The sequence below is a fragment of the Temnothorax longispinosus genome, chromosome 1 (genome assembly GCF_030848805.1).
Source record: "Temnothorax longispinosus isolate EJ_2023e chromosome 1, Tlon_JGU_v1, whole genome shotgun sequence".
Lineage (NCBI taxonomy): Eukaryota > Metazoa > Arthropoda > Insecta > Hymenoptera > Formicidae > Temnothorax > Temnothorax longispinosus.
Window position 1 is genome coordinate 18788631 of NC_092358.1, and position 72089 is coordinate 18860719.

Sequence of the window (72089 nt, forward strand, 5' to 3'; positions counted from 1 at the left end):
AAAAGTTATAAACAAAAAAAGTTTGGAAAATATAGTAGCTATTTTGAGTATTAGAAGGCATAAACGACTAATATTACGTTTTTTTTTTAAGCAGCTGCTTTAAAGCATTAATCTATATTATTAATATAAGTAAAACTTTGACCGATAAGTCAGCCATAGGGTGATAATTTCTTTACATAGTATTAAAAAGTTAAATTAATTATCAATTTAAATATGTTAAATTTACTGTTCCAATGAATAAGTGTGTTTCAAGACCGACAAATAATCAGCACGCAATTTGCGTGGAAAAAGTATATAAATTCACATAAAAATATAATATTAAGCTACAAAGATCCAGCTTGACCAAAGTTGGCATATCTTGATCTTTTTTCGTTAATTTCATTTAAAAAGTTATCTAAAAAATAAAAGTTGCTACTATTATCACCACAATGACAAAAATAAAACTAAAAAAAAGTTCCAATTTCGATTCTTGAATGAATGTTTTCTTATATAGCAGAAATTGGTAAACTTTTTTTTATAATTAATTAAGTAGTATTTTAGGTTTTGTTGATCAAGAGGCAAAATCGAGAATATTATATAGATACTTATATATAACAAAAAAGAGAGCAAATTTTTTTATTCATAAAATTTAAAATATAACAATAATTACATGATTCGTACAAAAACAGCGACAGACTGTGATAACTTTTGGCGCACAGGCCATATTAGGTTATCGATCTCTTCTATATGAAAAAATTGTCTTCAGATATTTAAAGCATTTCTTGAAAGAATAGTCTTTGAAAAACTTACAATAGTCAGAAAAATATTAAAGCTTAAATTAATTTTAAAATAAAAACATTATCAATTTTTGTGATAAAAAACACTAAACAAGAAACTGAAATTGGTACCCTACTTTGGTTATTTTTTACTACAAATTTTCTGTCTCAACATTTTTTTATTTGCTACTTATCTTCTTATCTTTTGTATATTTAATCTAGCAAAATTTCAAATTATCATCATTCCGACTTTGAAATTTCACACGAGAACGCCAAAATGCGCAAGCGCTGTCTCACAATAAACTCTGATATAGAATTATTATTGACATTTTCTTTGACTAAGTCCAACATCAAAATTGATGTATTGGTTTACTTTCACGACTACTTCTGTTTTAAAAGTTTCACGTTGAATGCTATCAGCGAGTTCTATTGTGCTACCATGCAAATTCTTGTCAAGCAGTAACGGCAACAGCAGCAGTAGCAGCAGCAGCTTCGTCGGTATACTTACCGCAACGCGTGAGCACGTGGCACGGACTGGCGGACTTCGTCATATTGATCGACCTGAATCCGCGCTCCGGTCGGCGCGTTGACTAGCGCGCTTGTCAGTCGTGCTTGTCAGTACCCTGAAAGCGCTTGTACGCTGCATTTACAGCGTAATCGCGACCGCATAGTCGCACCGTGGCATTTCGCGAACTGCATCGTGCCCTTTGCTACGTACCCTCATACCCTCGTTACGCACGTTTCACCGTCGCTATGCATCGGTGATGTAGACTCGTCGGTAGACTCGGCGCTTAGGTGTCTAAGCTTAAAGAAGGTGTAAGCGCAGAGCAGTGCCGGATCTCGTTAGAGGGTCGACAATATTGAATCTGAGATCACGAAGAATGACGATGACCAGTAAAAGAAAATAGATTTTGTGTTCCAGACGTCGTTTAAAAATCAGGTCACTAGTGTTGTCACGAGAAAATCAACCCTTCTAGACTGACCCGTGGTGCTAGAAAAGTATGTGCGAATTGTGATTAGGGGTATGACTGCATCAAATCTGCTTTGCAATCTGTTTTATAGATATACAAGTGATGCACTTCGGATTTTGTGCAGTTTTGACCCGTATTTTAATCATTATAGCTGGCTAAATATCTTTTAGTCAAGTTATTATTATACTATTAACGTAAAATGAGATCTAGACATTCGGCACATAAATGATATATAAAATGTAAAATCTGTGAAAGTAAAAATTTTTGAAAGAGTTAGGCAAATAATCAGTAATTCTTGTATTACTTTGTCGAGTAAAGCATATCAAGGTAATTTATTATTATAAATTATAATAATAAATATTTAACACAAAAAATGTTGACACATGAAAGGAATTTAATACCTTAATATTGCGTTTATTAATTTTTATGAAAGAAAAGACAGAGTATTTTAGAAGAATTAAAATAAATAATAGACAAAATATTTTTGTACCTTTTTTATTATTCTAGAATTACGATTATATAACCGTTTTATAATGTTAAAATTCTTACGAATCTTTTTTTAATTCATACACTAAGTATATTATAGTTATAATACTTTATATCGTAGAAAAACTAATTTATTTTAGTAAACAATATATTTATTAAATTAATAATATTATAACCTAGACGTAAAAATCTTTTAACAAATAAATATTTAACATTATACCTTAATTAATAATTTATTGTTGTTATCAGGAAATACCATAGTACCAAGTTTCATGGCCAGTTAAATGATTTAGTGCGTTATTATCTCATTAAGCTGCTAAGTGCCTTAAATTGAGCATTCACATTATGACAGTTCTCAAATACACGAATACATCGAGAATACATATCAGCATATAAAGAGAAAGTAAATATTTCCGGTTTCAAATATACTAGCGGTGACAGATACTAGCATAAATTAGTTCTGTTTAATATTAATTAATATTATTATATTATTAATATAATAAATAAAATATTTTTAAACGCAAAACAAATGAAATAAATAGGAATATTTTAACAAATAAGTAAAGTATATCATTAAATAGTATATTGTACAACTAGTGGAAAAAGTGGTTGATTCTGAATGAGTGTGAAGTTGGTCGCACGAGCGGAGCGAGTGCGACCATCACACTCATTTGGGCTCGACCACTCTTCCCACGAGTTGTTCATACTATTTTTCCTAACAAAAGCGTGAAACAGGCCGCTTTTCGCGCTTGTTTTACAATTTCATTTCTCCACTAGTTGAGAAATGGCTCCATGTTTCAACGCTTACGTCATCATTTGCGAAATGAATCGTTTGGCTCACTCAAAACAAGCGCGAAAAGCGGCCCATTTCACGCTCGCGTTAGGAAAATAATATTACATCATCAAGAAATTTATTTGCAAAATTTATAAAACAAATATAAATTTGATATTTAAGGTATAAGCAAGTATATAAACAATTAATTTAGAGAGAGCTTGAGCACTTACTTTAATTGTAGAATTTTATTTTCGCGTTTAAGTAGCTTAAAGCGGAATTGATGAAAAATATTTATTATAGCGCATACTCCAGCACAAAATTGGATCTATATATTTTCACAGATTGCCTTAAATTTAATTTGAAAGTCAATTCCGTAATTTCAGGGACGGCTTGAAATATACGGCTGAATCAGCTCGCGCTAATCGGGCGCTACTCGATGTTTGAGAAAGTCTCGACATGACGCGAAGCTAAACAAAGTGTAAGGAGATCCTGCCGCTGTCAGGATGTGGACGAATCACTTGATAGTGGGTGAGTGTGCATGCGTTCTCGATGAGCTTCCCATTTAATCCCGAAAGGTTTTTCTATATTTTAAGAGGATACCATCGTCGAACTGAAATAGGCTTCTCCCTTACACAAATGTCTATCATATTCAACGTCTAGAGTTTTTACACTTTGAAACTAGAACAATTATTATAATCTTGTCACTTGGAACTCCATAAAAATTCATATATCCAAGGATATCTGCTTTTTTAACGTTGTTAAATTAACTTGGAGCATAAATATTGAGATACAAATAAATAATCGCGATTGTTTGTAAGTCAAGAAATCGACAATCTTGGAAATCTAATGCAAATTAGTTACGGTGTTACTTACTATGAGTTTTATTACGATCTAGAAATCATAGGTGATATATATTAGATCAATCAACACGCGTACGGCCACTGCTTCCGTGCTGCTAGGTACGTGGACACGTACGTACGTAAGATTCATGAAGAAAGATCGCATTTTTTTAGAAATATAGAGAACTACGGGATAAAGATATACAGATTGATATTGCATCACCGTTTCTTATATAATAAGAATTACTAACAGATTAAATCAATAATTTTACAAATTATACTTAAAATATGATACATAGTCCTCTATATTTCAAGTCAAATGCGGAAATATTTTCAAAAAAGTGCGTCAGGCATCTCCAAATTGTTTTGGTTCACTAATATAGACAATTGTTGCTGAATATCTCATTTGAATGGGAAAACTTGCAATATATTACAAAGTGTAATGTAAAAATTATGTTTTACATTTTTAAAAGCATTAATTTTTTTATTATATATCTTTATACTCACTGCACTTCGCACATATCTTTTTTATTTTCTATTATATACTTTGTATATCATCTATACGTATTTTTAAATTGATATTCTAGATATTATAGAAAACCCTAATTAAGTTTCTGTTACAAACAATAGCAGATTCTGTACAATAATTGCCAAAATACGGCACGCAAGCACAAGAATATCGATTTAGTTCACTTACCTCTTACATAGTATTACATAGTATAACCTGTTCATAAACATTAATTATAGTAGCACGATTCTGCACGGCTCTAAATGTAACGAGTAAAAAAATGCAATTGCTCTCGATATTGAAATAACTCTTACATGCACCACGCAGAAATTGTTAATCCTTTGGCCTTTCACACTATCGCGTATTAAAATAGCAAAGATATATGAAAGAATTAAAAGACCTGAAGTGTAATTAAGACAAAGTTGAATTACTATCTACGTCATATTCTAAATATACGCACGCATCACTTTAACTGGAGCAAAATTTTATCCAAACGTCTATCAAACGTTACGTGAAATTTCTAGCTTTCGTCTTTCCAAGTTATTTTCTTCAAGATAGACGTTCTATAAGCATATGATACACATGTATGTTTCAAGGCTCTTTTAAAACTATACGCAACTAAGTTTAATTTCTAAATCATGCCCCAGATAATCATGCCATTTACTGTTCTATACTTGTCTATACGATATATGCTTTCTGCCTTTCTGCACACATGTTTATACCGCATGTGTGCCATATTTTATATTCTATACATATTCCCATAGTCCATCCACCATCATCAATTCTTTACTACACACCTCATAATCTGCAAGAGCGAAAGCGCAGCAAAATTAGTATCATCCAGCGAACCGAAAAATCTGGACGTGACTGCCGCACGGGTCCCTCTTTGATCAATCGAGTGATAGCATTATTAACTAGCACAACTATCAGCAACATCGTTAATACCGGTATGCTAGAGCCGCGCTATAGAGATAGTAGCGGTTGTAATGGTAGTCGCAGCCACCGTAGCCGTTGTATAATAGCGCTAGGCCCGTTGCTTGCGTTATCACAGATCACGTCGTGTTACTTAAGTTATAGCAAACCTGCGCACATTGCCAACGCCACATTGCCTAAAGCAGTAACGAATCTTTCGTTTTCAGCGGCAATTGTACTCGCGGTTGCCAACGTCTGTCATGCGGAGTGCCAGAGTGAGTGATTAAGTCAGCTTACTCTCCTCGGTATGCCGGTACCGTGTCGTCGGACTCGTTCTCGCTAGGGACTCGATGAAGGTCGATGAAGCTCGATGCGTCCGCGGCAAAGTGACTTTTTGTCAGAGTATATCTCAGGGTGGGAAAGCGTTCTCCATCGGGTATTATCCGGTCGAGATTGCTTTCGCTCCGAACTGGGCGAGAATTCCACGAAAAAAAGTTTTGCTTAACGAAGAGCATTATAGTTATTTTCAACAATCGAATGTCGAATTCTCGATAAGTCATAAGAGGTCTTTGTAAATCGTAAGTGTCGCTCGACAATATTCACATAAATTAATCTTATTCTCGTCCAGTTTCATTGAACACAACCACGTCGAACACAACCCGTTTGTGCTTCTGTATTGCGCTGTGAAAACCGAACAGTGCTTGTTATCTCGTTTTTTTAGAACTCACGTGCGCGCTTATCGATACGTAAATTCTTATATGAAAAATGTGCACTCGGAAAACTATGTGACCGCAAAGTATAAAAAACTTTCCAGATTGAATAATTTATCCGAATTGTGTATGATCCCAAATTACATATTTAATGATTTCGATCTTATTAATTAGTCACTTTCTTTACAATAACAGTTTATACTCTTAAGTCTACTATCTGCTTATTTAGCGTTAAATATGACTGTTTAACAGCTAAAAGTTTACAAGTTGGTTTGTGCATTTAATATAGTAGTATGTTATACAGAGTGTTTCAGAAGGTATAATGGAACAAACTTTAGAAGATGATAAGTCTCACCTTATAGACATATATAATAGACTGAGCATTCCCATTGGAGAGCTTCTGTCACAAGCAAGATCTGTCACAATTAGATTAGAAATTGTCACAATTAGAAAAAGAAAGCGGCACTGCAAGCATATCTTCTGTCCTTCAGATCTTGCCAGAAGCTCTCCAATGGCAATGTTCAGTCTATTGTGTACGTCTATGGTCTTACGAAAAGAATCAATTTGGTTAAGGAACAAGTGTGCTCCGACGCGTCCTTGAGGAGCTACGCCTGCTAGCTATGGTACCTATACATCATTCCAGTCGACATTAGGGACGCAGGAAGTAATTGAAAGGGATCGTGACGGATTTGGATTAAATTATTAAAACAATATTGAAATAAATCACTTAAGTGACAAAGGGGCTTAGAGCCGTATAACATATTGTTCGTGTCGTCGATGATACATTTGTGTGAATTTTTGTATACTTGTTCCAGCTCAGTGTACACTTTTGTATTTATTTATACATGGGCGTTAACATGCGGATCTCTTCTCAATATTTACCGGTTATTAGCGATAAATATCATTACATATCTCACAATCAGTGATCCAATTTGATTTAATTATAAGAATGCTAATTAACATCAAAAAGTTAAATTGATTATGGACTTAAGTATGTGGATTTACTGTTCAAAAATTAGAGCTGTGTTTCAAGACTGAAAAATATTCGGCGCGCAGTTTACTGAGTGAGTTGAAATAAGTATAGAAAAATTCACATAGAAATATAATCGACACAAACATCCTCTGTTATGGCTATAAGTCTCTTTGCCATTTAGGTGATTTATTTTAATATTGTTTCTAATTTAATCAAAAGCCGCCATGATCCCTTCAATTATTTCCTCATTCTTAGTATCGACTGGAGTAATACCTATATGTATATCACTGCATAGCAGGCGAAGCTTCACGCGTCAAAAGATATGGGTTCCTTAATAAAAATTGATTCTTTTGATGAGACTTTTACCCATCCCCTAAAGTTTGTTTCACCTTCTAAAACACCCTGTACATTAATAATATATTTTATCCTGTACATTAATAATAAATTTCACAAATTTATTATTAATTATCAGTTATTAATTATTTTTGCTAATAACAAAATGTCAGAGAGTCATGTTTAACACTAAATAAGGGATAAAAGAAGGGATCTGTAAGCAAATTGAGCATTATAAAAAATAGGTAGTTGTTATAGATAGATTATCACATTCTTTGACTTTGCATACATTCTTTCCCGAGTGCGATAAGGACGATATATGATCTTTGAAAGCGTATCTATTTCACAGCTCGTTCCATTTACTGCTATGAATGCGACTCATGGACGGATCTCAGATGCAAGGATCCTTTCAACTATACGGCACTACCCAGGGACCAGCCACCGTTGATGACATGTAACGGATGCTGCGTGAAAATGGTCCGCAATGCAAAATCACGTAAGTATTTTCTGTATCTTTGTTATGAAAAATTTACTTCTTCTATAGAGAGACTTAAAATATCTATTCGATTTTCCATAAATCAGACTATACCATTAACTAATTAAACTAAGAGTCTTTAGACAAAAAGAACTTAACGCGGCTCAAACGTTTAGTAAATTATGGTCTTATGGTAAATAGTTATTAGAAAGTTATTGTAATAACACGTATTACACATTCTACCATATTAAAGATAATAAATCTAATTGTAAATCTAAATTAATTAATAAATATAAATCTCAGATTTTTACAATCCGCAGGAATTTACTTGATGCTTATTGTTCTCGTTTGCTTTGCAGCGTACGAGAGCGTGAGAAGAACCTGCACCGCGCAACTACAAATAAACTTATTCATGGTGGACCACGTGTGCATGATGGAAAGTACCGGCACTGGTCACATGTGCTTCTGTGAGGAGGATATGTGCAATCGTGTACCCCCGACCTCGCGCTCGAATCCCGTACTCCTGCTGATCCTGTCGACCATCCTTATTCTGCGTTCGGCCATCTTAGGAGCCTCCGCTTGCTTTGTAGAACGTTGCAATAATCACATCGTATAACACCAATTAATTCGATCCACCCATCGCAGTGGTGTCCAATCATATCCTTCGTAGAAATTCTAGCGAGTCGACTACACGACCATTCGTCGGAACGAACGATAAGAGCTGGCTTTTTAAAAGCTATAGCCTTTGAGATGTAGAATAAAAAAAAAGAAATCAAAAGCATATAGAACGATGGATGATTGACATGCATCATTATCATTCATTTTTGTGCCTCTTTCAAGTGCGTGTTATTGATCCATTAGATCGCATAGAAATCGAATATATTACGTGGCATTTGTATAATATGAAAATTTTATCAAAGTTGCATATCTTATTGTTAGATAGTATATGCATAATAGAAAATGAGAATGCTAAGATAAATTTGGTAAGTGTTAAAAGTGCTAAAAAGAAACATATATGAGAATAGATGTCTTCAAGTAAAATATATATTTATGTATTCTTATAAGGGATTTTAGTATTCGCTATAATGTAGTTTGCATTAATTTTAATATTAATTAATTGACTTACGTTTCCCTTGGGAGACAGGCCCTTCGGGGTAAATGCAATATAAGTCATCTAGGCCGCGTACAAAATTATATAACTTTTAAATTAGAGCTAAAAGAAAAATTAAAGAAACTATTAAATAGCGCATCGATAATAAATTTCATTGTAAACTTATCTTGAAATTTGCAGTGAGATTAGATAATTTGAACTATATACCACACTAAGTAGTTACAATTGAATTGTAACTAATAGAAAATTTAATCTTCTTGTTTTCTATAACGAGATTTGTCCAATTTATGTGCATCGTTCGTTCCGATCACTGGCCTTAGACAGCATCGATAGTACCTAGGCGTTTCTCGTGTAGAAATCATCCAACTATCTAATCGATTTCTCTGATAATCTCGGCACGAGTCCGAGTTTTCTATTAGTTGCTCTTTGAGCAAGCACGGCTAGCATCATTGCAATACATTCGTAATATTCGTAAACGCTGAAGAAAGAGTTTTATTGAAGAAAATATTATTAAAATACAAATTAAAATATCGAATATTAAATTGTATCATCTGTTTAAATAATAGATTTGAGTTATAGAAGCCATATTTGTAAAAAAATTTTATTTAATATAATAATTCGGACATATTAGAGAACATATTGAACTACTTTTATAATACTTATTTACTTAAATTATATAATTTTGCAATATTTCTTGCGTAAATCTAGCACTCTTGATGCTTCATATATTAGGCAATTATGTAATCTATTGTAATTTTTTTATTGCTTACTTTTAAATACTCTTAAATTAAAAAAAAATACGTTCCAGTTTTAAATTGACAAGTAAAATATAAATTAAATTTCTTCTTCGGCGTTACCGCGCTGCATGTACTCGACTGTCGTCTAGGAACATCGATGATGATTTAACCATTTGCCCTAATATTACGATAAAGCAAAGAAACAAAATGTGGATACTCTAGCTCTCGGATTTTTCTCACAACAATGCACCTCACTATGTCGTTTCTCTTATTCTGATGCGACAATGTTCGACGCGACTGGTCGAGTTTCGTTCGATGCGAAATATATTATGAAGAAGCACAATAAAATTACACGAAGTATGGACGCCAAATTTGCACGTATTACATTAAAAAATATTAATATATATATATATATATATATATATATATATATATATATGTAGGTCTAGAGGTATGTTCCGGGACTGTTTACGTTTTTTGAAATGTACAGTCTTGGAATATAACGCATATATATGTAATCAGATTCAAAAAATTGTCCCGAAACGTGCCGTAGGACATGAATTTTTTCCAGGACAGTCCTGGAAACTGCCAAATGTCCTGGAATATACCGATGTAATATATATATATATATATATATATGTAGGTCCGGAAGTATGTTCCGGGACTTTTATTTTTTTATCGGTATATTCCAGGACATTTGGCAGTTTCCAGGACTGTCCTGGAAAAAATTCATGTCCTACGGCACGTTTCGGGACAATTTTTTGAATCTGATTACATATATATGCGTTATATTCCAGGACTGTACATTTCAAAAAACGTAAACAGTCCCGGAACATACCTCTAGACCTACATATATATATATATATATAAATAATATATATAAATTTCAGGGATCTCCTATATTTTAGATAAAAAATTATATAAATAGAAAAGTGCAACTTTATTATATATAATATCTAAAATGTTTAATCTTTGTTTTATTACGCCTTATATATTTATAACAGAAATGTTGAATAGAAATTCCTTTGAATCATATTTTTTTCTTGATGTCTTCTGCGCGTATTCAAAATATATTATTTCCTGCACAATTATGTTTTCAGTAAACAGTAACGTTCTATACGTCGATAGCTTTTAATTTTAAATTTAAAAACTTATAAAATAATATTGATTACATATTATGATGAAGTTATAAAATAATAATTATATGATTATAGTAACAAATGGCGTGCATTCGTCGTGCAATTTAATCGATTTAGCAGAACGCTTCCTTGATAGTATCCAATCACGACTCTTTTTTCGCTTTTCTTTACATCATATCTTTCTCTCTCTCTCTCTCTCTCTCTCTTTCTCTCTCTCTCTCTCTCTCTCTCTCTCTCTCTCTCTCTCTCTCTCTCTCTCTCTCTCTCTCTCTCTCTCTCTCTCTCTCTCTCTCTCTCTCTCTCTTTCACATAGCCTGGTTTACCTTTTGCACTCTTCTTTCATTCTTCTCTCTCTATAACTTCCTTGTAGACGCCTTTTACCCGTTCTGAAAAAGAAAAACATCCTCATATTCGAAATGAGAGAAATGGGAGGTAATTAATAGAAGGCGAGCTTGTACGATAGAAAGACATTCTCTACCTTAGAAGGCATGGTTGCAGCATGCACGTCCGACAGACAAGGCCGACAGACGCAGAGAAAATCGACCGACGAGCAGCGAGGATGATCTTCTCGAGTTCCGGAAGTTACCTGGCCGCATATGCGCACGTTTTCCGAAACAAACATATTTTTTTAAAAATACTTTACCTTGAAAATCTTAGAAAATTTGTGGATTAGACAAAAAGATATAAAAATAACAAAATAATTAAAATTTTTATTTTAATTTATATACGCGGAATTTTTTAAACCTCAAAATTATAAAGAATTGTAAGTTTTTTGATAATAAGTATATATAAATTCAATGATCATTTTAAAAGTAAATTAAAAAAATTTATTTTAAATTTGGAAATTTGAAGATTCTAGGAATTCGAAATTTGGGTAAAAGCTCAACAACAGAAAAATTTGTTGTAGATCTTCTGGAAATGAGCGCACACTTATAAGAGCTTAGATCATTATAGTTATGAAGTTTCAAAGCACTTAGAAAAAGATCGAGTTACACGTAGACGAAAATGAAGTTGAGTGCATGGATTGTAGCGTTTATTAAGGCTGTATAATTTATGGAAAGTCAACGCAAAATTTTTATTTTTAAATTTTATTTGCACAGTAACGATTAATTTATTATATAATGCTTTGTGCAAAATTAGCAACTTGGATATATTTATATATTTCATAAATAAAAGAACAGATTTATTTATGTAATTATTTTATTATATGTATTACTTTATATAATTATATTCCTTTTTTAAGAGAAGATATTTTAAATAGTGAATAAATTAAATAGTATGTTTTATATAATAACTTATGATTAAAACTATAAATAATTAATGCTGGAAATAGCTTTAGCGTTTGACTTTCAAATAAATGTACAGCAACACTTTGCATGACACTGCATGACCCTATCGTTATTACTCTTGCGTGTGAACGAGTACTCCACTTCTATATACGGCCACTGGTCAAAAGCGAACAGCATTCACATTTTTATTTTATTTTATTAAATATCGTTATTGAGTTAGATCAGTTAGATGTACAGGCAATACGATCTCAAAAGGAATTATATTATAAAATTTTAAAAGTTTAAAAACTCAGAGCTGTCTCAGGACTCCAAGCTCATACAAATTCCAAAAAATTGAGCCGCTGTTCCTTTTCTCCTATGACTCGTCCAAATGCAACAAGAACAACAGCATTAAAATAACGGTTATAACAACTGTGACAACTATGATAACCCACGATACCTTCCACCCCGACAAACGCAACGCAAAGCAGACGAAATACAAAGCACAACGTGGGCCTTCAGCTTTATTCGTGCCACGACCAACGAATATATCTACCACTTCTGATAAAAATCGACTTTATTTGTTAAATTGAGCTTAGCTCTATTTGATTATTTGAAAGTTTCAATTTTTCAGCAGAGAAAACTATTGAATGAAACTATTGACTTACGCCACTGGAGCTTAGTATGTCATAAGGGTACACACACATACACATACACACACGCACGCGTACACACACAAACAAACACACACACACATCTGTGACTTCCAATGAATATTTTGCAAAACTTTAAACATCATATAAATGATATTTAAAGTTTAATATAAAGTTATACAATATATATATATTATATATTACTTTACTTATACATATATAACTATAGTAGTTAAAATGTTTATAGACATGTGTTATAATTTTGTTTAAAAATTGTGGCCACAGTATATGTACATACATACTTGCCAAGAATAGCTAAAGCGCTAATTAACTAATTTCATTTGTTTAATTTATATAATAATTTTTTTTGCAGAAAAAATATTGTGCATGAATGTAAGAGATTTAATAGTCACTGACGTACTCCGTTTAAAATCGATTGTAACTCAGCGTGATGTAATTGTTATCTCTGCTGAATGCAACCGCCGATCGATATTGCAACAGCTTCCAACTGGCACGACCAAGCTGAACGCACATGTCCTCACAGAGAGGCTTTCGAATCGGAGCCTCTTGCCAAACAAGCTTCGGTGCTCGCTTGACTAATGGCGAGCAAACCGACGTTTCTCTGGCAAGCCATGCGGCTCGTGTCGCGTCATTTGTTCATTGTCGCACGCGCGGCTGCGAGGCTACCTATAGTACCCTATTCATGTTTTTATCGCGATCTACGTCGCTCTTACGCTACCGTCCCGTTTCTCTGTTCCTTCATTCTTTTTACTATATTTTATTCAGCGTCCTTCAATCTTCTGATTTAACGTGTATTGTTTTTTAAGTCAAATATTGTCCAAGCGCTCGTTGTACGAGTGAAGAACATGCTCAAGTTAAATTGTATTAGATTTTTATTTCATTTTACCGTATAATATTTTACGATTTTACAGATCATATCAGCTATCCCTTTTTTAGAAAAACAGATTTCTTTAACAAAATTAAATAGAAAATTAAATTTAGACAAAAATTCATGTGTGACATTTGTAAATATATGTATCTATATGTTGCAAGAGACTATTTTTTATAATAAAAACGTCACTATGTCTCTACTGCACAATTAAAAATTGTAAGATTAAAATCTACAAAGAAACAATAAATAACAAAACCGAATTTTATTTAATCAAATTAATAAGTATAACTTAATAACTCCTTGTCTTGCTTTTAAATCAAATTCTTTTTCTCTAATTAAAATATACATTAAATTACAAAAAAATTTTGTAACAAATTTCAAGTTGATTATCTTTTATTAGCAATTCTGTGTCACTTTCTTTTTATTACAAATATGCCAAAAATACTTGCTGATTAGAGTTCGAAAATAAATAAGCCGAGGATGTTTTTTTATTTTATGACAATGAATCGCAACAGAGATACGGGAACATATCGATATTAAACCCTCGTTTACCGATAATAATCGGTACAAAATCTGGCCTCGCAGCTGAAAAGTATCCACGTATAGCTAATTAATCTACTTGCGATATAGATTATTTAGCGTAGAAAATCATAGAAAAATATCGACGCAAGGACGAATATAGATAGAAGGAAATAATTTTAATAGATAAGAATAATTTATAGAAAACGAATAAGTTAGTTTATACTAATCCTTTAACTCTTACCTTTTAATGCCCTAACAATGCTCTTTAATGGGCATTGCATATGTTTTAATTTTATTTATTAGAATATAATATTTGTTTAATAATAAATTTGAAAATGCAATTGTGCGCTTAAATTAATAAACTAATAAGTAAAGAAAATGAGATTACAGTTAAAGGATTAAATATTATATAAAAGTATGTATATATCTCTCTCCTACTATATTGTATTTCTATAAAATATATATACGATTATGTAATTAGTATATTTCATATATGTATATGTATATACTTTATATATATATATATATATATATATATATATATATATATATATATACATATAAAGAAATATAACTTTTGTTTTATAGTAATGTATTGAAAAAAATTGTGATATGTTAATCTTATTTAGAAATTTAAGAGTAAAAGAGTAAACGTTAAACATATCTTTGTTATTGTTTGCGTCGATGGAATGTAAATGCAGACAAACATGTTCCCCATTCTTGAATCTTTAATAATTAATGTATTTTACCATATCAATAGGCTTTAACCTATTTTTGCGAATTTTTATTGAAGTTGTTCACTTAAATCCTATCAATTGGATCTATCTCAATTTATATGAAATAAGAGAAGAAGGATTTTAATTTAAATAAATTTTTATTAATCCCTTGTTTTAATTTTTATAGCATATTTTATCATAAACTAAGCAGACTTTTAGGTAAGAAAGAAAAAAATATTTTATTTCGTTCAAAGAAATAATGAAAAAATAAACCGTATTTTATGTTTTTTTTTATTTAATGATAATAATAATAAAGTAATTTTTAGATGTCTCATTAATGCTCAATTTGTATTATTATGTCTAGCAAATAATTCACAATTATATTTCCTGGAAAATTAAAGAAAATGTTATATAAAATTATTGGATACAGAGTAAAATACACTTTGTCGATTAATATTGAAAGTATATATATTTTTATGTACGTTGGTACTATACACATGCGCGTTCGTTTATTTATTAACTTTAAGAAATAATTTTTATATATAATATAAATAGCAATTACACTGCTATACTGTTAAACGTCAATCTAGATTTTATTTATTTTTAAATAACTTTAAAATAATATATAAATTGATCCTATTTTATAATATATATGCTTTAATTAACATAAAGTACTAAATTAAAGTAATTAGAATACAAAATTAATTAATTTTTAAATGCAAATTGTATATTAATTTGCATTAAATCGACGAATTAATTGTTTTTTTATAGGATTGTAACTGTATTTACAATCAAAGAGTTTTTACAAGATTCAAATTTATTTAGTTATAAAGACTCAAATGCAAAGTTTATCATTCCGAACATTTCAGTATCGTTATAGCTATATATTGCCAGTAATTATTAATAAGAAATAATTAAATTGGTAAAGTGAAATGTTGTGATTGTGAACAAAAGATATAAATAGAGAAAATAATTAAGCAGAATTTTCTGATTTGTATGCGTAAAAATTATAAATAAATGTAAATGTTACAAAAATTTTACAATTTCTGTAGATATTTTACCATCTTTAGTCTGTTAGAATTTAATGTTTTTATTTATTTGTTTCTTTGTGAAAATATCAGTTGTTCATTTTCCATTACAAATGTTTGCACAGAAAGTGGTATATTTTTAACATATATACTATACGTATTACGTCCAAGCTCCACGATTTTATATTTCGTGAGAATTTCAAAGGTTTAAGTAAAGGCACAAAAGAACCCCGCAGGGCTTCATTAATGTTCTAAACTAAAGCAGTTGCCATAAATCGAATGTACTTGAGCTGAAAGCGTACTGAAAGTTCCAAATATAAGTCCACGTTCCTGAGAACAATGTATATCAACGTTTAAATCATGAAAATTTAATTCTTATAACCAGGAAGCGGATCTCGTGCGATCTGACGTAAGCGAGAAATGAGTTAAAAAAAAGAAATAGATATCAAATAAGAGAGAATCCTGAATATATATTTTTTAGATAACTTTTAGTAATAATATATATATATATATTTTTATTAATTAAATAATATAAATGAGATTGATAATCTAAAGATAACAAAGTAAGAATGCATATGTGTATCTGTGTGTAATATATTATTTTTAACACGCTAATGTTACATCGATATAGAGGTCATCGGACAGGATATTCAGGAGAAAGGATTCTAATTTAAAACGTTAAAATCCAGTCTGGTTATTCACGAATATTTTATTCATGTAAAATGAAACTAAAATTGGTACAGGTACATATATGTAATATGTGCGATATGAAGACGAAATAAGACTGAAGGTTATTCTACCTTCCCCGTGTTCCTTCCCCTACAGCACGAAATATTGCAGCAACTTGCAGCAACATTGCAGCAATATTGCAATATTGCTGCAATGTTGCTGCAAGTTGCTGCAATATTTCGTGATGTAGGGGTTTTTTACTGGCAGTGCTGAAAATATATAGTTTGCGTCACGTAACTATAGATTTTCAGTACTGGCAGTGAATAAAGAAACAGCCCTCTTCTACTGAGCTGAAGAAGTGAGAGAAGGGAAGATCAGATTTGGGTGGAGGACCTTATAGCTTATTAGAGAGGAAAGAAGGAAAAAAAGGAACAACACTAGAACATGATTTATTTATATTATTTGGTACTCCTTCCAAGCTTGGTCTAAAAATTTATACGCGCTCGCTCATGCGCCCGTCTGTCCTGTCGATTCTGATAGTGTTTTACGGCACACCGCTCGCATGCAGTTAGGACCCGGATCCGAGCTTTCATTATAACTATAGATATCGAATGGATTATTTAGATTTTATTTGCTACAGAGATGAAGTGGAAAGAAAATATGAAATATTATTATCTATAAATTAGGTATAAGAAAAAAGGAGGAAACAAGAAGAATAGTAAAAAGAGATAAAATAACGAGAAAAGAGTAAGAAAGAGAATGAGAAAGGAGAGAATAAGAGAAAGTAAGACATAATCTATCATAGTGAGTGTATCAATAAACTCGCTAAAGGAAAATGAAAGAGAGAAAGAGAATCTACCGAATGCATTAATGAACTTGTTAAGAGAGAATAAAAGAAAGAAAACGAATCCACCAAATGAGTCAGTGAACCGGTTAAAAGTAAAGGAGAAAAATCAGAAAGAGGAAATAAATTGAGTTGGAAAAAGAATAAATATATAAATCGTCAGAATAAGAGTGGAACATAAGTCTGAATCTAAACGATAATTATAATAAAAATAAACAAAAGCAAAATTGTGCGACTAACTTGATGATATCTCGAGAAAAATAACGGTTTTATGGCAGAACTTTTATCCTAATTTCTACTATAATTACTTAAATATTAATTTTAAATAAATTATAGAACAATTAATAATATACAATATGCATATAGTTAATAAATAATAATTTTTAATTAGAGTGTAAAAAATACCCCGGGTAATTGTAAAAAGAACTAGATGACTATTTCCGGGTTAAAAATAAAGAATTATTTTACAATTTTATGATCTTCTGATGTCTGGCAGCGGATCTAAAATATATTTTTTTTTAGCTACACATGTTTTGTATATGTGTTATATCGGGTAACAATCTTTAACACTCGTTATTATTTGACAGCAGAGTTATACGATCTTTAATCAGAATCTATATATTCACTTGTTTATCTATTTCTTAATAAAAAATCTCTCGCAATTTTTTGTTCTAAATAGATCACAGGTTCTTGAGTTTTATAGTTTCCAAGTTAGGCATGCACTGCTAAAATCTGACATTTCTTTAAAATAACATTTATAATCTTAAAGAAAAATTGGGATTGTCAACTCTTAGCATTTTCTGTATATCGTCGAAGAGTATCTCAAATATTCATAGATGAAGTCCATATATTCGGTTTCGCACAATTTATTTCTATATAAAAACTTGTGGCGACATTATATATAGATCTCCACGATAAAAAAGAACTGTGAAGTCCAGAGGATGTAACATATGTATGATAATGTATAATATTTATATAGATTTGAATATATTTTTAAGATTTTTTAGAACAAGGCAGAAATAAATTATACGTATAGTGCGAGTAAAACACAGCATTAAGCATTTTGTCATATTGTGCATTTATTTAATTTCATACGTTTATCGCGTACAAAATATTGCACTCTACACCTTCGTTTTAACAATTACTACAATATTCTTTTAACTACCAACATAAACTACATAAATATTAAAAATAATGCGATTATTAATTATTATCTGCCAATCTTGTACCACTTTTTTTATTTTTATAAGCTATTAATATAAAGTCAATAATTTGTCAATAGTTTGTAAATAAAGGTAGTTATTTTAATAAATAAAAAACAAATTGTATTTTTAATTAAAAATAAATACATTAATTAATAATTAACTTAATGTATTTATTAAATAAACTTGACAAATAATATATATAGATATATGTACTTATTTATAAAAAAAAAGCAGAATCAATCTTCTACAATGTAATATTCCACGTCTTTTTGATTAAAAAAATTTTTTAACTATATATTTGCTAGTCTAAAATAACATTTGACTGAACACGTTAATGACATATCGCAAAAACAATTTTAATTTGACAGAATTAAGATTATTTTAAACACTAAATGGCTTCGAGTGCGTACGTTGTTCAACGTATGAAGAATACGTAATACTTTTGAACTAATTACTGACGTTTGGAATAGTGACCACATTTTCTGCAGAACTCCTTTTTGTCATTGTCTTCCTCATTTCTCTTCAGTGACTTCTTTCTGGCAACTCGAACAGGCTCCAAATCGCCTGTGTAAGGTCGATGTCCAAAAGCAGCTATAGTTTCACTTCTAGGAAAGCCTACGTTGGCCGAAGCAATAGTCACCGTGTTGTCGCCGTTATCGTCAGCACCGACGTTAACAAATGAACCATTCGCCACTATGTAACTCGAGCCACTCTTCGAAACGGATGATTCCCTCTTAATTGTTTCGGAACTATCGGAGTCCTCCCAATTTTTATAAACAATTGATTTACCTGTAAGAAACATAATAATAAATCTTGTAGTGTATCTTTCTTTTGTTATTTAAAGTAATGAAAAACGCACCGTTGTCAGATTCATCCGGTGTATCAACATCAAATTCACATAATCCGGCATCTTCATCTTCTTTCATTAATGGTAACTCGGAAGGCGAATCCGAGAGTGGACGGCTGCAAACGTACCCCTAAGAGACAATATTATTGAATTATTAGATATAATTATATTGTATGTTCCGTGTAAACCAAAGGCATCAAAATATACAAAAATAAAAATTAGCGGTTGGTTTAAACATACCTGAACGAGATCCATGCGAGAATCCAACGAAAATTGCTTGCCCGACATTAATATTCCGCGAATGCGACGACGTATGGCTGAAATTAACATGAAATATATATTAGCTTTTATAGACTGTTCTGTAACTATTATAGTGTATAATATTTTAATAGAGTATTTCGGAAATTAATTAAAGTCCAGAAACTCTTTACGTATATAATTATAATAATTAGCTATGTAATGTAACAAATTGATTAATAATTTTAAAATGTTAGCCAATTAATTGTGGTCAATTGCCTGTAAATCGTTTACAATTTGTCCTTAATTTATTAAAATCGCATAATTTTTTTTAACCAAACAACAGTAATAATAATAAATAAATAAATTGATATAAATACTTTTTTTAAATTAAAATAAGGTAATAATTATTCTTCAAATAAACGCTAAATGTATAGTGTTAGATATAATATTAAAATCATGTAATATACGTTAGTACCTGGACTATCTCTCGCCTCAAGATGAATTTTCCCAAAAGCTTTCATGCATTCTTCAAATACGTCAGCCGTGTCATATATTGCGGCAAAACTTCCATTTACAATTTTCGGAGACATTGGCGAATTGGCTAATAGTAAGCTCGATCCGAAATTCTCATTCTTCTGTCGCGTATCTGAAAAATTATCAAAATTAATTACATATTTCTCACAGCAATATTAAATATGATAAATTAATGAGAATAAGAAGTCAATATATTTCAAGTTTAATTCGTGCGTTAAACAGTGTCGGAACTCGAAGAAGATATGTAACTCATCACCTTTGAAAAGTGTAATATGTATATGGAATAAACGAGCAATCATGTGTTCATAGTAATAACAAAAAAAAATTATTGTGTAATAAAATTATTTATTTAACTAATTTAACTAAAAAATTAAATTTAATTAAATTAATTTTTTATTTATGTATATATTACATAATTAATATTGTGTCCTATTAATTAATAAAAGAAATAATTATTAGTGCATATAAATAGCAACAATATTTTGTGTTATAAGTCAAATATAAATATACATGTATGTAGAAGGTTTTGTACTCTACCGCACATATGTATATTTTATTATATATATTTCATATATCACAAAATATAATAAATTGAAATCGCATCCTCATGTGATTTTAATTTATCATACACATATATTTTTTCATGGAATAAAAAATATATATTTTATTTCTACTTGTGTAAATAATTTAAATTTATCATATTTTTTACAATGTATGAAACATATATAAACAATAAGATGCAACATTTTTCAGACGTATACATATTTTCTATAATACAATAAGTTATCATTTATATGCATTTTATCTTTAACTTAATGCGAAACTAATTGTTTTTGTATAAAAATAACATAATGCTATTTTTGTCATTATAGATCGCTATTGTCCATTAAACTGACTGAAGCTGTCTTAGATCCGGTTTGTTATTACCTGCGAGAGGAACTCTAGCTCGTGGTAATTGGGTAGCATCCAAGATTTCACTAGCGGTACTTCGTATTTCTGCCCAATCCTTTAGAATATCTTCATTCGTCGTGCTGAAAATACCAAGTTTTATTTCATAAAATCAGTAAGTGCATTAGAATGATTGAAGAGATACAAATATATTTAAAAAAGTCTTCTTGCCCGATCTCTTCTATTCACAGAATAGAAAATTTAGCACAGTTTGAAAAAATTAAATTACTTTAATTTTGAGTTTTTAATATAATTATATAAATATTAAAAAATAAATACAGAGACATACTTTGTTGAGGTAACTGTAAATCTAATAACGTATTTTCCGTGCAAGGCGGCTGGCACGCAATGCAGTCGGCCCCGCGAATTCAGCTTCTTTAGCAAACGTTCTGTCAAGGTATTCTCGCCACGAAGACGAAAAACTACCATGCCGAGATGTCTCGGTGCAGGAATTTCGAAGCGAGCATCTGCCAAAACCAGAGCTTCGAACTTCTGTGCTAGCCTCACGCCCTATGAATATAAATTATGGACTTTTACACATTACACGTTTAATCTACAAATAAAAAAAACTCTAGTCAAATTTATAATATTTCTTTTCTTATATGTTTCAAACAGATTTCACTTTTTGACAAAATATATGCGTATTTAATTGATATTATTATGTACCTCTCGTATATGTTTCTGCAAACCAGTAATTCCATAATTCCTGATAACAAACCACAGTTTTAGAGCACGAAATCTTTTGGATAGAGGAATCTGCCAATGCTGAAATTAACATTAAAACAAAATATATTACTACTAAATCTACATATTTTCCTATTTTAAAATGTATAATAGTAACACTAAAAAAATTTATATTTATATAACCAAAAAAATATATATGTATAATTTTTTTGCTTTGGATAAATTCTTTTACAATCTATTATAAAACATGATATTACAAAATGTATTTATTACTTACCATATAATCGATCGCAAGACCTGTTAAAAGAAAAGTTTTACATTATTATAAAAAAATGTTTTATACTTTTATAACTTGAAAATTTTATATTATTACAGAGATTTTATTTTATTTACAGAGATTAGATATGTTAAAATTATATGTAGTCTTTATGTAGATAAATTTTATAAAATGAAGAAATCTTAAAAATCTTTGAAAATATCTAATGGGACCTAACTAATATTATAATTAATTAACGTTCGCTAATGATACAATTTTACATAAAAATAACAAACTCTTTAATGATTAATTATCAAAAAACCTATTAAATTATAAAATTACCTGAATTTTCGTGCTTCAAATATAGTGGATCGACATTAAAAGTTCTGTGTAGAGCTTGACTGTTCTTTACCCTAAAACAAATATATACCAAAAAAATTTATTGGTTTCTTATCTAATCTGATCTCTACTTTGATCATTTATGCGTATTTATTACGTTCGATATACATAGGATCTTTCAGATATATATAGCCTTTCTTTTAGATTTTTTTATACGATAGTTATTTGCTTATATTTTCTAGAGTTTTTTATTAGTCTCAGTTAAAAATTTTGAATTTTTAATACATGTTATTCACGAAAACATGAATAATCTTTTGAGAGAGGTTTACTAAATATAGTTATTTTTGCAACAATAGTAATTATAGATTTTCCATTATATATGTAGATTTTTTAAACGCGCTTATCAGATATAATTATTATTTTGCAATCATATTTTGCATTCCGAATTTGATCACTATTGTAGTTTTTATTTACTCAAATAAGGTATATGCTTTACACGAGTCTTGCTTTTTAATTTTAACTAAATAATGCATAAATAAAAGAGAATATACTCTAAATAGATCATAACATAAAATATTAAAAAAATATTATAAATCATGTTACTTCGTACTATCGACTTTAAACACAATTGAAATAATATTCCGAAAGATTGTGAACTGCGCGCGTTCAATCGTTGGGACGGCCTCGAAAGGAAATTGCGGAAGGAATGGAAAAAGATGACCGTACCTTTGCAATCCAACTAATAAAACGAAAATTGGGGCACGATAGATAATCTTGCAAGGCACGTGGCTTACTTTCTTAAAATTAAAATCACGTGCAATTTATAACAAATTTTATAAAAATTGCAAGCTAGTGAGTATTGATTTTTCTTGCGAGTTACATAAATTGATTTATTCTAATCAAATTTATATTTATTTATTACACAATTATTCAAACTATTACTGTTATAAATCGAAAAACTATTAACTTTTTCTTAAAACTATTAACTTATAAAAAGAATTTTAATAATAACTTTGCTCATACCACATGGCTGTACAATCAAAGTGGACCATGAGCCATTTGCTTGGATTGAATGCGATGGAATCAGTAAACTCCACTCCCTGAAGCCATCCGCGAAATTCCGGACATATGAAAGCGCTACCAGCATAAGCCGCATCGACGTGTAACCATAAACCATTTTGTTGGCCTGTAATAACATAAAATATTCGCAAACTGTCATAACATTTCGGAACATAATCCAAGAATCTGACGAAGAAATTGTTTTAAAATTTACATTCAAGGTATATTAGTATATATTTCAAGTAAATTCGATACTCACATATCGGTCCGATTTCCTTGAGATTATCAAAGGAACACGCACCAGTGGTGCCTAAGGTTGCACACACCTATATAGATAACAGAGTTGTTTTATATGTATTGAATAAAGAAAAAATTTTTTAAATAATTAATAAATTAAAAATTTTTAGTTTTTTATGTTATATACAGAAACAGAAAAAATAGCTAGAGACAGAGATAAAGAAAAGATAAATTAAATTTATTCTAAAATTTAAAAAATTTCTCAAAAAGTTTCTCAAAAAATGCAAATTTTAAATATATTTTTTATAACGCTAAACAACATTCAATATTATAAAAGTACAGATTTAATACCATAGAAATGATGTACAAAGCTGTATAGGAACATATTATAATAAAAATTACATTTAATCTATATTTAACAGTAACCCAATTCGTTTCAGATTTAATTTCTCTCATTAATCTTACACATATTGTCATGCTTCTTTGTCTCTTTTTAAAGATAGAATTTAATTTAAGAAACATTTACGTTATGACATATATTAGCAAATTAAATCGATGCCAAAGAAATTGACTTTTAATCGTGCAATATCTATATATTATCATCATAGAAAATGTATAATTGGCAAAATAAATCCGGGGAATATTATTACATCGCGAAAAGTCTCGATTATAAATATTTTTCATTGCGAACAAAGACTCAAATCAGACTACGAGGCTCCTATGGGACCAACTAGCGCGACGTCGATCCGGCTTTGCTCGCCGAATCCGTGCGTCTGTTACTACTTGCAGGGAATATATCTATAATTGGCGCACTGGTCCATCCATACGTATACTTAGACTACTAGCTCTTGTTGCCACAACGTTAATAGACGCGGATTTCGTTGTTCGTTCTATATTGTTATTAAAACTGCTATATTACAATTTGTTATGACTTATACTATATAAAAGCTAAATATAACAAATTCTAGGCAAAAAATAATATGATAAAATAAATAATAAAGTTTAGAAAAAAATATATCAACAGAATCATTCTTTATAGAAAAATAATAAAATACATAATAATGATATAATACATAAAAATTCCAATAATTTGAAAATTATGAGCAAAAGAAATTACTTAATAAAAATTAAGAATCTGACGATGTATTAAATGTATCTAACAATAAGAAAAGATAGACTCAAAAGTGAGTCAAAATATATTCTAAAATATCCAGATTGTATTTGAGAGAAACAATATTAACTTACGAAGAAAGGAAGCAGACCTTCAGCCCGATCGCGCGTTAATGCTTCAAGTAAAGCATCTCCTCTCATGCTTAATTCACTGTCAGACTCAATATACCGCATTCGAACTAGTCCTATGAGTCCAGCTTTCTCCACACTCGAATGTGCCTGTCGAGCCAATAAAAATATAACAACACAGAAAATTTATAAAAATCTTTAAATTATAAAAACTATTAAAAAATATTTTATTTATTATTCCTCAGATTTTAATAAACTAATATAACTATTAATATTTTAGAGATGTTAATTTAAAGATGTAGACTTCGAAAAATAATATCCTATAAATCAGATTCTGAAATTATTCTATTATTCTTCGAAATTCTATTGTTTTTTGAAATGCTGGCAATCAATATCTTTGATCTAACATTTTTAACATTAAAATTTCAATAGTTGTATTTATAATATAAATTTATTTTTTAGTAAATCACAAAATCAAACGCTTTCTATTTATTTTTATATTTATTAAAACGTGTCTACACAATGAAATGGCTTGAAAAAAAAACTCCAGGAGAAACTTATTTTTCAATGCGGATAGTATACATCTCTGTTCATCCATGTAATGCGCTTCAGTGTATTTTAAAAAGCTCTCAAAGGAACGCTAAAAGCTTGAAATTTTTATTCGCCGCAATACGCGCAGTATTTAAGGTTTTCACTTCTATTAGCATTTATTATTTCTGCTCGGTACTTTTGCGATTGCTCCCAGCGGTCGTACATATACTTCTAAATAAAACATTATAAGAATTTGCACTCTTACTTTATCGTGTAGATACGTTTGCAAGCTTCTTACTTTCAACAGAAAACAACGGCTACGAACCTGATCCGAGCAGTATGCAACTAGTCGCGAATTGATCTCTGTCGCCAAACAATCAGGATCATTCTCCTGCACGTCCCTGATAGCTCTGGTTCTGGCTGCGAGCAAACACACGAGTGTGGCTTCAGACGCCGTCGTTTGTATGACGCCACCGCCGCCGGAACCGCCCGGTCGATGCAGGAAATCCTCGGGTAGACCGATCATTTTGCCTAACCAATTCATAACGATCGTTTCTAGCTCGGTACACGCTGGACTGGAAGCCTATAGAAATATACATGTTAAATTTAAAATCGTATTAAGACAATTATCGCATTAAGACGATTGATTATGATTTTTAAAGATTAAAAAATAAAGATTGTTTTAATATTAAGTTATACATAATCCTCATAATTAATTAAATAATTGAAACGCATTGTAATAATGTATATAATGTGTATATAAAATAAATTTTAAATTATAAGAACCATATGTTCCATGAATTATAATGTGGGTATTTATTATAAATTATTATAAGACACTATATAAAAAATGTTGTATTTTAATTGAAAATTTTGACAAGCTGTTGATGATATTTATCGGAAACTCTTAATTTATTATTTGCAGAACAACGAAAGACACTATTAAATATGAAATATGTTTAAAAAAATCAAATACTAGCTATTAAAGAAAAATAGGTAAAAGTATAACTTACCCACGTGAAACCCAGACAGTTTACTGCGTCGGCCAGCATGTCGCCCAGCAGACTGGCAGGTGAATTCAGGGCCGGAAAGTAGGCGTGCATGTGCGGACTCTGCCAATGCGTCACACCCGGCATAATGCATTTCTCAACGTCGGCGAATATGTCCTCCCAGGGCTCACCGTCCACGGGGGCCGACGCCGGCAGGACATTTCTCAAGTATCCCGGCGAGACCGCTGGGTATACTCGCCGAGAACGGATGTCTCCTAGATAATCGGCGATGTAATCCACCATTTCCTTTCCTGTGCAATTTTCAAATATTTATGCTTATTCTAGACCATTATATGTGCAATATCTAACGAGCATACTACTACAGATCTGTTCTCTTACAAATTATGCTGCATCTTAATTTACAAATTGCTGATTAACTTTTTACAATTAAAATAAGTAATAAGAGAGAAGTGTTCGGTCGGGCTGGATTTTTGCAGCTTATTAGTAATATTTTTGTGTAAACTTCGCATACTTTTTTCAACTTGGCAAACTGCGCACCAATTATTTATAATTATTTGTCGATCTTAAAACGTAATTCTCCGTTGGAACAGTAAATCTACATACTTAGATCGATTAATTGACTTAACTTTTGGTTGTTAATAACCATCCTTTTTAAACTGTAAAGAATCTATTGCAAAAAATATTACTCAAGTCAAAAATTCGAATTTGGCTTGGACCTACTGTAGATTTACTGTTTCAACGGAGAACTGCGTTTCAAATAATCAGCAGTTATTGCTGAGTATACAAAATTTACACAAAAATATTATTAATATTGCTACTAAGATTCAGCCCGACCGAAAATGACACTTCTCTTTACTTAATTGAGATTTATATCGGTCCAGATTCATTTATTATTGTTTAATTTTTTACATATTTACAAAAATAACAATTTATAAAAATTGATTATTACAACATATAGACTACCAATGTTATCACAATAATAAATAAACGTAAACTTATCAATTATTCAAATTATTACAGCATAATAATTTGAAAAAATTATATTAATAACTATAAAATGATTATTGCAAAATTATAATAATTAATTTTATTTTAAAAAATTATTTTAAACTTTTAGCATTTTTAAAATACTGTTCTTAATTTAATACCTATATATCGATATATTTATTATAAAAATGTTATAAATCAGAAAATGCTAACAAAACAAAGAATTAAAAAAGTGTTGTTAAACTAGGATGTAGAATCGTAATATTAGGTAAACTATAGAAAATAAGTTTGCGAATCCTCTTCGTTCAAAATTTAACACATTTATCTGCAACTAAAAGCCATTAAACAGAAACAAAAGATGCTTTAAGAATCAAGGAGCTTTTCTGTACTAAAGAAAAGACACAATTCACATCTTTTTCAAAGATTAGAACTCCCCCTACTTCATACATGTGAATTCTTTTGTTTGGAAAACGTAATCACTCTTTCTGTCACATGATGTCCCATACAGAGACTGCATTCTGGCAAATAAGAAAATACATAGTTTTCTAAAATTGTTCATTCAACAATTGATTCTCTATCAAAATGCTTTACAAACATCCAGAAGAAAGAAAAACAAATTTATTTTATTTACTGTTACTGGTCACAATTATGAATAAGTGAATAAACCTGTATTGCAATATAGAGCGACACACATTGTCAATCCTAATTTACCTAATTTACCAAGACGAATAGACAGAATAATCGCCTAGAAATGAAATCGTAGAAGAAAAGCGAGTTTCAAAGCCGTAGTCGTAGTATCAAAGCTGGAGATTTAGACTGTAAACGATGTCGCGCATTGGAAACAATATCGCACCTATAAAGCCTTTACCAATTCGATCAGTGATCTCTATTTATTGATGCTGTTTCAAGGGACGTACAATCATTGCCGTGACTTGAACGCAATGGATTCTAATGTGTCAATTTGATTCAGATTGATATATTTTGTAATACGTTAATCAAATCTTTTAGTTTCAAGACTTTCATAAATATTATTATATCGACTTTTATTTTATAAAATTCATATAAAATTCATATTATACAATTTAAATTTTTCTTATATAACGTTATGGAATAGGAATAATCGCTGATGTGTAATTTCGAATAATTATAAATTGTACAAATTTTATTTAATTTTTTTTTTTATGTTTATGTGTCTACACATTCGCTTACCATGTTTGCGGTAATCCTCCAAATTCATTTTATCTGTAACAGATGGTATAAGAAAATACAATTATTAATTATTAATTATTAATAGTTTTCTTTCACATACACATTTTTAAAACATATATTTAATATTGCGTACAATAATGTTATATTAAAAAATCATTTTCTTTGCCTTCCTAAGAGAAATGCTTAAAGAAAAGAATCCTTATTGTTGCAATTGATTGACATCAGTAATCGAGTGGTGCGCAAACAAAAGACTCCACTTCCCACAAAAACCGCTAAATGTCAGATGCGTTCTTTTTTTTAAACTATACGTTGCTTTAGTTTAAAGAAAATGACATGTAACTGCAAGATTTTTATATAATAATAAAAATAATAATCTAATAATAATCTATATTTCAAAATTATGATTTATAATGGTTGCAATAATTCCTTTATGTTTGTTTATTGATCGTACTTTATCAATACCATGTGATGATTCCTTGTCAAGTCACGAGAATTACTATACACTGATCTAAACTCGCTCTTCGATTTAGCACAAATTAATGTTGCAAAGTTGCAGAAATCTAGATGCAAAATTACACAACCACTTTTCAAATTACTCGATATACATCCGCGGAATTTATTCGCAACGAGGTTTTTACATAGGCACTGCTGAAGCGCGATTACAACACAACGAACGATGTTGACCTAATACAAAAATTCGCGATGCGAGTTTGTCGCTAATTTCTATGGATTCATTATCGATCGCGCGTTGGCGTCACATAAGTCGAGCTTCTTATAGTGCAGGCAATCCGGGGACCGTTAAGATTTTCGTTTGGTGATACCGAACTTTAGCCTTAATTAATAAAATAATATTAATTGCATCTCGGAATGACGTATAGCAAAAAATAATGTTAAATAATAATAATAATAGTTTAAAGAACGATATAAACTGATATAAACATTTTTTTTGCGCTTTGATAATACAATAAAATCGAATAAACTCGATAACATAAAAATATTAATAATTTTATCATCAATACACATTAATACACAACTTGATAATATTTTTTTATCGGTTTATTACAATCAAATCAGATTACCTGATTTTAACATCCAGTAATTATTTTAAGTAAATTATTTTTTTAAGAATTCTATTTTTTATCAAGTAATAGATCTCATACTAATTATTAATTAAGAAAGAAAGTAATATTTTTGATAGATAGATTTTTGTCCATAACATTTAATCAGAAGAGAAGCCAATCATTATAACGCAATTTGAACATATAACCGTGTGTAAATCTGCTATTACAATACAGTACGTATTCGGCTTTGTGACATTGTAATCAATTTTAAATATAGAAACGCAATGCGATACAAATTTTATTTTATATAGAATATAATACAATAATGGCAAAAATAGGAAAGAATATATTTTTATCATAATTTTTCAATGATATTATGTAATCACTAAAATCTTTGTACATTTATTGATGTCATAAATACAGAACAATTTTAGTATCTTCCCATAATGAATAAATAAATGCACAATTTTAATAGAGAAATTTTATACAACATTATAAAAAAAGTTGTATTTCGGCGATAGATCGAAATCACAGTTTCGACAAAATGATCTTAGCATCAGAGGCGGAAAGAATCGCGAGATGAGCGCAGAACGGAAAATCGAGCTGGTCGCAAGCAGCAGCGATCTAAAGCCAGAATGACGCCCGGCGATATTAAAAGCTCGTCCTTCCTCTGTTTCCGCTTCCGACTTTTGTAATTTCCCGTAGCTTTCACTGCTGCCAAGCGGTTTGCTGAGAAAGATTTATCCGCGACGCCGTCGGCCGCCCGCGGATTCTCCATCAGTGATTCGCGATTCAATCGAAGAAAATATGAGTTAGGCATTTGATAGCGGCATGATAACGGTACTATCAAAACGCGCTGACGATTATCGAGTAATTCGAAGCATGTTCAAATCAAATCGAGTTTACATCAAATATATTTCATAAATTCATATAGTGTTCCAAAGTTAAACGATCAAACTTTGCAAATATGTTATACAGGTAGAAACAAAAAAAAATGTTTTATAAACATTTGCTCAAAAATGTCTTATCAAAATAATTGTAATATAAAAATATTAAACATATATAAAGATATTAATATATTTTTTATTGATATATAATAATAAATTTTATATAATAATATAAAAACTCAAGTCGGTATTTTTGTAATCTGTTTAGTTTAGTCATGTCTATACATTATTAAAAATTATTGAATATATAATTTGAATCAATCCCGAAATATCAGTAATACAATTTTAATTATAAAAATGTCATATAAATGGTATATAAAAATGTTACAAATATTCTCAAACAAAAAATATGCAAATATAACTTATAATTTCTATGGCTCGAGCTGTTGTAAGAGAAAGAGATCGAGAGCGAGAAAGAGAGAGAGAGAGAGAGAGAGAGAGTGTGTGTGTGTGTGTGTGTGTGTCTTTACAAGCATCAACTTATTGCATTGCTAAAAACAATTATTACATTAGAGTTCAATACAATTGAGACTTTCCTGTTTTAATTAAGCAATTAATATTGTTAATAAAAGTAATATTATGTGTTAAACTAATACACACACATAGATGACATCTGTTTTAACTGACGAAAATATTTCGCTAAATTGATGAACTTGTTCATATGTGTAATGCGTTTTTTCCATTCGGCATTTAACACTGTTTATCTTAATCGAAACAGACTCTTGGATTCCGCAATTAATTATCCAATTCTACATTCACAGATAAAACCAAATCATCTCCATAAAGATCATGATAAATCAATTTTCTTTTATATAAAGTGTCTCAAGTTTTTTCGTACAAACTTTGGTAGTATGTTTTCTATAAGCAGAAATAAAAAAAATGTTATATAAAGAGATAGATCATATAAAGAGATAGATTCTAAAATGCTTTATTAAAAATTTATAGCAAAAATACGAAATGTGTACGAAACAATTTTACTTAACTTTGTATTCAAAGTGCTGTCCGCTCGTGTCAATGCACGCTATACATCGATATAATATTGAATTTATCAACAAATTTGAATCCGTCAAACGTAATTGCAAATAAACATTGGTAAATACAAGTTTTTATTATCATTTTCAATCAATTTAAATAATAAACATGATTAGAAAAAACGGGTAAGATTAAAAGTTGTTTTTTTTTATTATTAATTACTAATCCATCATCGTCCATAAAAAAGTAACAGTAAAGAGATACAACACATAAATAAAACAGATATGCTTAATTAAATTTAAAAAAATAAATTAATTAAGGAAAAGCCGTTAAATAGTCAGTGTACTGTATTGGGAGGTAGAGGAGTAACGTACTCTGAGTTTGGATACCAACTCGCCCGAGACAGCGCGATCTCGACAGGCGAAGCGGAAAGGTAGCGCGTGCCATCTTCGTAATTCCGTTGTGTACCTAAGCGTACTTTGGCGTACACAACAGTCAGGAATAAATCTTGGTTGCATAATAATATGTAGTTTTGAATAAGATTATTTCAAGTCCAAAAGTAACGGCACGTGGTTTACTAAGGGGCGATGAGTTGTACATAAATTCACGAATAATGTTATTAGACAACCGAGATTTAGTCCTAATTTCCCTCCCGTTATGTTCAACGGTTTTTCCTTAATTTGATTGTATATCACACACGGTCTCATTTACTGTAAAAAAATAATTCTGTAATAACTTTATATAAAATTAACAATAAAAATGATTAGCTTGCAGTCAACTTAATTTGATACACTTTTAGTTTTAGTACTTTTGTAAACGTAAATGTAGTTTTCTAAATGAGCATATCTAAGATTTAAAAGATGAACATATACAAGCTCTTAGAATTCCGTATTTAAAATCTGCAATCATTTTTCTACATTCATTTTCATCATAATATCACCGAACTTTTGATTCGGATAAAATGATATTACTTTCACGTGTAAAAATATATTTTTAATATATGTAATAATATTCACACATAAAATACTGAGACAGAAAACGCGTTATAATCAACTTGTACTTATATCTAGAGCGCGAAACTAGTTCGCTCTTTGACGAGCGTTAATTTGGTTTGTCTAATTTGTTAATTTAGTTTGATATCGGCTGACCTGATCGCGAGTCCCACGTCAATCACTCTCGTGACGAATTGAGCCGGAGTTGTGACTTGGAGTCGCACAATATGAGAAATACCGTCGTGGTCACCCGTCGGATGTTCGCTCCCCTTTTCGTCCTCGAAGATATGTCCGCGGCGGAAGCGGATCGGCAGAATGCGTGTCGCTCAACAAGTGGCTGCTTTTATATAGCCGCGCGCTCTGCGTACAATTCCTTTGATAGCGCAAGCGTAACGAGGAAGCCGGGAATGATGAGTCCTGTGACCACGATTTACTGCCCCAAGACACCACCCACTATGGAAAAAATAAGTTTGCACAATCTTAACGATCTTAAAAAAGAAGAAACGTAAAATAAAAATCTACGTTTAATAATAGTAATATAAAGACGTCGAAATATAAGAAAAAATAAGATTTAAACAACAAATATTATAAAAAAGGATATAATCTCAAAAAATTATACTTTTATTAGCAATATAATGTAATTTACTATAAAAGCTAAATTACTTACTATTACTTCATGAGAAAATTCTACATATATAATCCGATATTTTTTTTATATATCTTTTTTGCATTATATATAAAAAAGATATTGTATGTATAAATATTATAAGTCTTACAATAATATGTAAAATTTTATTTAAAATGTTGTGTTTTGGTAAAGTAGCGATTTTCACGCAAAACGAGGTATTTTCTGCTTTAAAAAAGAGATGTAATATTGGTCGTTTATGCCTCTCAATACTTAAAACTTTTTAGACACAAAAAATAGTCTTTTTTTAAGCAGAGAATACCTCGTTTTGCGTAAAAGTCGCTACTTAATTTACCAAAACACAATATTTAAAGCAGTGAATAAACGAATAAAGTATTCTCTACTTCAGAAGAAAATTTACTTGTTTTATAAAGCAGCGACTTTCTCGCGAAATAAAGTATCTCTGCTTTAACAAAAAGAGTTCAATTTATCAACAATTTACTGCTTTAAATGTTGTGTTTGGGTAAAGTAGCAACTGTCACGTAAAACGAGATATTCTCTACTTAAAAAAAAAACGTAATATTAGTCGTTTATACCTCTCAATACTTAAAATAACTGCTATAATTTTGAAACTTTTTTTGTTAATAACTTTTTAATAAAAAACAAGCGACGGCTAAAACCTTCTGAAGGTCACTCAGGAGGATGACTTTGACAACATATGTCAAGGTTAAGGTCATCGGAGAGTGGTCCATATTACTGTATAATTACCAAAAATGTTATATATGCCATATTATGTATAATTTTATCGTTAATTTTGTATTTATCAACGATTTTTTCTACCTAAAAAGTACTATTTTGACCTCCCTGAATAATTCAACTTTTTTAAAGATATCAATCTGCACTATTTTTTTTCTTGAATAATTACCTCTGAAGTAAAAAACCTTAAAAGAATTTTTTTTTATTACTGCATAGAAAAAAATTACAAATTTTTTAAGAAATCCATCTCTTTTTTTTATTCTTATTTAAAGTTCATTAAAAATAAAATATTAAATAAACGATGTTTGTCAAAATGACTATAAAATTGTCAACTACAATGTTGACAGATGTTTTCTGAATTTTTTCAGATTTTTTAAAATACTTTAAGGTAGGAAAAATAATGTCGGACGCGACAAACCCACGTATGCACTGTCAAGGTCCCAAAAAACTATATACAGCTGGAGGATTAATTATATAATTGTGCCGTTCTAGCTTTGGTTAAGACTGCGTTTTCTTTGAAAGTAACGGCACATGATTTGTTAAGGACTGTACGTAAACTTCACTCAAATAATAGATATTATTATAGAAAACCAAAATCTAATCCTGTGTAACAACATTTCCTTTGATTTGATTGCGTATATTATGTACACACACCACACACCAATACAATACAAAAATAATCTTGTGAAAAGGTGTTCCGTGTTACGAAATCGTATATTATAAATTGCATAATGCAGCAAATATAAATGTCAAAATAATAACATATATTGTTAATAAAATTATGTTTGTTTTGTTTTTATATTAGTCAATGTATCTTTTAATTACGTGATAAGCACAATAAAACAAATATAATAAACTTTAATCGATCTATAGTTTTGAAAATTACACCATCATGATTGAATTTAAATTCTGGATTATTTGGGCAAATGGAAGAGTACAAAATGTGTGTGTGCGTGTGTGTGTGTGTGTGTGTGTGTGTGTGTGTGTATACATATATATAAATACATAATATACTTAATTCTCAGCTTCGAATCAATTATATTTAATGTTTTCTTCTTCACATACATGACAATACAACTTTATTTTGATAAGCGATGCCATTTCTCACGTATCAACATCTTGTAACGAGAGCATTGTTAACGGCAATGCATGTCATTTTGTGCTTTAAAGGTGAAAGAGCGCATTTTCTCTCTTCCTACAGACTTTCATTTCAAAATATCGATCTTTACATATAATTTCACATTTATAAAGCACGTATCCTAAATCAATATACCGATATTTATTTTTATTTTGCATTATATATATAATTTTGGTATAATTCTTGTATACGATTCCGGGAAAAAGAAATTATCACATACATATATATATATATATATTATACATATATGTATATGTATAATTATACATATAATTATAATATATATATAATTATAAAATATGTCCATATATATATATATATATATATATATTTTTTTTTCCTATATAACCTCTGTTTGTATATGTATGTACATATACATGTAAGAAAATAAGTAATAAGAAGTATAATTAAAAAATAAATACAAAAATAACTTTTGCATTGTTTTTTTTTACAAAAGATAAAATTGCGATTAGTTTTATAGGGAAGACCGGGGCTAAAACGTTCAACGGGGTTGAACCGTCAAATCAAATATCTCGGAACCTGTATATTGTGCAAACTCGCTATTAACATTGTAAACGCTGCTTATGGTACCTATGTAACCAACGGAGTTTCAGCAGGTTACCTGTTGTGTTATAATTTTTACGAAAGCAAACGTGTTTTCGGAAGGTAAAAGTTACATTTTCTCCGCGTGAAAATTTTGTAATATCTGCAATAATATTTGCTCTTCAAATCTCGAGGTACGTGATTATAAAGAGTAATGCATGCTGAACACGAATCCAGTGTAGTTTTTTTATTATTGTTGATGTCTAATATTTTGTGGGCGATCAAACCTGAAACTTGTGTTTGGGGCTAATTCGTCAGTAAGTAGTCCGGGTGCATTTCCAAGGCATTTCCGGACATTTCCAGGCTCACTGCATATGGAATATGGATAAGACGGGAATTACAACCGTTCAGACACCGAATAGAGTCATCGGACGTCGAGGAGTGAAACAAGTCGGGCGAGTGACTTCTGCGGAAAGAGGAACCCTCGTAACTATTTTTTAATAATGTTTTGCATAAAAATTTTAAATAAATTTTTATATTTTTCTCTTAAAAAACAATTATTAAAATGTATCCTATCATTTTTCAGGATTAGATGTACGTATATGTATTGAAAATGCAGTGTGACGGTTAAACCCCGGCATTTTTGAGATTTCAATTTTTCCACCGTTGTCGTTTTTGCTTTATACCGGTTAAACAAAGCGACGTAGACAAAAATTTCCTATATAAATTTTGTAGCTAAAGGTTCACTCTTTACAGTGGTATACCACATTTAACTAAAATTATTTATTTTGTTGTTAAAAATCAGCACCAAAAAAAACTGACAATTTAGCCCCCCGGTCTTTCCTACAATATTTTATATATATACACTTATATTTTACGATAATTATATTTATATATAATTATACATGGGCAATTTTTTCTTATTTTTTTAATATTTATTTTTTTACAAAAAAAACGATGCAAAAATTGTTTTAAGGATGTTCTATAGGTACCGTTCCAAGTAAAAGTATGCAGGAAATATTAAAAACTCTGATATTATTTCTCTAGAGATCTAAAGACAAAGAAATGTACATAAATAGTTACGGAACATCTAATAGAATGTAAAAAACGTAGATTTAGATGACTGTAAATAACTGTTACTACTATTTTTTTCAAAAAAAGTTTTCAAAAAAAATTTTTATAAATTGTTTTAAATTTTGTTGTTATATTTTTGTTTGTTGAGGATCTGCTTGTATGTAAAATATTATTATATTGGTTATATTTTTTTATGTTTACACTTTTCTCTGTAAAACCCATTGTAAAACGGATATTCAAAAATTGATAACTTTTTATCTAAATTGTGAATCGAGTTTTAGCCCCGGACTTTGAAAGAGAATACCCAATATGATATTATATTTTTGTCAACTTCGTTACATTTTAACTAACTCTTTAGAACACCCTTAATTATGTTTTAATTTGTCTTTTTATTATTTTTCTTATACGTATGTACGAGATTATACAAGAGAAAACAAACATATATAGACATATTTTATATATTTTTCTGATATTAATTGGCGAAATATACTTTTAAAAATATACTCTCTAAATCTGAATCAGTGAATAGTCACCGATATCAGTGTAAAGTATGTCACTTTTCTGAATCAGTGGCATACTTTACACTGAGAATCAGTGACTATTCACTGATTCGCAGTACTGTTCACTGATTCAGATTTAGAGAGTATATTTTATAAAACAAGAAGAAAGAAAAAGAGAGAAAGAAAGAGAGAAAAATCAGTAAAATAAATTTTTGAAATCCGTATCATTAAATGTCCCTTTTTTTTAATACACTGCTAATTAAAAATTAATTATTTCAAGTACAATAATTTAAAAGGTCAATTTCAAAGATTGTTATAACATACGTATGTTGATATAATATTTGCTGTGAGTGAAATATTTCATACACACTTATCTCTAATACACAGAGACACATATAATTTAGAAAATAATGACACAGCGATAGACTCTTAAAGCTTCGCTTTAACAAGCACCTTTCTTTGAATTGTGTGCACTGATGAGAAGTGCGTACTCGAAATATCGATTGACTTTAACGTGTGAATAAAGCCCCCAAGCTCTCGTATAGTACGGTAAATAATTTAAGGTTTCGCTGTATAAATCGCATAATCGGCAATTCTTTATCTTCTTAAATAATATCATGATAAAATTGATAAAAATATTGACAAAATTAATATAAATCAAGAAATTATTGTTGTTTTAATATATATACAATTTTTATTGCGTTATTACATAAAAAAATTACTTTAAAATAATTTATTATCTGCAGTATAATGTATAATTTAATATACATAAGAGAGAAAAAGAAAGAAAAAAAATTAATATTTTAAACCAACAATGGAAAAACAAGGGCCAATAATCAAGCAACTAGTAAATGTCAAATTAATATTTATTAAAAGATATAATACTATTCCTAGCACATATAAAATAGAAATATATTTATATAAATATCTGTAGAAAATTACAAACATTTTTAACGTTTATCTCCTGAACTCTTTTGTTTTATTAATTAAGCAATATTTTTACAATTACAAAAAAAATATTAAAAAATAAGAAAACATACATATATAATGTATACGTATTTCCCATAGAGTAACTGCTCCGGTATATACGCCGCAGCTAAGGGAAACTTAATTTATCGAGTACTATATTTACTATGTGTTTAAGGCAAATAAATTATACCAATAAAAATTTTATACTGTTTGCTACTATAAAAAAATAGAAATATAAAATATTTATTTTTTGTATTTAATAAAAAAAAATTTTAGAAATTCTTGCATTTTTGCCATATATCCCAAAGATGTGGGTTATATGACATTTATGGGTAAAATACATCTTATAAAAAATTACAAATAATGTTTATAAATAAGGCAATAAAATGTCATAATAAGTTATAAAATGTGTATAAGAGGTGTTACGCAGGCGTAACACAAGATCGCTTCTTATTACAGTGAGAAATCGATTCAACTCACGACAATTTTGTTAATATTTACAGTAAAGAACTGAAATTACAACACAATACTAATATGGCATATAAAGGCACATAACAGAATAATTGCGAGCAAGTATGTTCATTCTTTCTATTTTTTCTGACATCTGCGGCGTAAAGTCCCACGCACCGTAAATACCGGAGTTACCCTATATAATAATTCACGAAATCAAATATACTACATAACAATAATTTAATAATTGATTCAAAGAAAACAGTATATAATAAAAATAATCTTTTAATATCAATATAACATATAAACAAACAAATATAAATAATAACATCTTGTTACAGATATTTAAGTTTATAAATAAGTTTATATAAATTTTATAAAAGAAATGCACAACAATGGTACGATTTCATCAATTTTGTGAATTACTGCAAAAATAAATTTTATTAGTTATGCTACATTATGTGCAGCACATATTAATATACAGTAAAAAAACTTGAGAACAATGCTTTATCAGCATAGCTTTAGTTTGAATTGTCTTAACGAGTTAACAAGTGTTTCAAGAAATCAATGACTATCAAGTTCTAAGTAGATTCAATCGATAGTTTGGATTTAAATTATATATCATAAAAGTGTTCTTATTTTTTGTCTATGGTACGGATTCTACGAGCGGAGATATTGCGATGCAAAGTCCGAAATGTAAATATTCGTATTAAGATATGTCGCATGTCGTTATTATTATCATCATCGCCTTCGAAAAATGTCATCCCTTTCCCTTTTCCGACATTCTCAGTGCTATAGCAAGGAAGATTTCTCGTTAGCGTTGCATTAAAAAACAAATTGTTGACAACATCGCTAGCGTCTCTGTATCGACAACGTCTGTGTCATATTTATATGCATGTGTGAAACTGACAATATGACAGGCAATATCTTCGATGAAACATGCTCGCGTTATTATTGATCCAGCAGGTAAATCAGACCGATAAGTCAAGTAGGGAGGACAATTATTTTACATTTTTTTCTATCACTAGAAGACTCAGACCATGTTGCGTTTCATATATAAAAAAAATATGTTTTTGGAGTGACAAAGGTAAAAAACGACGTTCGGGGCAAAGTCGACACCACGCCGTTTCGTCGGCTCCCAATGACAAACGATGCTTGTCATGCAGCCATATGGCCCATGACAAATGTGTCTAATCGCGAATTTACTTGCGTAAATTGTTTTTCAGACATGAGTTTAGATGAAAATAATTGAAAGTTTAACAATTTTTGTTCTCATTATTTTCAATGATTATTTTACTTAATTCCGAATTTTTGTACTTTCAGACAATAAAAAATAAGTTTCAGATCAAATTGTGTCGATCAGACAAAGTGTCGAATTTGCCCCGGCATTTTTCAATTTGAAAATTTGTCTTTGCGTCACTTTTCCTTTCCTGGGGACAAAACTAAGCGACGTACAGCAAAACTTCCTTAAGCAATATTGTACCTAAAGGAATAACACTCTTTAAATGTGTACCATTAAATTTGCTTGAAAATTTTAATTAATTGTTGAAAATTGCTTTTGAAAAAATCGTGTCGAGTTTGCTCCGGTCTCCCTTATCTTTTATCTCACTTTCCGTTATATGTAGTGTGTTTCACCATGTGGTACTGTGTTTCATCACGTGGTAGAAGAAGATACATACGGTATAGGTACACGCGTGCACGAGCACCAAAGAAAAAAAATTGCAAAATTTAAATTGTTTACCATCGCTACACTTATGCTTACGCTTTTAAGGTGATTGGGCCATCAGAGCATGTCAAAGAAAAAAATCCGAATTAAAAATATGTTATAAAGAAAACCTAAATACGCTTAAATTTGCAATTTTGAGAAGATCTTTTGAGATATTAAATCTCAAAGTTAGACAATTTTTTTTCTTAACATAGGTTTTATGGGAAATTGTACCGAAAACATACATTTTTCGAGAATTTTACTCACTGTCTGTAAAAAAACAAGTTCAAAAAACTGAAAATAACATTATTTGATTTTTCTAGCACTTGTTGTATAAGACAAAACGACGTTGACGTGTAATAAGGCCAAAAATTCAATCAAAAGTTGATGAATTATCGCGTTTCTTATCAGCCTTTCAATCAGCTATACGCGACGTGAACATGTGGCAACGCCGCGCCGTGTAATGTTTTCTTTCCACAGCACTATTCTTTTGTAAGCAAATCTCCCGTTATCGAAATTGTTTGTTACCTTCCATTATTTTTCAACATAAACACAATACATAACTTTACTCAAACACATGGCACTGACATGATAGCTGCCTACAGTGAAGAGATGCAATGTCGCGACATTTCTCCTGTACGAATGTCAACTGAAGTCAAATCTTGAACTGTTTACATTTATCAGTAGATAAATTGATACATAATCGAATGAAAAGTTACATTATAAAACCAGTATTTATACAAGTGTCTAGAATATATCCATAAAAATGGTTTTTTTTTAAATAAAATTTAGGCCTTATATTGACTCATATAATACTAGCTGAATCACCTTAAATGACTAAAATTTTTTAAAAAAATTTTTTAAATTTATTTAATATATTTTTTATCTCATTGTTTGATACAGATTATAGCGATCTAACAAAAAGTTGCACAAAAAATCGAACAGAGAATAAAGAAAATTACCGGAAATTTAACTCGGAACTAAATCAAATTATTAATCAGAGAAACTAATTTCTATCGGATTTTCATACCACTTACTGTTTATCAGCAAGGCAGATTTGATTTTCTTTCATATAACTTTTTTTTTAATGATGATCCAATAAGCTTATTAGCAGTTCCCAGGTACGATGCCCATCATAACCTGCATAAAACATCTGTTACATGAATTCTTTTCATAAATAATTTTGGATAAAACTTTTAATCCTGAGTATTAGGATATAGAAAAAAAAATTCCAAAAAACCTAATGACATAATTATCTTTCGTATAAAATGAAGAAATCATGAAAAAGGAGAAATGTTGGAACATGCGGTTAGTGAGCGTACATTACTTCTGTGTGAATCCACATATATATTATGTACCAAACTGCCAACTCCCCATGAAATATGAACCTGAAAAGTGTTACATTCCCAGGAATGTCACAAATCCAGAGATTCAGGTAAATTACTGGAAAGCAAAAGATAAACTAGCTAGAAAGTGGGGGTATGGAAGGAAGGACGCAAGCAAATAAGCACCAAAGAGGAACTTTAAAAATTAATATCTCTGATTATACTTGTGGCTGAGAAATCTTCGGAAAGACATTTTAAAGCTAAGAAGACAATCTCGTTTATGAAAATAATTTAAGTGTACAAGAAATACAAGAAATTACAAAATTTAATTGTTAATACAAAGTAGGGTAGACCGGGGCACGTTGTCACACGGGGCACGCTGTCACATCGGCTTTATTTAAAAAACTAATAACCGGAGAGCAGTACCCGTCATTCTCCCAAAACGTGTTAGTGTATGCCCATCTTTGGTGTGTTTACAATGTTGAGATTGCTCCAGCCGTGTTGACGTAAAATCAACTTGAAAGTTTTTTGCGACCGTAAGTAAAATTTTATTGTCTAATATTTAACGTACTGGACATGAAGCTTATGTTTTTTCAGAATAGACCTTTATATTATCTTAAAGTATGTACTTTTACCTACCGCGTGCAATACCTAACCTTATGAATATCTCAAACGTGTCGGCCATGAGGCTGTTTGAAGTAAAAAAATTCTCTCGGGGCACGTTGTCACGAATTTGATGGGAATCTATTGCGAATCTTCGGATGACGATAACGAGTAAAAATATTTTATGTTTAATCACCGACATGATTATAAAAAAAAATGTGTATCAATAAGTTGCGCATTCGAGTGGAATTCTTCTATTTAGATTAAGACGAAAACTTCGTGCTTTTTGTACTTTTTTGAAATAAAATAAATGTTTCTGTGAAGGATTTTACTTTTTTACATTGCAGCGCACTATAATATATTGATATTTACGTTGAATACAGTTTGGATAACATTTTGCATGCAATTACATTTGATGTGACAACGTGCACCAGTCTACCCTAATTAAAATGTTTAATTACTTTTTTTACCAAAAAATACATTTTTTATCAAACTAATGCTATATTATTCTTTATTTTATTTTAAAACTATACATATTTTTTATTTTATGGAGAAACGATAGATCCCCTATTTTTAATGACAGAGGCACCGCGCCGTACTCGTGTCTCTGGCTTGACCAAGTAGCACGGCACATCGATTTCTTCTTAAATCTCTTGTAGGAAGAATGTATAGTATGAATGACATATAATGTTGAATATAATCAATATACCGGGTGTGTGTGTGCGTGCGTGCGTGCGTGCGTGCGTGTGTGTGGCATTTTAAATACCCCAGACAAATATCTCGAAAAATATGGAAGATATGGAAAAACATTTTAGACAAAAGTTGTAGGATATCAAGAAGGTAATGGTAAAACCAATTTTCGAAAATACAGATAAATTATATAATCGCACTATATGCTCTGCAACAATCGCAAGAAGTGTTTAAAAATTAAATATCCAAAAATTATAGTGTAATTTTTAAGAAAAAATGGCAGACAAATTCTGCCAATATTCATAGTAGCTTCCATGAGTTTAGTTTCAGAATAGATATAAAAATAAACTTTTACAACGAACTTCACAGAAAGCTGTTTTATAAACTATTTTATTTTAGTAACTGTGGCTAGAAAAAGTATCATAGAAGATATATTTCTAAACGAATTCTTGAAACATACGATTGCGGAAAAAAATATCAAGAATTTACTGATGATGTTACTAATGTAGCTTACTAATGTAGCTAGAAATACTTTGCAGTATTTCGCCGAACAATTATTTCAAACAAAGGAATAACACTATCGCCTGAAGAAAGTCAAATTATGAAAAAAAAAAGAAAAATAAAATAAAATTGTTTAAAAATAACAAATTTGTATAAAAATATTTCGTTTTTATTAGACATTAACTTCTTTTACATCCTAATTTACCACATAACTTTTACAAGGTAAATTTGTAAGTAGAAAAATATAAAAAATAAACATAAGTAAAAAGTGAATTATTTTGTCCAAAACTTGTAAACAAAAACTATTCAAATTATCAGTCTATCTATACATACGTCGTATGTATAGACAGACACATGCGGATATCTCTCTTTCCATTGATTAACCTTATGCTCTCCAGAGCCTCTTATGCTCTGATGAAGGTTAATCCCGCTAGTTGGATGCAGATGATCACGAAACATCGTGCCAGCGTCGCGGTTGTAAAATCACGAGATCTTCACTGGGGTTTTATTAGCAACTAAGGATCATAAAGACGTCTCTCTGGCATCGTTGAGGTTACTACTCGTGGCAGATGGCGCAAATCCTTGGTCTCTTTCGTCCTGCGATCAGTTTCTCTCAGTGTTCCAGTCTAAAGCAATAACCATTGATTTTCCTTTTGCATGATCGCTTATAATGCTTATATTACAGTATATGAGATAACTCTTGCAGTTTAGGACATTGTTCGAAAATACCGGAATATTTATCAAGTGTATGAAAGTTCACAAAATCAAAATATAACTTTTTCAAGTTTTTGCATTGTGCTAGTAATTCTAACTGGTGATCAGTGAGGACAGCATCGAACAAATGAACTTCTTGCAAGTTTTGATAAAAGGAAAGTAATTTAAATACGCTATCAGTAAGTAACTGGGTATTCATATCTGTAACAAAAATCATATAATTAGTACAGTACTGTAATTGCAAAGACAACATTCATGTAACTTTTTCAAAATGCTCGCAAAAGAAGCAAACACACAAATTCCAATAAAGAATACAATAATATGTATTTTAAAAGAAAATGTAGCGCATATACTTACGCAAAAGTAAAATGCACTTTTCGTAAATTCTTACAGTTAGCAAGGGCACTAATATCGATTCTGAGGTGTAAGATGACGTTCATACAAAAAATGTATTACTTCCAAATCACGACACAACTCTAGTACAACTGCTTCTTTGTTTATAAGGATACCGGAATTTCACTCAAGCAACCGTTGATTTTTTTGCAGTATTTTGCAAAGCTGTTGAGCGTTTATACGTGTACAACATAGGTTTAAACATTCTAAATCTCTTAGTTTCTTGAGGTACGAAAATCCTTCGTCGTCTATGAAACGACAATTATATAGATTCAATTCTAAAAAAAATTTGTATTAGTTTTATGTGCAATTTACCCATAATCTTGACAATTATATATAGGGTAAGCATTTTAATTTAAACACTCCCAAAACCTTCTTATTTTTAATTGCAAAAAAATGCTTCAAACAAAGTTATTTGGTTCAAAAGGGGACACATGATTCTTACGTGAGTCATGTCGTAGATGTCATCGTTTCCAAGAAATTTTAAAGGCAAATTATTTCTTAAATAGAATTTAAATTTTTCCCTAAAGATAAAAGTTGTAGATCTTGTCGAAACGTTTTTTAAGCACTATAATGAAGCTCTCTTTCGTTAAAGATTTTGACATATTTTAAATTTTGTCATGATATTTATGATATAAAATATGAAATATTTCGTAAAGTATTCTTTGATTAATTTTTTATTACTAAACTAACTAAACTATCTTTATTGCTTATCCCCGCAGGGTTTGCAAGTCGTTTTTTCTTAGGAACGTTAGTCAAAACTCCACAATGGTACCCTTCTCCTCTCACTTTAAGGGGATGCTGGAGACAGGTCTGTTTTACCGCGATATTTTCAGACACACAAATCTTTTGATTGATTTCACCGAATTAAAAATTTTTTGTCCAGAATTAAAGTATGGACGATAACGAAGACGGCAGGCACCAATTGCGTATGAAAAACGAAAAAAAATTAGAAAATTACAGTTTTATTTTCGATTCTGCGGTTGACTCATGACAACATTTGCTGCACATAAAAGTTTTAGACTGTGTACGTATACAAAAACCTTGCAGTCGTCACGGAAATACAAAATAAAGAAGAATCCTGATGTGTTTGCAGAAATGAGCTGCGAGCTTTAGTATAAGAGAAAAGTATGTTAGAAAATTTCATATGCACATGTTACGCGTTTCCCCAAATTCAGCCAAAAACATACGGATCAGTATAACGGGTAGCCCTAAAGCAGGCGCTCTGTATGTATGTGTAAGAATCGGTGAGCACTTCTTTATCGACGCTGGTCGAGTTTGCCTGCGCTCTGTATGTATATGTAAGAATCGGTGAGCACTTCTTTATCGACGCTGATCGAGTTCGCCCGCGACTCCAGCATCCCTCCTTAACCCTTTGGACCAACGGTTTAAGGGGGAATACCCAATTAGAAAGTTCGAAAAAATTGATTGTTCAATTTTTGCATTCCAAGCAAGGTGGAGGACTTATATTATGGACCTGGAATCGATGATTCTATGTAAGTTGAAAAATTTTCGCGATTTATTCATTGTTCAATTTTCAAACGCGTTTTTCTCGAAATCATGTTAAAAATCGGTGACCAAAATATCTCGGCAACCACTGAACCGATCAATTTGAAATTTATAGAAGTTATTCTATACATAATTATCTAGTCTTTGTCGTAGGATTTTTTTTTTAAGTGACTTAGTTTTTTTTATCGGCAAAATAAACCCGAATTTTTCCCTAAAAATCGAACCCTTAAATTCAAACAAGTGCCATTTTGTAAAAAATCGATATTTTTAAAAACCCCTACGACAAAGACTAAATTATAGTGTCAATTTTAATAATCTTTTTGGTTTTTTTTATTCTGATAATTACAAATGAAATGGGAGTGGTCACCGCGGAGGACCTTTTTTTTGCGGCAGTCGACAGAACCCATGAATACTCCGCCAATATTGAATATTTTTTAATAAAAAAAATTTAACATATTCTTAAAAGTGTGTACTTTCATGTAGAAAAAATACCAATACTATAATTCATATAGGTTTCCTTAAAGAAATTCACAAAAATTGCCTTTTTTTTGCGCTTTTAATTGGATATTCCCCCTTAACGTCTCTTCCGAAAGACGGAGCCCAGTTTCCATCTAGGGATACATCTAGAAAATTCTCAGTGGCCTAGCGGGATTCGAACCCGGCTATTGCAACCTGCTCCGGATTACGAATCTGGCGCTCTATACCCACTAGACCAGCCGTCTCCCCCTACTTTTTTATTACTTTACCTTGACACTTTTGTACATAGCATAATGAAAAGATGCGAACAATAAAATTAATTTTTACAGTTGCAATTTTGCACAATTGAATGCGTTTACAAAATGCAATCAAATTTTTTATAATCGATTTTTTTTATTATTCTACGTATAAAAAGTATCGTGGTAAAGTTATCGAAAAGTGAATACTTTACAAGATATTTCATATTTTATATTAAAAATATGACAAAATATATCAAGGAAAAAATCAAGTTTTAATTAAAAATTTGATTCAACAATGACATCTATGACATGACTCACGTAAAAATTATGGTATCCCCCTTCAAACCAAACAACTTTTTTCTGAAGCATTTTTTTCTACAATTAAAAATAAAAAAAATTTTTACGTTTGGTAAATTAAGATGCGACTCACTCTGTGCACTATATGCATATTTATATACCTTTTAAATTTTTGGATATCTCTGAAATTTTAAGTAGACTGTCAACAGATTAACAGTAACATAGTCTTAAGTGCGTTAAATTTTTGCCGCAATTAATTATTAAGAAACTTTATAAAATTCTTAACATCAAAGTTGCTTGCTGTAAAATCTAACTGTTACAAATATTTACATCTAGCTGTAAAGCAACGAAATACATTGTGCGTAATATATTTGTCAGTCACACGTCGCATGTTCAATCGTGTATAGAGTAGAGGATCCTGTGTTAAATAATTGAAGCGCCTATTTACTTTATTTATGCGGCATAACGTTATCAAATCCAAGTATTTTAATATTATTAGTAGTATTTGATCCTGCAAAGATAAAATATAAAACTTTAATACTCGAAATGACATTGCAATAAATATTATAATGAGAAATAGACTTTTTGGAATACTTTACGGAAAGCGTAGATAAACTGATAGCTCCGTGATAGCTCCTTGAATTCATCCGATGAGAGTTTCATACGCTTGGCATAAATCCAATAACTTTTTAATGAAATACAACGCGAGTATCTCGATCCAAGAGGTTGCTCATAAGCAAAAATTATCTCTTGAGATACCTTTTGCTTCAAGTTATTCTTATAAGAAACCCTTTTTATATCGCTGCAAATATTATTGAAACAAACTTATTTTCATTATTAACAGAAAAAGAATTTAACTAACGTCGACGATAATAATACCTTTTACAAATAATACAATATTCGAGAAAATTCTGTTGCAGATGAACTATATCCAAGTGTGCACTTTTTAAATCTGCTGTTAAATTATGAACGCATTATCGTCATGGCATGAAGAGTACATGCAGTTAATTCTTCTTAACAGATTAGTTAAACTCTCGTTAGGATTTCTAGAAAGGATCAATTTTGATGTACCGCGGGCGGTAAGCATCACAGCATCTAGCTTTGTGTAAGAGAACTCTGAACTGCCCTTAAATATAGTGAGCATTTTGGTTTTAAAGTTACACGGATGCGATAACGGTGGAGAAAATAATCTTGATGTCGGCGGTACAATTTGAGACGATTCATCCCACAACTTAAACCACTGATTATTAAAATCTTGAGCCCAAATTTGAATTACGCTTCCAGGATGATGTATTTCGTAAATACAGACTCTGAATGGATATACAGCTTCATGAATAAACTCGATACCTTCAAAATAGAAAATATATAATTATACTGTCTTCTCAACAAAAACATATCTTCTTTAACAATATCTTTTTAACAAATTCTTTTCTTCGTCAGTGAAAAATTCACAAGAGTTATATATTTTGACCAAACTGACTTTAATATCGAAGATTCTTACATTAACTCGACGTTTCGACACTGGTTTTGTGTCCTTATCAAGAGATTTCTAAAAAATATACATAACGAAGTCATTACAAGCATATCATTACAAACGAATATCGCACAAGGAACAATTAAAAAGGAAATATCTATATACCTATCTCATCATGTTCACGAAAGGTACTTGTAGTTCTAGTAATTTTGTCAAAAATTCTTTTTAAAAAGAGTCGCAATCCAGAGAGCCGTAATCATCATAATGCGGAACGGACAAGTGACACGTCGTTCCGAATCGAAAGAGAGCGATAGACTAATCATCGAAATATAAATAAGCGACTAGATCAACAGAATAAAAACAAACACATAGAGAGAAATTATTAGGTAGCTCTTTTATAATTCTGTCGTATAGCGGATTGAGATTTTCAGTGTCTTTCTTTAAATTAATCGTATTCATTTGTTCTTTTTTTATGTAAAACATCTCTGCAATCTCCCTCTTTCTCACATTTCTCTCTCTATGCATAATCCCCGTATCGGACCATTTAAAATTATGCGCGTGTGTAAGTCGGTGCTTGCTAACTACGGAGTGCTTATTCACATCTTTTTTGATATCGCTTAGATGCTCCTTAACACGAGTCTCCAAATGTCTTAAAGTTTGTCCAATATAAGAAATGTTACAGTCATTACATTCAATTTTGTAGACGACACCTGTTTCCTTCATATTTTCTAGTTTGTCTTTGCCACGTTTTATAATTGAATCTAGCTTTTTGGGAATCGTGTAAAGGACATCCAAGCCACATCGGTTTACAGTGCGGCGAATATTCTCACTCAAACCTTTAATGTAAGGAAGCGCAATGTATTTCCGGGCGTCGAAAGTATTGCTTACATTATTAGAGTCGGTGATGTCATTGCGATGATTTAATTCTTTTAATCTCTTGTTAATTTGCTTATCAATTAGCTCTTCAGGGAAGCAATTATTCTTAAGAATGTCCTTTACAATTTTAATATTGGAACTATGGAATTGTTTATCAAAAAGTAGAATTGCGTGGTCAACTAGGCTGGTGATTGTATTATTTTTGTATTTTAGTGGATGATTGGAGAAGTAATTTAGATATTGGAAAGAAATGGTAAATGAAATAATTCTCCATAGTTTTGAAACTTGGGTGGTCCAATTATGTCAGCGGCAGTTACTACGTTTACGCGAGCGTCTCTTCTGTAGTAACTTACGATATATCACTGATCGTTTACGCGGAGTAAATTATTGTAAGTTACTACAAAATCCCGTTTACGCGAAGAAAAATCCCGTTTACGCGAAGGAATTAACGTAAGTTACTACAGAAGTAACGCTCGCGTAAACGTAGTATGTGTGATATATATGCTAATATTGTGATGGTTCTTGGGAACAAATCTCTTCTTCGCAAATTAATAGATGAAGTCAACACTACCCTCCTCTCCTACGGATACTCTGCCGATATAGGGATATCGACTACAACTCTCGCAATATAAAGGTTGATAATGCATGGGATGTCATATTTGCCATTAGACCATCGTGAGACAGGTTAGTTTTACCCTACTGATGACCAGTCATTGCGATAGTAATCCTGCTCAGTACGAGAGGAACCGCAGGTCCGGACATTTGGTTCACGCACTCGGTCAAGCGACCGGTGGTGCGAAGCTACCATCCGTGGGATTATGCCTGAACGCCTCTAAGGCCGTGTATCCTCTCTAATCAAAGGTGGCAATGATATCTCTAGGAGTCTCCTGAGTCGAAAGGCTCAAAACAATGTGACACACTACTAAAAAGTGTGAAAAACTCTCTGAAAAAACATAAAAAATATGGAGAATAATAATCTTTGCTTTTGTAGTATATATGCTAAAATGCATTGTATATTATGTATTTATAGTTATAGCGGTAAGATTATATAATTAGATTAGATTATAATCTAAATTTATCTTGCTTCCATTCACATGGCTAGTACTCGACATTATTATTACATAGTCTGCATGTATACTATTATTAAATATTAAATAATTAATTATTCTAAAAAAAATTACATTTTTTTAATATAGAAAATCTGAAAATTTTATATAAATCTAAAATATCGCGAGCTCTGTGTTCTTCTACTACCACGCGTAATACACGTGCACGAACACAAGGGGAAAAAAAACAAAAAAATTGCAAAATTTAAATTGCTCAAATTTGACACAATCAGGTACGCTTAATTTCTAATAGCGTTTTTCTTTAGAAGAACTGGTGCGCACTCAGTGCACATTAAAGCCGTCGTACTCAAATCAACGTAAAGTGTATGTTTAATATAAACGGGTTAAGTCACGAAAGCCTCAATATTCTTTATTGTACTGTTTGGTAAAATATGTATCGGCTATTTTATCAATCAAAATATTTGCATTTTATTTTAAATATTAAAGATTAAATCAGTGTACAACGGCTTTAATGTGCATTAAGTGCGCACTAGTTCTGCCAATAAAAAACGCTATATAAGGTCCATTCCACAATAGCCGTGTATAAAAGTAGATGTAAAACGTAAGCACTGTAAGCAGTAAGCTATTGACTAATAAAATTTTTACACTCCAAGAATAATCGACTGTAGTTGGTCAATTTTTACTGCTTACGTCTTATCACATACTCTTACAGCTATTGTAGAACGCGAAATGTATTATTTATCTTACTTCTATTTTATTTTCCGATACACAGTTGTAGTGTGTTCCACCACGTGGTAGAATGTTTTACTACGTGAGAGAAGAACATACGACATACACGCATGCATGAGCATAAAAAAAAATTTTTTAAATTTAAATTGCTTACGTTTGCTACACTTACGCTTCTAATTGACTAAAATTTCTTAAAATGTATTTTTTAACATTTAATATATCTTTTATCTCATTGTTTGATACAGCGATCTAACAATAAGTCGAACATAGGATTTCACAGTAAATAAAGAGAATTACCGAAAATTTAACTGGGAACTAAATCAAAAAATTAATCAGAATAACTAATTTCTATCAATTTTCATACTTACTGTTTATCAGCAACGCAGATTTAATTTTTTTCATATAAAATGTAAAAAATCATAAGAGAGATGAAATGTTGGAACAAGTGGTTAGTGAGCGCACACCGCACTTCTGTGTAGGTCCAGATCTAAATTATCTCCTAGACTACCAACTTTCACAAAATACATACATAGATTTGAAAAGTGTTACGTCCGTACCCTAGGATTCAGGTAAATTACTGGAAAGCAAAGGAAAGACTAGCTAGAGAGTGGAGTATGGAAGAACGCAAGCAGATAGGTACTTAAGTACGTGAACTTCAAGTGCTTCGTTGTATAATGTATGTATATTATAAAAATACATATGCATATGTAATAATACGATAAAATTTTTACTGTGACATAATTTATGGAATTACGTTATATAAATTTGCTCAAAAACTAACATTTTAAAATATCTAAAAAACATGACATTATTTATAATCGTCAATAAATGATTGAAAGTATAAATTATTGTATATTGTTAAATTTATAGACATCTGTTAAATATCTATTATCGATACTTATTGTTAGTTGAGAATAAATCATATATCACGATTTAAATCGTGGATTCAAATTCTCGTGATGGATCAAGCGATATAATAAAGCGCTCGCTCGCGCATAAAAGATTCATCGAATTAATAAATTCAGCCTTTTGATGAATTGTCCTTGTGAGAAGAAACGTTTGCGTCTAATATGCCAATGGATAGGGTACACGTACATGAAATGCCATACAAAAAATGACCATCGATATTTTCTCCATTTTGCCTCAATCCTGACTGGTCGAGTTAGGGCCAATTTTACCAACCACGGTTAGCTTAACCGACGGTTAAAGTTAGCAGTATTAACCAATAGTATTGGTCAATACTGCTAACTTTAACCGTCGGTTAAGCTAACCGTGGTTGGTGAAATTGGCCTTTTTAGCGGTCCAGGGGATCGATCATATGTATCTTTTCCCCTAGCGCGAAAACGTGAAAAGTGAAAAGTTCCACACCATTGAAGTTAATGGCGAAAATTTTCACTTTTTACCTTTCCGCCCTAGGGATAAAGTTACATGATCGCTACTCTGAAAGAAACTCATACTGCTCGCAGTCTAGTATCTGTAGTGCTCACCGACTGCGTGTTCCCGCATGTTCTCTCTTTCTCGATTTTTCATTTTATACGGAAAAATTAAATCTGCTTCGCATAAACAGTGAGTGAGTATAAAAATTGATTAGCTTTTCCGATTAATCTTTAATTTAGCTTTCGTCAAATTTCCGTTAATTTCCTTTATTCGCTGTATTTGCTGTATTCATATATGTTCGACTTAATCGCTATTAATCATATCGATATGTAAGATAAAAAATATATTAAATAACATAAAAAATATACATTCTTGAAAATATTAGTCACTTAGAAAACACGTAAGTGCAGCGAACATGAGCAAGTTTTGCAATTTTTTTTGTTTCTTATTCTTTGCTATACTCGTGTAGTAAAAAAAAGCACAGAGCACGTGCTCACAATATCTTATTGTTAGATTTAGAAAGAAATATTTACATATTTTATTTAAAAAACTTTAAGAAACCGTTTTTTCTTTAAAATATTTGATTAATTAATAATGATATACATATATGTTTTTACAAATTAATTTATATTTTCAAACACTAGCACGTTATCAAAAGACACGGTAATGTCTCGCGCCAAGTACACGCGGAGCGAGACCGACCGTGACTCTTTTACGCGACGCGACGGGTTGCGAGTACCCGAGATGTTGAGATCTCGATAACGAGTGAACGGATCAAGTTCTAAGTAAGCTTGATCGATAGCTTGGGGTCCAATTAGGGGGGGGTTTCTCTTATATTATCTAACCTCAATTTCTTTTTTTACGAGATAGACTGCAGTGCTATACTTATTGCTATAGAGCACGTGGTATACTGACACAGACAGTGCGCATACGCATGCACTAGTGGCTCAGTTTCTTCCACAAACTTCTATATGCCACTAGATAGTTCATTCCGCCGCCATTTTTACTCCCAAGGATGGAGAATATCATTGAATATTTTTTATACTCACACATATACAAATCACGCGTGCAATATATCACTATACTGAATTCAGTCACGGTCAATCACGTAAAACACTCAAATCACTGGTACATACACTAAAAGTCGGTTCTACAATACGGTGCAAACGATGGCAACTGCTAGTTGAAAAGTGTTATTTCAAAAGAGCACATCTTTAATATTTAAAATAAAATGCAAATATTTTGATTGATAAAATAGCCAAATATTTTACCAAACAGTACAATAAAGAATATTGAGGCTTTCGTGACTTAACCCATTTTAAACATACACTTTAAATATATATAATATACTTTATTCGGTTCAACCTTCCAGCCTAAAATCCGGGACTTGGTTTACAATTTCGCTACCTAAACATTCACTCCTTCATCCACTCTCTCTTTCCCTTCTCCTATTCTCTCTCATTTTTCCTAATTTTCTCATGCATTTCATATTCGCTATCTTTCATTCCTCTCCTAAAAAATCCCTCACTCTAATCTTGCGCTCTCCATCTACATGTGTCAGTATGTGCTTCATCGTTCCTTCTTCTTCTTCGCAGATCTGGCATTTTCTTCTTCCCGCCTGTCAAAAGAGAGTTGGCAAACTTTTAACTTTTTTGGTGACAGTAATTGGCAATCAGCAATCAGAAATAACACTTTTCAACTAGCAGTTGCCATCGTTTGCGACGTATTGTAGAACCGGTTTAAGGATCACTTCGACTATCTCCGAGTTTAATCATTCAATTAGTCCATTGGAAATGACCAATCGCATTTGTCGTTAAGCAGATTGACCAATCACTGTTGGCACTTAATCGTCGATTAAAGTTAATCGAATTTAATAGCGTTTTTCACTGGCAGAGCTGGTGCGCACTCAGTGCGCATTAAAGCTGTTGTACACTGATTTAATCTCTAATATTCAAAGTAAAATGCAAATATTTCGACTGATAAAATACCCAGTACATATTTTATCAAATAGTGCAATAAAGAATATTAAGGATTTCATGATTTAACCTGTTTATACTAAACATACACTTTATATATATATATATATATATATATATATATATATGTATATATATATATATATATATATATATATATTACGTTAGTTTGTGTACGACGGCTTTAATGTGCACTGAATGCGCACCAGCTCTGCCAGTGAAAAACGCTATAAGTTAGTCGAAGTGACCACCTGTGCATACCTTAGAACAATTTATGATGTACATGTACATGTGCATATATAAAGAATATGGGAATAACTGGTAACGGTCCGGTTTTACTTTTGTCTCTCTCTATCACATGCGAAATAATCATATAGTGAGCAGTCTATATCCAAGTGTGCATCAGGGTGCAATCCCACGTAGAGAAAAAAGCGGAACGGAAAGCAAGCACAGTGGGAGTAAGGGTGCATCCCGATGAAGAAGAAATAGCGGAACGGAACAGTAACGGAAAAGAGATATGGTGGGGGGTTAACCAATCAGAGTAGTTCCGTTTCAATTCCGTTCCGTTATTTAGTGAGTGGGTTCCCCATGGCACGGAGCTGTTACGGAACGGAAAAGAAACGGAAAAATTTCTAACCTATTCTGTCGAAAGTTCGCAAATAAGTGCAGTGGATCGATCGGTTTGCAACATTTTTATTTTTGCAATTTATTTATTTATTTATTTATTATTTATTTATTTTTACATATACGTATACTTATTAAATATACATTTACTTTTACTTTTCTCTCTGCAACAAAAAAGTATATAAATTAATCATTTATTGGCTAATATAAAAGTTGCACATAATAAACGCTAAAATTTGTACTTTTTGATTTCGATGACGCCGGAGAGACTGGAGACAGTGACGTAGAATTGTCATTGATGATGGGAATAAGATCATCATCTACGTTGAGGTTGTCACTTGTTGATGTGGAAGGAATGCTGTTGCTCTTTGAACAGGACGCTTGTTGCTCGTCATGCATTGATTTTTGTAAAGAAGTTACGGTTCTAGAATAAACATTAGGACGTTACTACAATATATAATAATTATCAGCTAAACTATCGCTATTCTTGAACTTACTGTCGATATTCCAATGTATCATTTAAGAAAGACATTACATCATAATGACGAGGATGGTTTTATTTCGTAGTTTTTTGGTAAAGCAGCTGCACCACTTTTTTGCACAATGTTTTGCTTTTTTATACATATTTCTTGCCTTTCTATAACAATCTTTAAGATAGGTCCATCGTTTTTCTGCTTCAGTAGCGGTATATAAACTTGTGACACACGTATAATTAAGAAATATATATATGTATATATGTATCGTGTGTGTGAGTGTGTGTGTGTGTAGAAAACCTTGAAAATAAGTAAATATGTAAATAAATATCAATGCTTTTAAACTTTTCAAACATTTGCTGACTTCTTGCCATAGGCAGTCCTTTTGTTTCCTTCCTCGTTCTTTCACAGGTATGCGAAAATCATATAACGGTGCTCTCTCTTTTACGGCACTTATTAAATCTTCATCTAACTTTTCTGTATCGTGGTCGTCAGTGTGTTCTTGACGGTTTTGAGCAATATTTTCTTTTTCGCAGGCAGTGCTGTTATTCTCACTCTCGACGTGTGTTTCTAAAGAATCTAAATAATAACAGATTTAGTTTTACAACAAATTTATATATCATTTACATATTCTAACCATTAGTTATATTGAATATATATTGCCTCTCTTGTACACAAATATACGTACCATTTATAAAGAGATTTCGATCTTTATCCATTATTAAATTCGTATGATTTGCTAAGCAAGGATGTGAAAGTTTTCCGTCTTCATCGAACCAAACAATCCAGCGGCAATATCCACATTTGAATTTCTGGAAATTAATAAAATATATCACATTCGGTTAATTAGCATTAACATATTAACATAGGATTTTAACATATATATTTTATTTTCACATGTAATACCTACCGATGACGACATATTGCTCTTTATTTGCAAAAATAAAAATGTTGCAAACCGATCGATCCACTGCACTTATTTGCGAACTTTCGACAGAATAAGTTAGAAATTTTTCCGTTTCTTTTCCGTTTCGTAACAGCTCCGTGCCATGGGGAACCCACTCACTAAATAACGGAACGGAATTAAAACGGAACTACTCTGATTGGTTAACCCCCCACCATATCTCTTTTCCGTTACTGTTCCGTTCCGCTATTTCTTCTCTATCGGGATGCACCCTAACTAATCAGAACGTTTCTTCAAATATCCGTTCCGATTTTATATGACCGGGTTCCCCATGTATCAGGAAAAACAGAAATACGTAAATAATATTAAAAATCATTTTTTATTAATTATATACTTCATAGAAATAATTAATATTATAAGTTAATATCTGTCTATCATAAATGGAACAATCTCATGGAATATATTTTACGGAAAAACAAAGATAATTCAAAATTATTATAAATTTTAGGTTAGAATTCTTTCCGTTTTTTCCGTAAAATATTATCCATGGGGAACCCAGTCATATAAAAGCGGAACGGAATGAAATAAGTGATTGATTACCTACCCCCTACTCCTACTATGCTTCCTTTCCGTTCCGCTTTTTCCTCTACGTGGGACTGCACCCTAACAATGTACATACAATTATAGGCCTGTTCTTTTTAGCTAAACTTCTTGCACATTTTATTTTTTCTCTTTTTCTCTACATCGTGAAAAAGAAAAAAGAAAAGATGAATCGTACAAGAAGACTTATAACTTTAACTTTATAACTTTAAACCTTAAAGATTTAACTACATGAGATAAATCTCCTTAAAAGTTTGCTTCCATGTAACTTTTAAGTTAAGATCGAGATTTATAAAAAAACTTTAAAGTTTAATGTTTTTTTATGATTACCTAAGATTTATTAAAATTACTTTAATGCTACTTTTCCACTTCTTTAGAGTACCAGAATACTATTTTAAAGTCAATTTTTAAAACCTTTTAGTCCGGGAGCCAGCTGCCATTTTAAGTGAATTATTTTAAGAAATCTGAGATTTTCGGCTAGTGTTCAATTCGGTCTGCTAATAAACAAAGGCCGGTATTCATAGTTATTTAAGACCGTCTTAAGTTCAATCTTAAGATGTCATGAACCAATCACAGAGCCGTATTAGCGTCTTAAGACATTACTTAAGACGATCTTGAAGACTATGAATACCGGTCAAAAGTGAACGTCAGCTTCCATGGTAGCGGTGAGTGTTGCCGCGGCAGCCACCAACACACGTATAATTATAATAAAAATAAACCGACATATAGAAAGCTGAGACTTTGTTTGTACGTTTATTATGATCTAAATAAACGGAAAATAATAATCAGCTGACTTCATGGTGGGGGGTTGTACGTCAGCTTCCCGCCCAAACATGCGAAAAATATGCGCTTAGTAAACTTATACTAAAAAAGCTGAAATTTGGGGAAGTTATAGTCAACTTTAACAGTTTCACGAAAATAATTGTCCGCTGAGTTTTTCGCGGTGGAAAAGTGCTCAGCTGACGACTGAAAGATACGGCGCATCACTATGCGCGCGAGCGCGTGGCATCCTTCACTGCATCAGCTGAGCACTTTTCCACTGCGAAAACCTCAGCGGACAATTATTTTCGTGTAACTGTTACAGATAACTATAAGTTTACAAAGTTTTAGCTTTCTTGGTTTCAGATAACTAAATTTTTATTAATAAAACGGTGCGTTTATGCGCGCGGGCGCGTTGCGCCTATCTCACGGCATCAGCTGCTTCTCTCTCACGCTAAATTATGCTGATTGATTATATTCAAATATGTAATTATATTTAACGCATTTATTGACAAAAATAATTTTTTATTTACGTTTTTTTTTTTTTAAATACGTATGAGGTATGAAACACTTTACTCTTCAATCTTCCTCATCATCGCCCTCAAACTCTTGCTCGCTTTCGTGGTCGCTGTAATCCATATATAACTAAATAATATATTATTACATAAAAAATAATCGCATAAAAAAGTTTTAGTTTTATAATTTTAATACATATATAATATAATAATATAATAACGCAAGAGCAAAATTTTAAAATTAATTAGAATATTATTTATAAAAAGTGTTCACGTTATAATAAAAAATGTTTATAATTGTTTCTAAACTGTATTTTTAAATTAAAAACAAAACTAATCTAAAAATTACACTTGAATAAAGAAATAGTGAAGTATAATTCTGACCTGCAGTACTTTCTTTTTCTTCCTCGATGGTAATATCGCCAAGAGAAGGGGGTAGCTGATCGCCGTCGAACCATTTGAAAAAAAAATTTGTTGTCCTCTTCTCTCCAGCCGTAATCAGTCGGGTGCAATTCAGTTGGAACAGCAAGATGTGCATGGGCCCAAATATTAGCGATGTACGTCGTCCGAAGCAAATGTTGGTGCAGTTCGATTTTGCAAGGCGGTAGAGCTGACCCGTCTATATTTTTTGCTGGCAGACGAAATATGTCATCGTTTGTCCAGGTAGTCGCCGCCGGACCCAGGGACGTTGTGGTGGGAGCAAAAGGGAGCCTTTCAACTATAAACCGTTTACGGATATACCTGTAGCGACGGTCCTCTTAGTCAGCTTGGCTACAATTGTATTCGATCATAAAACTCCGGTGTTTATGAGCGTGTAGCCGAGACGAGGAATACATCTCTGTATCCATAAAATATTACTTCTGGCATTTGCATGTGTAAATGTTTATTATTTATAATATTATATATACGTATTTACTGTTTATATTGTCATGTATACATTCAGCTGAGTTATAGGCGCAACGCGCCCGCGCGCATATACGCACTGTTATTAATAAAAATCAAGTTATCTGAAACCAAGAAATTTGTAAACTTATAGTTATCTGTAACAGTTACACGAAAATAATTGTCCGCTGAGGTTTTCGCAGTGGAAAAGTGCTCAGCTGATGCAGTGAAGGATGCCACGCGCCCGCGCGCATAGCAATGCGCCGTATCTTTCAGTCGTCAGCTGAGCACTTTTCCACCGCGAAAAGCTCAGCGGACAATTATTTTCGTGAAACTGTTAAAGTCGACTATCACTTCCCCAAATTTCAGCTTTCTTAGTATAAGTTTACTCAGCGCATATTTTTCGCATGTTTGGGCGGGAAGCGACGTACAACCCCCCACCATGAAGTCAGCTGACTACTATTTTCCGTTTATTTAGGATCATAATAAACGTACAAACAAAGTCTTAGTTTTCTTTATGTCTGTTTTTTTTTTATTATAATTATACGTGTGTGGCTGCCGCGGCAACACCCACCGCAAATGCGCAAGCTGACGGTCACTTCGTTTAGTAGCAATACTAAATGAACCATACAGCAAAATCTTAGGTTTCTTAATTTTGGTCATAAAAATGGCAGCTGGCTCCCGGACTAGGTTTTCTAAGATTATTTTACAGTCAGTTTTGAAATACTTTAAAATTTCTTAGATTATTTTAGATTAACCTTGTACACACTTTAATTTACCTAAAAATTTCTTAAGTAAACTCTTAAATTTTTAAAATTACTTTTAAGAACTTTAAAGTATATTTTCCCAAGAGACTAGACGCGTTAATTACTGTTCGGCTAACAAATAGAGTTTGTATGCTGTATTTTAATAAACGGACAAAAGTGCTACTTTTGAATGTCATACTGACAATGCAAAAGCAAGCAAGACAAATTTATACTATAATGTTTAAAGATTATATTATGTAATTATAATAATATAAATTGATTATATATAATTATAATAAATGTATACTATTATATAATGCAGCATTTTAGCGTTTTTATGCCAAAAAGGGCAAAGATTATAAACCTTCATATCTTTTATCTTCTTTTAGAGAAAGAATATGACATTCCATTATCCATTTGAGAGTGAGAGTTTGAGTCAATATCCCTATATCGGCAGGGTCTCAACAGGAGAGGAGAATCCTGTTGACTTTATCTATCAATTTGTAAAGCATGGTACATCTTATGGTACCAATAATCCCGACACACTTCATACTTTTGCTAAAATATATGGGGCGCCTACCAAATTTCCAAATATGGAGATTTTCATTATGAAACATTTATTATGGTATGCGTATATTTCGCGGGATTATTTGTATTGTCCTGTAGAAGTAATCACAGTTTAACATTATGCTACAAGATTTTGTAGTATTTGACACATTTTGACATTTCAATATTTTAATACAGAGAACTTATGATTTCGATATCTCAATATCTTCATGGTATGCAAACGGTGCAGTATTTGGTTGGGATATACCATGGCATAAAAGAGATATCAAACACATCAAATCTGATGTTGGTATGTAATATATTTTAATTAATAAATAAAATATTATTAAAGAAAATACGTTTCTATTGGGAAGAAATTATGGTGATTATGTATAAAAGCGACGTCCTCTCCGATTACCTTGACCTTGACATATGTTGTGAAGGTCACCCTACTAAGTGACCTTCAAAAGGTTTTAGCCGTCGGTCATTGTTTATTAAAAAGTTATAAACAAAAAAAGTTTAAAAAATATAGCAGCTATTTTGAGTTTTGGAAGGCATAAACGACTAATATAACGTCTTTTTTTTAAAGCAGAGAATACTTTATTTCGCGAGAAAGTCGCTGCTTTACCAAAACACAACATTTAAAGCAGTAAATTGTTGATAAATTGAAGTCTTTTTGTTAAAGCAGAGAATACTTTATTTTGCGAAAAAGTCGCTGCTTTACCAAAACACAACATTTAAAGCAGTAAATCGTTGATTACTAACCTACATAGGTTAGTTGACGCGCTTTAAAAGTATTTAAGTGTTTAAAGCGCGTCAACTAACCTATATATGCACCTATATCTGCTATATTTTCCAAACTTTTTTGTTAATAACTTTTTAACGAATAGCGAGCGACGGCTAAAACCTTCTGAAGGTCACTCGGGGTCATGACCTTCACAACATATATCAAGGTCATTGAAATCGGTTTCAATTCACTGCATTAACAAAAAGACTTCAATTTATCAACAATTTACTGCTTTAAATGTATTTTGGTAAAGCAGCGACTTTCTCGCGAAATAAAGTATTCTCTGCTTTAAAAAAAAGACGTTTATATTAGTCGTTTATGCCTTCCAAAACTCAAAATAGCTGCTATATTTTTTAAACTTTTTTTGTTTATAACTTTTTAATAAACAATGATTGACGGCTAAAACCTTTTGAAGGTCACTCAGTAGGGATCTTCACAACATATGTCAAGGTTAAGGTCATCGGAGAGGACGTCGCTTTTATACATAATTACCGAAATTATAATTATATACTTTCTATTTTATAGTAATCGAGTTTCATGAAGCTGTATATCCAATTAGAGTCTCTATATACGAAGTGTATAATCCTGGAAACATAATTAAAATTTGGGCTCAAGATTCTTCAAATGATGGGTGGATTTTATTGTGGGATGGGACGCCTCAGATTGTACCTCCGACATCAAGATTATTTTCTCCACCCTTAAAGCCGTGTAACTTTAAAACCAACAAGCTCAAACTAGAATTTAAGCACAGTTGTGTATTAGACTACACAAAGCTAGATGCTGTTATGCTTATCGGAACGTCAGAATTGATTCTTCCCAGAAATCCTGAAGGGAGTTTAACTGATCAGTTAAAAAGAATTAACTGCATGCACTCTCAATATTTTGAGGATGATAATTTAACAACAGATTTAAACAATGCACATTTTGATATAGACTATCTTCAAAAGAATTTTTCTGAACATTGCATTATTTCTAAAAGGTATTACAATTGTCAACATTAAGTAGGTAGCAAAACGTGAGTGTGCAAATCATTGCTGAAAACCGTTTATGTATTGTTGCCACAAACATTGCGTAAACACGAATCATATAGCTCTATAGGATCCATATTTATGGTGCTTTGCAGCAAAGATGTGTGAATTGTTTCCATCAATAATATTTAAACTATATAGCCAATGGAACTTCCAGGCGTAAACTGTTGCTGTAACAAAATGTAACAAATAATGAATAAACCATTGCTTGAAACAAATTCAATACTGTTGCTAACCATTTACGGACGAAGCTTTACATGTTTGCACAAATAACACTCGTCATGAATTTACGCACATATTTCGTAAATACAACTGACGTTTTGCTATCTGGGAATATTTAATCTTTCTTTATTCTGTTAATAATAAAAATAAATTTGTCCCGACATTATTTGCAGCGAAATAGAAAAAAGTTTTCATAAGAATAATTTCGGAAATGAAAAGACATCTCTACTTCTTAGGAAGGTAATCCCTGATTATATGAATCGTATGGATGAATCCAAAGAGCTACCACCTGACAGTTTTTCTACGCTTTCTGTAAAGTATTCTAAGAAGTCTATTTCTCATAATAATATTTATTTCAATGTTATCTCGTGTACTAAAGTTTTGTGTTTTATTTTGCAGGATGAAGTAATTCTAGATATATTAAAGCACTTAGACTTGAAGACGTTATACCTCATGAACCAAGTAAATAGGCGCTTCAATAATTTAACACGGGACCCTCTACTATATACAAGTTTGAACATGCGAAATATCTGTTGTCCTACTTATTTTTATAATATATTATGTTACTTTACACCTAGATGTAAATATTTGCAACAATTAGATCTTACTTTAAGCAACTTTTCTTTTTCGCATTTCGTGCAATTTTTTGAGGATTGCGGCAGGCATTTAACGCACTTACGATTCATTGAATGCAGATCTGTCGACAATAATGTCCTATTTAAAATTTCAGAAATATGCAAAAATTTGAAAGGTATATCTATATATCTATCTATATATATATATATATATATATATATATATATATATATATATATATATATATAAAGATTATATAAATATCAAAATTATTGTTAAGTTGCATATATGACCAATACATATTTTTTTTAGAGTTGGATCTGACGGGATGTTTGGAAATTGGTAACGAAGGATTTTTATGTCTCGAAAATCTAGAGAGCCTAGAACAGTTGAAACTTGGAAATACAAAAATAGAAGCTCAACGTCTTTGCAAAATACTGCAAAGAAATAAACGGATGCGTGAATTAGAGTTGGACTATAGACTTGGAGATTGCATTGGGTACCCAGTCGACCCCGTTGCAATAGAGTTAAGAAATTCGTGTCCGGACTTGCAAATAATAAATTTATATGAAGCAGGTTATATTACATCGAAGGGTATTAATGCCCTTGCTGACTGTAAGAATTTACGAACAGTGAATCTTGGTGGGAACATGTATGTGCTACATTTTTTTTCGAAATATTTATTACGTATTCTTTATTAAAATTTGTTTCTCTTGCAAGATTCTTGAAAAAGTTACATCGATTTTATTTTTGTGATTAAAGTTCTGTAATAATTATGTGGCGTTTGTACTGTTTGTCACAGAATCGACCCGGATGAAGCAGACGTTGATGATAGCTTGAGCAGATTGCTTTCCTCTTGTCAACTGCTGGAAGAAATATATTTGGATTGTATTGTCCTCACCGATCGCAATTTGAAATTACTAGCGGAGTGCAAAAACTTGAAATACTTAAATCTCGATTACGTAAAATTTGTAACACCTGATAATATTTCCATTATTCTCGAGCAATGTCCTAAATTGCAACAGTTCCATCTCTTCGGTCACAATATTAGCCCCTACTTGATTGGCCAGTGGGAGAAAAGTCATCCACATGTGTTTATACACGAGCACAGATTATGGGACATCTAGGAGACACAGAACGGCACTGTGTGACACGGTCAAACACTGTGTCTAGGTGCTTGATGAAATGCGTTGTAGTTCTTATTCCAGTGGCCTAGTTTACACCGATCTCTTGATATGCGTATCGAATAGTATACTTGAGCTGATCAGTCGATAATCAAACTAATTTACTAGTTATTTACTATTTAATATGCGTATCAAGTAATCGGTGTAAACTAGGCCAGTAAGTAACGAAAAACACGATTCTACTTATTGCTGGTATTATGGTTCAATAACCTCATGTATAAAATGAAACAGCTCTACAGCACCATTCGAAATTTGGCAGCCATGAACTAGGTTCTGTGTTCGACTAAGCTCTACAGCTGTGTTCGACCGTGCTGTGGCGTGTCGTTGTTGGAAAGCACCGCGTCTGACACTGTGTCGATGTGTGTCGTCTAAATGCTTTGATGGAAAGCTCCCTATATATGTGAATATTTCTATCAAATTTAATTCAAAACTATAGTAACTTATTTATACTATCGGCATAAGTGTCAGTTCAACAACGTGCAACCGATTTGAGAATAATTGTGTTTAAATTCTCACTAAAGTACAGTATAGACATCATTTCCAAATAAAACAAACAAAGACTTATAGATTATTCTTCAAAATTCGACATAAAAACCAGTAAAAAACAGATGCTATTCAAAGTGATATACAAATTATTAAAATCTGGTCAGTAAATTTCTTCTTATAACTTGTTAATACCAGCTTATTCTGACTGTTTAATTGAATTTGTTTATTCTAATAGGTCTAATTATCTAATAGGTAGTTTTTTTTTTATTATTCTGGCTAGGCCAACGAAATGTCATGAAGGCTTTAGAACTTTATTATTGAAACTAATATGATATTAATTGGATTTAATCGAGCTTTTTCAGCAGGGTATGTACTATATAATTAATGCATGCACCCTATAAGAAACGATATATCTGATTCTCTATACTGTACAAGCATCGCACGTACACATTCACTTTAATCGTTTTTTTACACATATCTTTTTTGTCAAGTATCTACAAATAACCTAATTCTGAGAATGGTATATGCTGTTTCTTACAGAGAGAACGGTTTCTTTGGATTTAGTAAATTTTATTAGATTCAAACAAATTTATCTTTTGGAATAGTCCAAACAAACAAATTTTTGATTCAACAAATACGATTGTTTGATTTTTCAAAGAATATATATCTTTGTCTTAAATAAAAAAATTGTTTGGAACAAGAAACATATTCTCTATCGCTTTAATAACACTATTGTTTCATTTAAATATCAATGTTTTATAAAAAATGTCTTAAACATTTATTTATTATTTATTTATTTATATATGATATATGTGGTAGTCGGTTGACTGCTACATATATAAATAAATAAATAAAAATAATTGTCATATCTCCATCACTCGAGTGACCGGTGTGATGGATTCCAATGATGTGTACAACTGCAAGTGATAGTCTGATAGACGCTTTCGCCGTGGGGCCTTATATACGGTCTCTGGTCGAATTTGACGTACGAGTTTATAGCAGCCGCCTAGCGGTAAAAACGCTTATTACATTTATTGTAACTAAATAATATATTATTTGTTTGGGAGATATTACTACAAATAATAGTGTCTTTTCCGTTAAATAATAGAGTTTTCTTGGATTAAACACAAAAATTTTTTATTTAAAAATATATTATTTCGCCTAAGCATATGTTGTTTCAATGAAAGAAATTTTAATCAAACAAATAGGATTACTAAATCCGAAGAAACCGTTCTCTCTGTATTTATGTAATCCGGCCAGTCTTTACGCCCGCGGTCTCATCGTAACAACAAATTGTAAATTTTTTTTATATGAAACAAATATTGTCACGAATTAACGAATTTTATTATTATTCTTAGAGTAGGTAATACAAGATCTGCATTTTTGAAATTATGTTCGTTCTCGGCATAAAATCGATCGGCGTGGAAAGCATTAGTGCATATACTTTAATGGAGAAAGATTTTTAAATCCATAAAGCCATTAAAAAGATATTCGTATTTTTAAAAAGTCGGTATTATAAACGGCTTTAGGACCCACTTAAAACATTGCGTACATCTGGGAAAAAATTGCCTATTTCCACCATTATTGCAACGACATTGCAGCAACGTTGCAACGTTGCAAATTGCAATGTAATAGAGGAAACCGGGGCTATGTGTCCACACTTTACGCTTTTTTCAAGTTTACTAAAAAATTAATAAAGATATTTGGCTAAAATTTTAATAGTATAACCTTTCAACCTTGCTATAAAAAAAATATCCCACATAGCACACTTTATCTGAAGGACGTCCTACAGATAAAGTGGGATATCTCAATAACCGGTGGATATTCAGTGGATATTTAATATCCGGTGGATATCCAGCGGATGCACAAATGTCCCTCAAAAATATCCTGTGCTGTGTGGGATAATTAGAATTGTTAATTTTTTAACATTTTTAAGAGGCGAATTTTTTAAGTAAACAAGTCAAGCGTAGACAGATAGCCCCATATGCGGGGCTATCGGTCTACATAATAAAAAACACATTATTTATATATTAATTTTTATATTTATTTATAATATTATTTATTATTAATATATATTATTGAAAAAACTGCCTAATCGTTGGAGTCAGAAAAGTAGTAGGCACTTTGTGTATTATAGATTTTTTGACAAGTTTCCTGCGTAGAGCTAACTTTTCTTTATGTACGGTGGCATCAAACTGATTTTGAGTCCGTTGCAAAATCAATGTGATGAGTTTCTTTTGCCCCCTTAATTCTTTAATCTTTTTTTCATTTGAGGTCTTTACTTTATCCTCGGCAGCGTTCGAAATAGAAAATACTCAATAATTTAAAACAAATTCATATATTCAACTTGACGTGTATTTTTAAAATAAAAATTTGGTGATGATTCTTGAATCACAGAATCAAGTAGTTGCTCGTAGGTCACTTTTTTACAGTAGCGAGTGAGAGCCCGAACATTTATTCCAAAGTCTAACGCTGTTTTTGCAAAAGATTCTCGCTCGATTTTTATTCTTTTAATCGCTCTAAATATAATTTTATTGGATATGTCTACCTTATCCGTCTTAAAAAAAATCTTTTTTTTTTAGTTACGCACTATTATCTATTTATAAAAGAACAATTCGTTATTGAAGTGTGGACACATTGCTCCATCAAAAATAGGATAGTCCCGACCACGTTTTTCAGTCTTTAACATGTTGCCAATTTTAGATAATGCAGAATTAAGATTTGACGCTTCTCACACCTGATAACTATATATTAATTGATAATATTATGAATTGCTTACTTTAATTTAAGTTAAACTACTGTCACACAGCAAATTTTTTGACCGTCGAAAAATGTGAATAATTGTTTTTGCTTTTCTTTTAACGTATATAGTGTCTGCGAGAGGCATTGCAAGAAAACAAACAACATTTAAATATCTTACGTAGGGCATTTTTCAACTACTTGTTACAATGGTAGAGACATCTGTTTCTTAAAACTCAATATAGCAATACTGTGGACACATAGCCCCCGCGTAGACAGATAGCCCCGGTCTCCCCTATTATGAATTAAGTTACTGCAAAGATAGGTATATATTCGCAATATTTCTTTTGGCAATGTGATATATTTCGGAAGCATTGTAAAATTGTAACTCACAAGTAAAATCTTCGACATAAAAATTTTGCATTGGCACTTTTGATGCACAAATTTTTTCTCAGAGAAAATGAATATATAGATAGAAGGCGACTTCGAAGAAGTTATTTTGGAATTCAGTAAAATAATAGAAAAGTATGAAGATAAAAACTAAGAGTATACATTTTTTCGCAAATTACATAGGATTATATAATCAGCTTAATTATAATTTTTAAATAATTATAAAATAAATAAATTTGCTTGTTTTTAGAACTTTGAAATGTATATATATGTTACGCCCAAACACCGAAAACGCTCAGTAAGCGAAAAAAATATCCACAACGCGTTGTGGACGGTGCTGATCATTCACAACGCGTTGTGTGCATTTGAGAAACGTCCGCGACGCGTTCTGCATAACTTGATATGCTCACAAAGCGAATTTACTTGAGAATTTATAGGAATAATATAAAATTAAAAAACACAGAGATGAATTACTCAAATAAAACGTATTTATTATTAATAAATCAAACTATATTAATTATTAGACTCCAGGAACATATTTATTACAGCAATCTGATAACATTACTGTTTAGGAACATTATTGTTGTCTACGAATATAAAATAAAACAAAATGATATAAAATTAAACAAAAAAACTTAGAAAATAGTACAAAAATTAAGAGGAATCATTGAATAGAATTATTTGTTCTTGCACTCGCTGTTGTTATGACATTTTGAATTGCATGCAAAGAACTTCTTTGAACCGACAATTGCACTTTTTAGACATAGAATAACGCTTGCAATTGCACATAACAAATCCTCGCTTTGTGAATGTCCTTAAAAAAGCGATTTCGAGAAAAACGCGTTTAAAGTTTCAGTTTCACCATTCACAGATGTGAACGCGGCGGCAGACGGATTACGAAAAAGGGATAATAAAGATTTTTCCGAGCTTTGAAACCAAGTGTACCTTATTTCTAAGACCTTAAAGCATCGTTTAACCAAAAAAATTCGATTTTTTGAAATATCTAGAGTGGCTTTACCCCTTAAGTGACTGGTTAATTCCCGAAAAATTTGAAAAATTTCTGATACCGGCTTCTAAAAAGATCGGTAACAAAAAATTATACACTTTATAGCACTCCCCGGAAAATTCTACCCCTGTTTCATATATAACTCTTTGAAATTCGGTCAATTATTTCCCGAAAAATTAGAAAAACCGTTTTCCAGAAAATCGGTAACAAATCCTACATACAACATATTTCGTTTAAAACTAATCGACCTATGAACGATTTAATTCCCGAAAATTATAAAAAAAAAAAAGATTTATTTTTTTTTTGCCTTTGCAGCTTCCTCCATTTCATAATTTAGTGCTGCTCTTAGCAATAGATCATCCTGACCGTCTTCTAATGTACATTTTTTAAAAAATCACGTATATTTTTTTAAATAAATATCGGAAACGTTTCGATCAGTACATTAATGAAAAATTAAACTCGCGGTTTCAAAAAAATCAGCATATACAATTCTTTGAGTTTCGGTCAATTAATTCCCGAAAAATTTGAAAAATTTTGTAACCGGTTTCCAAAAAGATCGGTAACGAAAAATTATACACTTTATAGCATTCCGCGGAAAATTCTACCTCTGTTTCATATAACATTCTTTAAGATTCGGTCAATTATTTCCCAAAAAATTAGAAGAATTAAAAAAACCGGTTTCCAGAAAATCGGTAACAAAAAACTATACACTTTATGGCACTCCCTGGGAAATTCTACCTCTATTTCATATACTTTTGGTAAAAATTCGGTCCGCTAACGAATGAGTAGTTCGCCGTAAGACATAGACAGACATCTCGACAGACATACATACATACATACATACATACATACATAATATATATAGATAGCTAATTTAGCTGGTATAAAATGGAAAATTGCTGGTAATGGAATAAAAGTAAGTATATATATATATATATATATATATATATATATATATATATATATATATATATATAATATATATAATAACAATATATATATAATATATATATATATATATATATATATATGTATATATATATAATAACTAATAAAATATTGTATATTATTTAAATAGATTTATTAGAATAAATTATTATTCAACTTGTTAATATTATTATGTAGTAACGCTTAAGCGTACGCTTCTTCATCAAGTATTACTTATTTAGGAACCAGATTTCATTTCTTGTTAATAGTTATTGTTATTCGTAAATATGACCAGTTATATTTCTGTAATGTTTAAATAAAGTTTACGGAATGTTTTATAAATAATTAATTTAATGTTTTATATAAAAGCATATATAATCTAAGAAAAAACAAATTATTTTATTAGCTTGTAATAGATGGTTACAACGACAAGCAACGTGTTTTGTTAGAAAGTATGGATCAAATGACAAATTTTAAAATTGATCCGAAGAGGTTTGAAATCCTAAAGGCAAATTTATGTAAATTAATGCAGTCCATTTCATTAATTTAATTGAACATCATATTTATGTGAAATAGCTTACAGTATATCAGAGAATTGAAGAATTTCGCTACTCAACGACCCTTTCAACACGCAATGGATTATCTTGAATTAATATGAATCTTGAATTCTAAAATATAAAATAATTATGCATTGCAATATAAAATGGTGTTAATTAAAACTGGATCCTTGGAGCATTAGTATATGAGGAAATCAAGATAAAGAAGAGAAGGAAAATAGGGCACAAAGATTGGTGGTATAGGAGCTGTACCAAAAAGAAGAGGGAGGTGAAAAGAAAGTACAGAAGATGGTGAAGTGGAAAGGGAAGTAAGGAAGACTATTTGGAAGGAAAAAAATGCCTGAAGGGGTGGTTAGAGAGGAAAAGGATGGAGAAGAGAGAGAGGGAATAGAGGAATTAAGAAAACTGAAGGACGAGAAGAAAATCTGGAACTACATAAACAGTCGAAGAAAAAAGAAAGAATGGAAAGAGAATAATATTCCGAAAGAGAACTGGAGAAGTTACTTCATGGAGTTGTTAGGTGGGACAGAGATGGAAGGAAGGGAAGAGACGTTGGAGGTGCGTGATATGGGAACAGAAGAAAGAAATGAGGAACAGGTTCAAGATACAGAAAAGGAGTTGCAAGAAGAGGAGATAATGAGAGCAGTCAGGAACATGAAGTTAGGCAAAGCTGCAGGTGTCGATGGAATCCCAATGGAAGCATGGCTGTATGGTGGCGCAGCAGTAAGAAGAGGTCTAACTGATCTGTTGAAGCTCATTTGAAAGAAAGGTAAAAATTCCGACCGAATGGCGAACAAGTATAGTTGTCCCCTTATATAAAAGGGGGGATAAAGAGAGAACAGACAACTATAGAGAGATCTCTCTGCTGTGCACTACATACAAGGTATATGCGGAAATTCTAAAGAACAGATTGGAGGAAATAATGGAGAGGAAAGGGATGATACCTGACAGCCAAGCCGGCTTTAGGAAAGGGAAGTCTACGATGGATAACATATTTATCTTGAACCATATAGTGCAAAGGGAGAAGGAGAAAGGTATGGCAATGGGGAAAGACAAGATTTTCGCAATATTTGTGGATCTAAGGGCAGCATTCGACAACGTTGACAGAGGAATTTTATGGAAGATAAGGGAACAGAAAGGAGTGGTTCGCAGTTTAACAAACAGGATAAAAGAAATTTACAAAGAGACGGAGGTGACAATAAGGACAAAGGATGGGTTTACAAGGTGCTTCAAGAAAGGTGTAAGGCAGGGCTGTGTGATGAGTCCCGCCCTGTTCAATTTACAATGCGGATATTGATAAAGTTCTAGAAAATCGTGGTATAGAAGGAGTAGAGCTTGAAGGAGTGAGAGTGTGATCATTAGCATACGCGGATGATATGGTTTTGGTAACAAAAAATAGAGAGGCTTTACTAGATATGATGAGCATGTTAAAAAGATTTTTAAAAGAAAGAAAACTAGAATTAAATACAGAAAAAACTAAAGTGCTGGTATTTAATAGTAAAGGTAAAAAAGGCAGGA

At 31.2% G+C, this 72089-nt stretch overlaps 2 protein-coding genes and 1 long non-coding RNA gene across 7 annotated transcripts; 1 reads left to right on the top strand and 2 right to left on the bottom strand.

Moving 5' to 3' along the window:
• Nucleotides 1-1329: 1329 nt before the first annotated feature.
• On the top strand, nt 1330-11024 carry Qvr (protein quiver). Of its 4 annotated transcripts, XM_071779771.1 has the most exons (6): nt 1330-1754; nt 2462-2615; nt 3371-3515; nt 5474-5521; nt 7612-7758; nt 8097-11024. In XM_071779771.1, exons 3-6 carry the CDS (start codon nt 3491-3493, stop codon nt 8351-8353), a joined length of 477 nt encoding a protein of 158 aa, XP_071635872.1. In that variant the 5' UTR covers nt 1330-1754; nt 2462-2615; nt 3371-3490; the 3' UTR covers nt 8354-11024. The 4 variants fall into 4 exon arrangements, with proteins under 4 accessions (XP_071635872.1, XP_071635863.1, XP_071635881.1 ...); XM_071779762.1 differs by lacking the exon at nt 2462-2615 and having other exon boundaries at nt 1331-1754; XM_071779780.1 differs by lacking the exons at nt 1330-1754; nt 2462-2615 and adding an exon at nt 1783-2053.
• Nucleotides 11025-18166: 7142 nt separating this feature from the next.
• On the bottom strand, nt 18167-32962 carry Hdc (histidine decarboxylase). Of its 2 annotated transcripts, none has more exons than XM_071779740.1 (16): nt 32770-32962; nt 28642-28674; nt 26449-26735; nt 25761-26018; nt 24911-25054; nt 23688-23754; nt 23393-23555; nt 22373-22443; nt 22052-22071; nt 21757-21855; nt 21380-21600; nt 21070-21173; nt 20084-20254; nt 19609-19685; nt 19381-19498; nt 18167-19310 (listed from the first exon to the last, which is right to left on the bottom strand). In XM_071779740.1, the coding sequence occupies exons 2-16, from the start codon at nt 28667-28669 to the stop codon at nt 18973-18975; spliced, it is 2166 nt and encodes a 721-aa protein (XP_071635841.1). In that variant the 5' UTR covers nt 28670-28674; nt 32770-32962; the 3' UTR covers nt 18167-18972. The 2 variants fall into 2 exon arrangements, with proteins under 2 accessions (XP_071635841.1, XP_071635850.1); XM_071779749.1 differs by lacking the exon at nt 32770-32962 and adding an exon at nt 29093-29335.
• A 22346-nt stretch (nt 32963-55308) lies between these two features.
• On the bottom strand, nt 55309-56787 carry LOC139808831 (uncharacterized). The gene is made up of 5 exons (XR_011730958.1): nt 56628-56787; nt 56406-56529; nt 55742-56296; nt 55487-55668; nt 55309-55408 (listed from the first exon to the last, which is right to left on the bottom strand). It is a non-coding gene; the product is annotated as an uncharacterized lncRNA (long non-coding RNA).
• Between the last annotated feature and the right edge of the window lie 15302 nt (nt 56788-72089).

Excerpts from the sequence above, each read along its gene's own strand:
- Qvr (XM_071779771.1), top strand. The coding sequence starts at position 3,491 with ATGTGGACGAATCACTTGATAGTGG. Across the intron at positions 3,516-5,473 it reads GACGAATCACTTGATAGTGG|CGGCAATTGTACTCGCGGTT; the intron begins GTGAGTGTGCAT and ends TTTCGTTTTCAG. Across the intron at positions 7,759-8,096 it reads GGTCCGCAATGCAAAATCAC|CGTACGAGAGCGTGAGAAGA; the intron begins GTAAGTATTTTC and ends TTTGCTTTGCAG.
- Hdc (XM_071779740.1), bottom strand. The coding sequence starts at position 28,669 with ATGAATTTGGAGGATTACCGCAAACATG. Across the intron at positions 21,174-21,379 it reads TTTACAGTTACCTCAACAAA|CACGACGAATGAAGATATTC; the intron begins GTATGTCTCTGT and ends TGGTATTTTCAG. Across the intron at positions 19,686-20,083 it reads TGAGGCGAGAGATAGTCCAG|CCATACGTCGTCGCATTCGC; the intron begins GTACTAACGTAT and ends TGTTAATTTCAG.